We start from the raw sequence: 70,712 nt of genomic DNA on the forward strand, positions 1-70,712 counted from the left end.
GGCTAATCTTGCCCTTGATGATGTACGGTCTTCGAGCCATCTTTCCTCTTAATAAAATTCTTATCTCTTTCCGTGAAAAAAAAAGGGAATGTGATATTACTACATCCGGCCCATGTGACTATACAATCCGCAAATATTATATGCACCGATTATATTCGGGTGACAAAGACCAAAAATAAAAATATTTGAAGTGAAATTATACAATAGTCCAGGAGTACCGCCACGTAGTACTCCGGACCATTTTACAATAACTCATTTTTATAGGGTCTATCACTAAGTATATGGACCCTACAAAAATGTGTGATTGTTAAGTGGTCTAGAGTACTCCCGGACTATTGTATAATAACTCATATTTGAATATCAGTATATGGGAGTTGGGACGGAGAAACTTTGATGTATTATGGGGATACCAAGGGGTTGGTATCCCCTCCAGCCCGTTTCATATTTTTCGGCCATTTTCTGATCACATTTGGATGATAGGCTCCATTTTATTTGGTAGAGTTCGGTGAGAACCTTATTCATACAAAAAAATTTGCTCATCGAACTTTAGTAGGTACATGATCGATACACGTGAAAATTGAAGAAAACAAAACTATGTCCAAAAACACACCGAATTAGAACCTGATTTTGTTTTTTTTTTTTTTGTATTTTTTTCGTTTTCAAGTGTGCCAATCATCTATCAAATAAAGTCCTATGAATACAATTTTTGGGATGAATAAGATTCTCACCTAACTCTATATAATGAATGGAGCCGATCATCCAAATGTAATCGAAAAATGCGAAACGGATCAGAGGGGATACCAACCTCCTTTGTATCCCGGTCTATATAAAAGTTTCTCGTTGGGACGATAGTATCTGTATCCCATCGGCAAATGGATGCGGAGGAGAAATGAATGGAGCCGATTATTCGGTGCTTCAGTGCTTTCTCTCGGGATTCATACATTAATTTTTCCGACGTGGAGAGAGAAAAGGGAACAGAGAGGATCGGAATCCCATGCCTGCAGCACCCACCACAGGAGGCCGATATATAAATCCAAACTACTCCACAAACGACAAACAATCACGAGGTCAGCACTACATGCAAACAACACACACACACACTCTAAAACCACTGTGGGTGTGGGGTTTGGAATCTTTTCAACACTATCAGCTAGCAGTTGAGAACTTGAGATCCATCAGATCCGAATAACTCAAAAAATGGGGGGTAAGTTCGTCCGCCGATTCCTCCAAATTAGGGTTTATACGGCCAACGATTTCGATTAACAAGTCACATTTGCGTCAACAGGTACGGGAGTAGCAGATTCTTCTTCTTCTTCTTCTTGCTCGAGTCTGTGGCTGGCTCCCAATCCGAGCAAGAGATGGGGCGAGCTGTTCTTCCTTCTCTACAGTCCCGTCTGGCTCACTCTCTGCCTCGGTATCGTGGTCCCTTTCAAGCTCTACGAGGTAATAATGATTTTGTACTGATTTTTGGTAATAGTATTATCCATGTGTGTGCTGTTGTTATAGTAGTTTTAATTGGGAAGTGGAATTTTGGATTTGTTGACGTGAGCGCACTTGTGAACTGTTTCGCGTGATTCAATTCGATAGATCTGGTATAAAGGTAGGCAGTGATGCAGAGTCCATCTGGGCATAAAGATACTGTGTGGAGTTATTTTCTTTTTTACTTTTTGATAACTCAGATGTCCCAGGTTACGAGTATACCTTGACTCCTTGGAGGCCGATCCCACCATCCATTAGCGGGGCCAGCTAAAGTCGGGGCACTTGCCCAGTCCATACTGGCCCCAAAGGAATTGATAGCAATTAGGAGTTTTGGAACCAGAGACCTTAGGATCCCAGGGATTGACAACCCGGCCAACCCTTGGGTTATGTCCTTTTATTTTGCTCATAGTAGAAAGAGTAAACATAACTTGTTTGTTTGCTCCGGTTGGATGTAGGAAGTAGGGAGAAAACCAAGATCGGAGCTGATGGTTTGGTTTTGGTTTTGGTTTTAGGCTCGGTTTTTTTCAATAAATATTTGTCTGAGATTTATAGGTCCTAATAAACCAAGAAGCTGTACGCTGATATTGTCAGTCGTACGCGGGTATTTTATAACGATGGATGTTGCCACATCGAAAGGGAATCCATTTGTTTGACTGTACTCACTTCTTTACATTTCTTCATAGACAGGACTACAATTAGGGTTATTGACATTTCCTTAAATGTGTTCTAGACTTAGGGGATATGCCCCGCTAGTGTAGACAATGTACAAAATTGATCTTAGATATAATTCTCACGCTCTCTCTCACACACAATGTTCAATGGCACATCTATTGAGACGTCATGTAAACAGTCACTTGTTGTAATGGACAGAGCTTTACAGAATTGGAGTACTTGCTTTTGGCGCTTGTTTCAGCAGTACCGTCTTTTGTGATACCGATGCTAGTTGTTGGAAAGGTAAGTTGTTGAGTTACCTAACCACTTCCGCTTTTGAGTGTTAACTTTTGTGTCGCAGCAGAGAAAATCTGCACAGGAATGGGTCTGTGCTCTTGGCTTAGGGTGCAAATCATTGCTATTCCAAGAACTGCGTTCACCAAGAAAAATTGCTCACTAATGCGTCATTCTTGATTAAAATGACTCAAATCTTAACCACTTCTCCATGTTTTCTATCAGTATCGAAGTGCTTTTGTTCTTTTGATCTTATTTCCATGATTTGGTTTTCTAAAAGTTCAGATGATTCTTAGTGCACTACTACCTAAACATCGTGGTCGTCAGGAAATCTGCCTAGGCCAAGTAATATCTGAATCTATTGACTTTGGGAAATGATTTTCACAATCCCTTTTTTGATAAATGCACTCCACTTCTTGTCTTTTAGTGAGAAAAAATTACACGTAAAAGTTTCACTAAAGGAGTGCATTTATCAAAAAAGGGATTGGAAATCACCACCCGTGTTTGTTTTTCTTAATAACTTTGTTGAATAGGCGTTGGTGTTATAGCAATTGTAATTCAGCAGCTCATTGTTCCAAACTTCATGAGTTAGTTTCTCATTAATGGATGATCTAGCTGCGATTAAAAGTATGACTCAGCGGAATTCATGAGAGACTAGTTAGCGTACTAGTCCAAACGAGATAAACAACTCATCACAACGAGCAAACCTTGCACACAAGGTAGAAAGAGAGAATCTCTGTAATATTATTGATTAAATGCTTTTTTTAATTGAACATGTTACAACCCTTATTTGTACTAGTAGAGAAATCCTATCTTAGGTAGGAATCTAGTAAGACAATTTCTTGCTAGTCAATAAATTATAAAGAAGAAAATAAAATAAAATAAAAGACTTATAAAATCCTAAAAGGAAAGAAAATAAAATTCCTAGAAGAAATCCTAAATTATGCCAAAACAAGAAGATTAAAAACGTGCAAAGTAGGTAGCACAAATAAGATTTCCTAATGATATAATTTCAATAATAAAATTCTAATTCTAAATAAGATTTTAGATTCTTATTTTTATAATTCTGGAATCATAAAAATAAGAATAAAATCTTTCAGAATCTTGTCCTACATCAAAGTAGAAGGGGTCAAAATCCCAAAGAAGCCAAGGAAAACAAAAATTGCCAACACTCTTTTGTAGTTTCAGGGATACAACTTCCCAATTGTTTAAAGGACGTTTCAATACAGTAGTTTAGCGACTGGATAGCCTACAAGGACACACAACTTTGCTATCCTACCTCCTTAAATAATTGTTGTGCTTATTGTTTTCTTAACCTTGGTTGTTTTTGCAGTTTGATGGCAGTTTATGTTGGAAGGACCGTTATTGGGTGAAGGCAAGTACTTCTGTACTGCAAAAAATCCCTTGGTTGTAAACTTATATCACTATTCCAACCACGGTACTAGATTTAATATTTTGTATTGTTACTTGATTCTGTAAAGGTCAAGAAAGTAGAAATGTAGTAATGATGGTCGGCACTTTAGTTGTATAGAGTATAGACTATGAAAAGAGGTGGAACAATTCTAGCAGATTGCCTAGAAGATAGTTGACGTCAATAATGGACCAGCCTTGCCTTGGTTTGCCTTGTCTTTAGATGTTGATTTATCAATTTCTGGACTTAGATTTTTGAACCCAAAGATTTGTCCAAATTTTTGCTGTACTCGGGTAATCATGTGATCCTATGATTCTGGTAGTTGAGCCTTTCATTTGGTGACATTACTTTGTTTAGTCATTGCTTAATCGATGATCATGTTGTAGAAAGTTCCTCTCTGTCGATAGACTCATAGAGTAGCAAAGTATAGGAAGACTTTCTGGAAAGAAGAATCTGTACTGATTGAACCAATTTGATCTATGGCATCATACTGGTATGAACAATCCGTACTGAAGAAGGCAATAAGAAATTTTCTATAGACTAGACCTACTTATGTGTGGCTGGACTTTCTTCTTCCTCTTCCTTTCAAAGCTTTACACCGTTACACTTACACCCATACATATATAAGCGTGTGCACATTTTTGTAGCACTATATTTGGGTAACATGGTTGAAGGACTTTTGGCTTCTTACCCTGATATCGTTTGGGCTTCCTATTGAGAAGGTCCTTAGCAGATACTATTTTAGGTGCGCGCACACTTTTTTTTTTTTAACAGCGGAAAAAATTTCATTTGCACAAGGATAAAAGATGAAAACAGTACAATAAAAATAGCCGAGCTTCTATTGAGGACCTTATGGAATTATGGGACTTATGCATCTACTATTTGGTAAGGGCACGCCGCATGCTTGTATAACCTAGTCCATTAGGCCATCATTCAGCCACCCAATTGCTTCTCCCAACTATTTCACAACTTTTGTACCGAACATGTGATTGGTCTGTTGGCTGGTCTTACTCCCTCTTTCTTGATTGTGGTTGCACTAGTGACATTGAATCCTTTTGGGCCTATGGCAATTTGATTAGTTAATGTGTACAGAAACAGCAGTTGACTGGACAGGAATGCTAAACAAATTCTTTCTTCCTGGTTCTCTTTTTAAATTTGTTTGCAGGCCAGTCTCTGGATAATAATTTTCAGCTATGTTGGAAATTACTTTTGGACGCATTACTTCTTCACAGTTTTAGGAGCTTCATATACTTTTCCATCATGGAGGATGAATAATGTAAGCTGAGACTGCAACCTTATTTAGACATATTGCCGAGCAAAAAAAAAACTTATTTAGACATATTTAGTTAGACAATTCATTTCATTGATACCAATACGATATCTGACTGTCTGTTTTTCTTTGTAGGTACCACACACAACTTTTCTTATGACGCATGTATGCTTTCTATTTTACCATGTTTCATCAAATATAACACTTCGCAGACTCCAGCATTTTGCTGCTGACTTTCCAGAGAGAGTTCAGTGGATTATCACGGCAGCATGGATTCTAGCTCTTTCTTATTTCATAGCTTACTTGGAGACTTTAGCTATTTCCAACGTATGTAGTAAAAATGCTCTACTTGTTATAAGTGCTATTATTATTTTTATGGTCCACATGCATGATGTTTAAGTTCAAAGAGAAACTTTGAAATGCAAGTACCAAAATGTTTTACTCTGATATGTTTAAGAATCTTCTGAGTCATTCTTAGAAAGGAATTATCCCAAAACATTCATTATTGTTATAAGGTGTATAAATGCTCCAATTCTTGAAATTTAGGTCTGTTTGAGATCCGATCAAATTAGCAGATGGAAGGTGTGGCCATATTGCATCTTCCTCGTGGTTGTATTTTTTATCGGCATTCTTTTTAAGAACTTCAGCTGTAGTTTCACTCATTCCACATGGAACTTCTCTATCATGGGGACGGTATTTTCGCTACTAGTCTCACCTTGTATCCAATATGAATAATGGGATGTTTCATGCACCATATTCTTAGAGTGCTGCAAGGTCATGGTAGGCTTCTATGGGTAACATTTTCACACTACTATTTGGGTGTAAAATCAGTTTTCCTTATATCACCACATCCATTTTGATGTTTTAGGGATGGGAGGATGTCCCACTTATGTGGTCTTTTGGTTTTAGGTGTTCTCTTGATTTAGCAGAATCAGGAAATTTGAATTTGTGCAAAAACTGTGAATGTTGTTAGGTTTGGGCTTGTACTATGATACTTCTCCACAGTGTGCTCGAGATCTGATGCTACACTAAGTTATCTACTTAGCAAATAACCATGCAACAGGCTATAGAAAGAAGACTGTTGTATTTAACGTTTTTTTTTTTAAATGTGCAGTTCCCATATTACGAATTTGTGGACCGAGCATCCATGTATACAGTCGGGTCCTTGTTTTATGCAATTTACTTCTTTGTAAGCTTCCCGATGTTTTTAAGGTAATTCTTGACCCTTTTGCTTCTTTCCATTTGCATATGTGTTGTTGGGAACTTGGGTGCATTGAATAACTTTACCCAATGGCTCAATAAGACTTAGTATTTTTAAAGGGTTATCAACCTTCCTTAAGGGTAATATCATATGTAAGCTCATCGCTTACAACACCAAGCACCTGATACACTCGTTTGATTTTACTGTCAGTTGCAGTGCATTTATAACCCCTATTAAGGTGAAACTAGTCACTGTGTGGCCCTTAACGTTGACACTAAAAATAATCTTACTGTCAAATTTGTGGCTGATGTCTTTATACCAGGAAATTCGTGCTATGGTATAATCTTAAACAATTTGTAGTCCCTGTTTTGTACTTGTCCTAGTCTCAGCTGCACAGACCAGAGTTGACCAAGTGCCAAGGATCATGGAGAGAGTTGAAGCGGACTACATAGGATTGCGCGGATGTAACTTTAGTACTATTGTGAGTGTAATAAAGTTAGGAGCGACCATTGTTGTGGTCCTGGGGTGTTGTTTCAAGGTGTATGGTTGATTTCCAAGCCTGTGGCAAAGGTTTAATCTCCTTGGTGGGAAGCAAGAAATGGTGGGCTTTTTCATGGAATACATGAACTCTAACATGTAATACGTAGACAAATGCAAGCACAAAGCTCATGGAATATACAACATATTCCAAGAGACGTGAAACTAGGTCAGGGGCTAAGTCACAGCAATCCGCGTTTGTGAGCGGATGCTAGAGCAGGAGCGTGGAAGCATTGATATTTAAGAGAACTATAGAACGGAGCATCTCAGATTGTCTTTTTTGTATATTAAATTTACATGTGTTGTACATAACACAGTCGGTAACAAAATTTGTATCCTTTAAGCAAAAAAGAAGACAAGTTTTCATAATTTGTATGTCCATTCATAAAAACTGTAAAACTTTAAAAAAAAAAAACCAAATTTATGAAGATAAAAAAAGATATACTTAACAAAAATTTGGATTTAGATATAATTTCCCTTTCATACTAGTGTTATGTTGGAGTAATAACAGAAGAATGAAAAAACATGGAGTATTTAAATGGTACAAAGCAGAACATGGAGAGTGGTCAGGACTTTCCATCGAATCACTGGCAGCGACAACGAATAGGCACATCGCTGTGGCAATTATATAGTCCGTTCATGTAATATTTGAAGCGTGTGTTATCTGCTTATTCACATGTAGCATTAGCACCGCATATACCCAAAATCAGTGGATGTGGAGTAAGAACACTGGATTGAAGTTGGGATTCGCGAATTTCACGATTTCTCTGAAATTTCGGAAAGTCACTATTAGAGTGCGGGTGCGGAACCCCATACCAGCGAATTATGGGACTATGGTCAGGGGTGGGATCCTCACCAAAATGTTGACTGGTAGGGGAGGTGGCATTTTCCTTTTTCTGCAGCAGATTAATACAGTTTTTTTTTTTTTTTCCTTTTGCTGGTCTATTTTCAGAAATAAAATAAAATAAAACAAGAAGCAAGGTGATGATTAATGAGAAGTACATGACAACTCTAATCTATATTTCCTCCTGTGCAGGATCGACGAGAAACCTGGTGATCCATGGGACCTACCCAGAGTGGCCGTTGATGCTTTGGGTGCTGCAATGCTTGTAACTATAATACTCGACTTGTGGCGCATCTTTCTGGGTCCCATTGTTCCTATTCCAGATACGTGTCTTCAACCAGGATTGCCATGGTTTCCTGGACATGTCGAAGCTTGAGCAAGGACATACGTGGAGTTTCTTAGATTCAGGCATGATTTTAACTGAATTTTTAATCTCCTGCTGTTCTTCATGTAACGTGTACTTGTATGTGCACTTCATTAGATTGTTGTCGCACCCTACCAATTTCAGCAGCTTCCGAACATGGGCGATCCAAATGTTTGCCATTGTTCTTTTCTGATCTGGATGCCATTGTGATTGCGCAAATGCTTTCACTTGTATAATCATCTTTGAAATTTGAGTTGGTTCATCCAGGGTCTCTTTTGATGTTTCTTCTCATTCAACACTCGAGCAGCAAATTGCTACCAAATTTCTAGGTGCATTTCAACTCTCTGGATTCAATAGCATCGGCATGAACTCTGGCTATACTGGTTTAACCGAACCTACTCTTGCAGTGGGAGTTACCTAGTAATACCGGGCTTAGGAAGATACAACTTTGACTCCCAATCGCGTACTATCGACTTTGCGTTGGGACAGTCTATTGGGAATTTTTTGCGACTTTAGTTTAGGCCCTGCAGTTCTGCTATGGACGGTGAAATTGATCTCCAAATTAGTTAGTCCATTTAACCGCATACCTAGTTTTTTTTAATGATACCGAATTATCAGAAGTACTGCTCCGTATAACTATGATTAAGAATGACCAATGCCTATAACAGGGATTCCAAGTTTCCAACAATGCATACAAAAATACTTTGGACCTCAGATAGTTGTTTGGCTTTTTAAGTTTATATGCACCATAACAAAAGATATGTACCACATGTTATGAACTTAATGGACAGTTTTACTTAATTATTGGGTTGATTAATCTATTTGCAGTCTTCTCATCTTCCAATCTTCCAATGTGCTAATCTAACTATCCTAATATTATCAACGTACGCCAATGAGAAAAAATCTATTTGATGTGGGCAAACACCCGGCAAAAAAAAAAAAAAAAAAACCGAGATCAATATGTTGGAGTTTTAATTATCAAAATCAGTACCTTAATTTTGGGTATTTACATTTTGATACCATTCAAGCATGATTTAGTTATAGGAATTTATAGCTTATTCCGCTAGCTCAAATAAGTAGTTATGTTTCAAATAACTACTTATTTTTAGAATTAAAAGTGATGTATTATTAGAGAATGACTTGTCTCTTAAAGCGGAAAATAAGTGCTTAAAAATAAGAATTTTACCAGAACGAGCCTTATTTTTCACTGGTCTAATAAAAATTGAATCCTTCCCGGTCCTTGATTTGGAGTGCATGGCTTTTAACAAATTCGAACCATTGATTATACAAATGTACGATTTAGATTTGGACGGTGCCATCTAGTCCAAAACTTCCGAACCCAGCCTAAAGTCCTAAGGCCCAGTTCCAGAACGGGTTTTAAGTATTTATTTTTTAATAAAACAATTTCAAGCTCAAAAATACTGGGGCTAATGAAATCTAAAAATATGCAATATAGATTTTGTTTGAAAGACCTTGATGAGATCTTTTATACGGTGAAAAAAAAATAAAAAATTATTTTTTATTTACATTATTTTTTAATTTGAAAATATCAAATAATTACTTATTTATCAAGAATGTGTTTTGTAACGGGCTTTAAATGGAGTAGTAATTTTGAAGGGAAAGAGTTGTTATAGGGAAATGATTTTGCCACACATTTTTTTGATAATGCCACATTCTGCAAGTGTATTTTTGAACTAAAAAATACATTTGCAGGATTTGGCATTATCAAAAAAAGGTGTGGCAAAATCACTGCCATTGTTATATCACGCGTAGAGCGCGTGACTTTGTCTTCATCAAAATGTGATAAGAAATATCTCTCAGATTTTCAGGGTTCGTAAAAAATCTTCTTCTGCTCGCCACTGCCGAGCGCGCGCTCTCTCTCTCTCTCTCTCTCTCTCTCTCATCCATCAACTATTCAGAGGTTTTAGGGTTACTTATCTCTGAAACCTCGGAACAAAAGTGAGAAACTTTACATCATCATAAATGTCTCTGCACTTTAGCAGTCAAGTTATTGGTGGAACAAGCAGCAGCAACACAACCATGGCCGCGTTCAGTGCACTCTCGCTCTGTCCGTACAACCTCTACCGCCGACCGAACCGTAACCGGCGCCGCATTTCGTGCTCCCTCGCCCCTCCTCCTTCAAAAGGCATGCAACTGATTTCGAGTTGTTTCATTCATTGGACCATTCTACTACTCGTATCTTTTAATTTATAAGGTCTTATAAGATTTTAAAAGCTTTTGCTTAATAGAACTAGTTGAGATGCATGAACAAAATCTGTTTTGCTTTTAAAAAGTGCGACGAATTTAAAGATATAAACAAGTTGTCATAGGCATGGGGTTGCAAACGATTCATTTATTACCGAGCTGTTGGCGAGCAGCTCGAGGCTCTGCTCGCTGGTAAACTGCTCGTTTAGTAAACGAACTGTGCTCGATTTACTGGTAACTTGGCTCGTTTATAAGAACACGTGCTCGTTTGTGGAGGCTCGGATCTTTTATATAATCTCGTTGAGTAAACAAACTGAGATTAAACACCAAGATAGTAAACGAGCTGAGCACGAGCTTGATTATTTGGGCTTGAGCGAACTCGAGCTTTAAGCTAGTTTTGAATGAGCCTGCTCGAATACTTCAAAGCTCGGCTTGGCTTGTTTGTAGCCCTTTATAGGCATGGTATTTTTTTGTTTTGTTTTGATGATCATAGGCATGGGTATGATGGTGAATAAAACGAGGGACAAATAAATTGGGAAAGGGGGAGTGATTACAATTTTATTGTCGCTGTGTTGGATAAAAGAAAAAAGGGTTTTCTGTGTGCTCTCTTGTAATTGAAGATTGATTCGTTTTATTCATAACTTTTGCAATTTTCTTTATTGGTTAGTTGTGTTTATGTCTTTTTTCATGTTTAGTTGAAGCTAGCCAGTGATCAATATAGTTCATCGGCTGGATTTCTGCCAGGAAAAAAAAGGAGACCAAATGGAAACCGGTCTTTAATCTTATACTGTTTTTGGCTACCAGCATACGAAAAATTAAGAGCTAATTGTTGGAGTGGCTTCACTTTGCCGGGGTTGTATTTTGTCTAGTTCACAACTCACAAGAAACAAAGAGTTTGAGAATTATCAATTTCAAAGATTTTTCTAAATAAGTTTTTCGGAGTTTAGGATCCTCTAGTTTACTATGAGTAAAAAAAGTTCGCATTTTTAATGCTCTGTGTTTGTTTAGTTTCTTTCTGAAGTACATGGAATGTCATGCTTGTGGGTCTTATACTCCCATTTTAGGTACCCGTGTACCTAAAGTACCCCGTAAGAAATCAGGAAGATTGGAAGGGGCAGGAAAAAGTATGGAAGACTCTGTTAAGCGTAAGTTGGAACAGTTTTATGAAGGGGCCGATGGTCCACCTCTCCGTGTCCTTCCAATTGGAGGCCTGGGTGAAATTGGAATGAATTGCATGCTCGTTGGGAATTATGATCGATATATTCTGATTGATGCTGGTGTTATGTTTCCAGAGTAAGTTTTACCAAACTAGTCTGATGTACATTTTCATTACAATTTTTAGCTCAGTGATCATCATGCTTCTTTCCTGTCTTTTTTTTTTTTTTTTCTGGTTATGAGTTTCCCCTCATACTTTGATTTTCCAAAGTCTAGAAATTTTGAAGTCATTTATTTTTCTGTAATTTTTTTCCACTTCTTTTCTATTGATAGCAGTACTCACAAGTTCAGATGTAGTTCTTGCTAAATCTAGCTATCTCACCTTCTTTTCGATACACTGACCTTGTATCACATGTGGAAATGCATTGCAGCTCTGACGAGCTTGGTGTTCAGAAAATCATACCTGACACTAACTTTATTAAAAGATGGAGTCACAAGATTGAAGCAGTCGTTATAACACATGGTCACGAGGATCACATTGGTGCGTTGCCTTGGGTAAAGTTTCTTTTCTTTCACTATATTTTGATTAATATGTGAATCTGTTTTGCCGGTATCAAACGCGGAAGACTTGTTCATCACTAGTTTCAAATGCATAAGTTGTGAGTACACCTTTTAAAAGGTTCATCTGAGAATCACTCGCTTCATTGGTGACTTATGTGATGATGTTTGAAAACAATATGTAAGATTTAAGGCATGTAGAGAAACTTTGGACATAATGTTCATTACTTCTCAATACCGTGATGCGGAGCTCAATTAATTGGTTTAAGTTTTGATGTGGAAAGAGGTTGCACGGCAAAAACTAGGTGATGCCTTACCTATTAAAATGTTTACAGCATGTGCAAGGACGTTGGCTGACAGAAAAGCGTTTCTAATATTATTCCATTACGGTGTGTGGTGATCAAAGAGTAACCCTCTAGGTAACTAATTTGATTGTCAGCCAATGGAACATTCCTAACAAAAGTTTTAATAGTGCTGCTGGTAAAAAATTATGTGTAGCATAGTTGAACTGGAATTCTGGCCTCTACCTATATATATACACACATACGTTTAGGGTTTTTGCAGTCCTATTTGGCTATTTTCATTTCTCACTTCTCAGTGAGGGAGAGGCGGCGATTTAGATCTCTCTCTCTCTCTCTCTCTCTCTCTCTCTCTCTCTCTCTCTCTCTCTCTCTCTCTCTCTCTCTCCCCGACCTTGAATCAGCCTCTCTCAATCTCTCTCTCAACGGCCACAGAGCGTAAGTGAGGGGATCGACTGGAACTTCCTGTGCCAGATACCTTCGTCGCCGCCGCTCTTGCTGCTCCGGTTGGATCGACTGTGATACGTCTCTCTCTCTCTGGTGCATTTGCCATTTTGTGATTGATTGTCATCGATTTTTTACTGTTCGTGTATTTTTGGTACGATTTGTTTGGTAAGACTATGGAATTTATATGTATTTTTCTTGTTTGGTACTTTGGTGCATGTGTAACCGAGGATTTGTGAAAGTTAGGACTCTGATCTGTTCTAGTCTTCTTCTGTTCTAGTCGGTTACCCATTCGGTTCGGGGATTACCCGAAAACCGAATGGTTCGGCGATGGTTTCATTTTTCCCTCCCCGTTCGGGGATCGGGGCGGATCTGAGCGGAACTTCGGGTTCGGGGATCGGGGACGGAAAACCCAATTTCCGCCCCGAATGCCCCGAATGCCATCACTACTCTAACTATGTAAGACATTTGAAACCAACATGGATCAGATCATGCTGGCCAATGAGGCTTCTAGTGCATGGTTTCAATTCTTTTTGGGGTCATACCAGTAACTTTATGGGGATGCATAGTATAGGCATGCTTCTGCACTCTAGCACTTATATTAGTGTGTTCCATTGGTTGCATATTGCATGTAGTGGTAACCACTTTCACCAATCGCCTTGATGATGGCCTGCTTGGGGATCTCCTACACCAAAGTGCGGATATCAGTAGGATGTATTGCTAGCTTATATTGGGTTTATAGATGGACAATCAGAAATTGATATTTAAAGCTTAAAGCAAAAGCCTTTGATTAAGGAAACATAGTACAATTGTCCTTAGGCTCGTCTTCCTTTCAGTGATGCAGTTCAAGCTGTACTTTTCCATGTGGTAGTTTGTCAATAGTAACTCCTTATTTTGTGTTAATGTTGCTAGTTTCTTTATCCCTGCTTTTATGTTCTTGTAATTAACTCGTAGGGGTCTCAACAGGTTATTCCAGCTTTGGATTCCCATACACCGATATTTGCCTCATCCTTCACGATGGAGGTATGCTCTGAAGGTTTTAATATTTAAAATTGTCTTGTATATAATGGTAGAATAATGTCAGTCTTAATAGGTGGGGAGCGTTAAACATGTTAACTCATCAAATAATACATTGGCAATAACCATTTAAACAAGGACTTGGTTTCATTTGTGGGGGTGCGAAGCTTGTCTAGCACTTGATTCATCTAATTCCGTAGCGAAGAACCTTGGTACTCTAGTAGATGTTCAGGGTTCTTTGTATTATATACTTTAATCTGCCAATGTACACTGTCTTATTATTCAACATTGAGCATTAAACGTGCTGCATGCCATTCATTTTCAGGGCACAACCGTGTTTAAAAACTAACATGATTACATGCAGTTCTTGTGCATTTAAATAGTACACTTCAATTACAAAGCGTGCTTGCTAGGTGCATGTTCAACTAGTAGGTTGGTACATACATAGTTGTCAAGGGTGAAAGGCGCACTGAGGTGCAAAGTCCTGTTGGACCCTAGGCAAGAGGTGCAAGGCAAGGTGCGCGCCTTTTTGAAGTGAGGCGCACCTATGGGGAAAAAAATAGGGAAAATAGCATACACAAATATTTCAAGTAATAAGCACTAAGCAAATGAGTTTTAGAAAGCATCCAAAAAATACATGAAAACATCCACCAAATTTCAATTATCAAATAGCGACCAATTCTTACATAGAGAATAACTAAAACGTCAAATTCAACAAAAGACAAGCATCCAACATTTGAAATAAAATTGAAGCGAGTAGTTATCCTAATTGGATTTCATACACCACGGATCCTATTAAGGATCTCTTAAATTGTTAAAATGCGGACCTCCCCTTTCCCAATCAAATTTCTATGATCTGAACCGTTTAATGTGTTCAGATTGTGATTTTAAGGGTCCCTACAAGAAATCGGCAAAAAAAAAGACTGGGAAGTGTTTCATCCGAGCAGTTTTCATTGAATGGTTCAATGAAAAACTGCTCAAATGAAGCACTTCCCGGTCTTTCTTTTTTTTCTGATTTTTTGCGAAGACCCTTGAAATCACGTTCTGAACACATTGAATGATTTAGATCATCAATATTTGATCGGGAAAGGGGAGGTCCGCATTTTAATAATTTGGATCCCTTGTAGGATTCTGACTGTACCTTTATATATATATATATATATATATAGAGAGAGAGAGAGAGAGGAATTTTCAAGTGAGGGATCCCTCATTTTGTTAAAATGAGGGACTTTCATTTTCCGATCAAATTTTAAAAATCCGAACCGTTCAATGTGTGCAGAACGTAATTTTAAGGGTCCTCGCGAGAAATCAACAAAAAAAATGACCAGGAAGGGCGTCATCCGAGCAGTTTTTTTTGAACCGTTCAATGAAAACTGCTCGGATGAAGCCCTTCCCGGTCATTTTTTTTGCTGATTTCTCACGGGAACCATTAAAATCACGTTCTGATCACTTTGAGCGGCTCGGATCATCGAAATTCAATCGGGAAGAGGAGTCCCGCATTTTAATAAAATGAGGGATCCCTCACCGGAACCTAACTCTCATATATATATATATATATATATATATATATAAAGGTGCCTGAGAGAAATCAGCAAAAAAATTAACCGGGGAAGAGTTTCATCCGAATAGTTTTTTATTGAACAGTTCAATAAAAAACTGCTCAAATCAAGCCATTCCCGGTTAGTTTTTTTGCCAGTTTCTCGCGGGCACCCTTAAAATCACGTTCTGAACACATTGAGCGGTTTGGATCATCAAAATTTGATCGGGAACTATGAGATTAAGATTTGGGGGTTTTTTTTTAAGTGTCTCCGGAACCGCCCCGATATATATATATATATATATATATATATATATATATATATATACAGTCATTTTCAAATAAGGTGGTCCTTATTTTAGTTAAAATAAGGACCTCTCCATTTCTCTCATTTTCCGTTTGAATTTTGATGATCCAAGCCGCTCAATGTGTTCAGAACATGATTTTAAGGGTATCCGCAAGGAATCGGCAAAAAAAAAGACCGGGAATGTCTTCATCCGAGCAATTTTAATTTGAACCGTTTGATAAAAAATAAACAAAAACTGCTCGGATGAAGCCCTTCTCGATCTTTTTTTTTGTTGATTTCTCGCGTGTAACCTTAAAATCACACTCTGAACACATTGAGCGGCTCGGATCATCCAAATTCGATCGGGAAAGAGAGGTCCTTATTTTATTAAGTTAAGGTGGTCCTTAGGAGAAGGGGACTCATATATATATATATATATATATATATATATATAGAGAGAGAGAGAGAGAGAGAGAGAGAGACTGACTGTTGATGAGGAGAGACGACTAAGAGAGATGAGAGGAGAGACGACTGATCGCTAAAGTTCGACTAATTGCTAAAGTTCTCTAAGGTCGACTGATGCATATAAGAGGACTGAGGAGAGATGAAGTGTGGTGATGACAAAAAATCGACTAGAGACCCTTTTGTTTCGTTTGAGATCGATGGCCAAAGGTAATAGTTTAACCTAGACAACATAATCCTATGGCTGTGATCGAATATGAAAGAAGCACGCCTTTTCGCGCTTTGTCGCCTTTGTTGCCTCTTGTGCCTAGTCTGCGCTTTATTAAGTCACCTCGCTTGGGGTCATACAAGGCGATGGGGGTGCGCCTCGCGCCATGGCGCGCCTTTGACAACTATGGATACGTATATCATACCTTACCTCGTGTCATGTCTGACATTTGGTATCACATCCTTAGGAAAGTCCAAGTATCATAGGTTTACAATGATGGTCCTGGAAACTCTGGCTTGTTGGACATGCATATAGATGCATAAGCTTTTATGTAAGATGTATCAATGTTTTCACTGAAATGTCCTCTCATTTTTACAGTTACAAAGTGGCCAAAAGGTTTTATGTTGGCAATATTATCTGTCATTGTTAGGGATTCTTCAGACCTTTCTTTGACATGTGGCACTATGTATTTGTAGGTAAACTGTCAACTGTTGATGTATTGTGATATGTGTCTAGTTCTCGTAAGTCACTTGATCATTACGGACTTTTTACACCCTGGTTTTTAAACAGCTTATTAAGAGACGTTTGAAGGAGTTTGGGATCTTTCTTCCATCTAGGCTTAAAGTATTTAGAACTAAGATGAGATTCAGTGCCGGACCGTTTGAAATAGAGCCTATAAGGGTAACCCATTCTATTCCTGATTGCTGTGGATTGGTTCTCCGATGTGCTGATGGGACAATTCTTCATACAGGGGACTGGAAGGTATGCTATTTTATCCCGTCACTCTATGTTATCTCAAGATCTGTGCATTAGTGTTCGAGTTACATGTGAATTATATATTCAACAGATTGATGAATCACCATTGGATGGGAAAGTTTTTGATAGGGAAGCTCTAGAGGAACTTTCAAAAGAGGGAGTAACACTTGTAAGTGAGCTCAATCTGGTTATAATTAGCTTTCTGTTACACTTAGATTGTTGGAATCCAACCCTGGCATGGGATTCAAGTTGATGTCCATTCTGTCAGCTATTCCAGAGGAGAGATGTGTTGATTTGTTTTTGGAGATCATAGGATTTATGTAAGAGTCGCTGTTTTGTGCCAAGCCCCCGAAATACCTTGGCTTTCCTACCGTTGTCGTTGGATCTTTGAAATCATTAAAAGTGCTCAAAGTTTTAGATCCTTTTTAGTACTTCCTGAGGTCTGTAGGGTCTTTATGGTGTTGCACTGTTGCCTTTATTGTTTATGGTAGCATCCACTCAGTGTCTTGCCTTTAATGATTATCTTATTGACATGAATAGGTGCCTTTTAAGTTGGATTGCTGGTGAGTTTCTAGAACCTTGCAAGATAATTATCGCATTTGAGTATCTGTTTAGTGACAGAGTTCACCATGGGTGATGTCTTTTGTTTAGCAAGCACATGAATCATCTTCACGAGGTTTACACCCCAAATTAAAAATGATCTTTACATTACTTGCTTGATAGGTTGCGGTGAATTAGAGGTTGTCCCCATTTTCCAGCCTTGTGGGTGACGCTTAATTTTTCACAAAGCTATTTCCAGCTGGCAGGGATATTGTCATGGGAGTTAGTGCTGGCATTTGAGAGAGTTGCTATATTGGTTCTTGGGACGATTTAAGTATTCTGCAGTTATTCTATTTACTTTTTACACTACTTGCACTATCAGTTGGGTTTGTTTCTGTTATGAGTTCCTGAAATTCATGTGCACTTTTGTTGCACCTTTGGTGGTGCGATCATGATTGTTTGTTCTTGTAAATAATCCACATCCTTTATAAACTATTGCAAATTATAGAAGCTGTTAAGATGGAAATCACTTAATTGGCGACTTGATGTTCTTCTGCAGATGATGAGCGATTCAACGAATGTTCTTTCACCTGGAAGGAGCCTTAGCGAGACTGTCGTAGCTGAGGCTCTGTTGAGGCGCATTTCAGCCGCTAAAGGAAGGGTTATTACTACTCAGTTTGCATCAAATATACATCGCCTCGGAAGTGTGAAAGTTGCAGCCGACTTGACTGGCAGGAATTTGGTATGCTTGCAATATGCTTCATTTCCTCCTTGTACTCTTTTTTGTTGCTCTTGTTCTTTAGAACACTTTGCACCTGAGAAATTTGGAGGCAAATGACTTTGTAACCATTCTTTTAGGTATTCGTTGGCATGTCCTTGAGGACATACCTAGATGCTGCATGGAAAGATGGAAAGGCACCAATTGATCCATCTACTCTGGTAAGGATCTCAAAACTTTATTCTCTGCTTCCCTATTTCCTTTGTCATGGTGGATGGCTTTAGTTTTTCTTAACTGTAGAAGAAAAGGTTCTATGAGCTCAAGTTTAGTTTTCCATGAGTTGAGGAGTGGCTAATCGAACAGACATGTTGGATTAAATTATGTTGCCAAACGGTTTGGTTGTCCTTCCAATGATACGGGTAAGATAGATAATCACCTTAGCTGATTGTGCAACTGTTCTGGCTCCTTCTGCTTACTGGCATAGTTTGGTAGTAAAACAATTTTTGTGCAGTAAATGTTGAAGAAGCAGCATATCTGAATGCATCCTTTATCATTAATGTCCAATGTAGGCGGTGCTGACTTTTGCCAAAATAAAATAAAATTAGGCTATTGTGCCACTATAGGTTAACAGTGTGGTAGATGACCTTGCTAGAAATATGACTGCATGTCCATTGCAGTGGCATGATTTCAATTACGACAGTCAGATTTTTTGCAAGATTTCCAACCCCACAGGGCCACAACCCATGCCATTTCGCAAAATTTTATATGTGCTGTCTTTATGACCCACTTTCTCCACTTCCTGACATTGCACATACTCACTGCATAGGTGAAAGCAGAAGATATTGATGATTATGCCCCAAACAATTTGCTAATTGTCACAACTGGATCTCAAGTGAGTCAATTTTGCTGCTTTGCATTGTAGGCCGTATTGGTTAATTCTGTTGGTGTAGCTTGCATATGACAATACATGCTATTGTGCCAGGCGGAGACGCGTGCTGCACTGAACCTTGCGTCATATGGAAGTAGTCATTCCCTCAAATTGAGTAAAGAAGACACAATTCTGTACTCTGCTAAGGTAATGGAATGTCTAGCGTGGTTTATGTTAATACATGACATATATCTCATAATTTGGTTGAACAAAGCAAAAATAATGCATCTACGACATCTTTAAGTGTTATAGTTCTGAAAATTTCCATTTCTTACTTTTGCTACAATCTGTTCCCTAAACATGCATCCTTGTTCTTGCTTTAGTGTAATATTGAGCTCCTTGAGGTGAAAATCTGGATGTCACGAATTCAAGAAAGTCAGAAGAGCTTTGGAGACTACCTTATGGTGGATAATATTGTGTATTCAATTTTGATGCCTGTGTTTGCATTGTTTGTTTCAGGAACACAACATAAAAGTCCAATCTCATAGTCCATTAATAGAGTTGAGTTTTGTTCACCATCCACTTAAGAGGGTGAACATTACCCTCCTTCCTATTAGTTGAAATGATGTGGACCCTACCACAAAGTGATGTCATGCTTACCAAAAAGTGTATTGCATGATAAGTATGACATCACTTTGTGGTGGGGTCCACACCATTTCAACCAATAAGAGAGAGGGTAATGTTCACCCTCTTTTAAGGAGTGTGAATAAAATTGCACTCCCATTAATAATGCTAGTTTCTCCATTTTGGTGAGGACCTTATTCTGGCTAATCGGGACTGTCATTTACATTTTCTTTAAAGTTTCAAGTTCTAGTTTAACTGTATTGTACTTCGTTTCAGTTTGTTGATGATTACTTTGACTTTCTGGATAAATTTTTGATTTATTTTGCTTATATTTTGTATGATTATAGAGAAATATCATTAAAGACACCAAAAGGGGTCCTACTCTTGTATACCTGGAGTATCAAATACAAAATAAGTACATTGTTCTGTTTAGTCTATTGGTAGTTCACATTTTCAGGTTATCCCTGGTAATGAGACACGGGTCATGAAGATGTTAAACCGTATATCGGAGATTGGATCCACAATAGTGATGGGAAAAAATGAGCAGCTGCACACATCTGGTCACGGATATCGTCAGGAATTGGTGAGAGATTTTGACTATTCAGAATCCTCCTTTTTCTCCACTACCTTCCTTTACAAGCATTGTTGTATTTCATTCTTGTCCACTCAACCAATAAGAAGACGCTGGATTCTTTGTGTAACTGTAATCATCATTTTCTCCAGGTTTTTTTTTCTCGGCTAGATCATTGTTCTCTCAAGGACTGAGAATGAATGTTATGAACTCTTTTTCTGGTTAAAACAGAGAACACAGATGACTTTCGTATTTCCTTTCGTGAAATCTAACTAGGCCACTTAAGTAAAAGTTGTTTTCAATGTCAGCTACGGCAATATGCTCAAATTTGAGGTGTCCCACAAACTTTTCCCGTTTTGTGTTATTATTTCCGGATCTGCTGACTTGTTTTTTAATGAACACTCTAAATATTAAGTTCATTATTGAAGGAGGAAGTCCTGAAAATAGTGAAGCCTCAACACTTTCTGCCAATCCATGGTGAGCTCTTATTCCTTAAAGAGCACGAATTACTTGGGAAATCAACTGGGATTCAGCACACCACTGTAAGTTTGTTAGCTTTCTTTTGCTTAATATCTTATTAATCACTAAATGAAACATCGGCTAAATGGCAATTATGCCTCTACTGTCTGGGTTGGTTGATGATGGGATTATTATCTAAAACTGATGCGTCCAATTCCAGCACCGCGTTTCTGTATCGCATTTCTACCCTAATTATCCTAAACCAAATTCGACTTGACCTTTAAAACTAGCTTACTAGTGACTTGTGTATTCCTCTTTGTTAGATTTGACTGAGGAGGAGTTGCTATTGTCGATTGTTATGCTTGTCTCTGTGAAGCAAAATCCCACATTGCGTGGTTACCAAAATAATGAAGTAATAAGCGTGAGGGCACCCTTACTTCAAGAGCTAGCTTTTGGGGTTGAGTTCTACCCAAGATCATGTAACATGGTATCAGAGCTGGGTACCATGGATGGGTAAGATGCGTGCCTTTGGCCTACACGCGGCAAGTGCTGCCGAGTGAGCACGCTGCGCGTGAGGAAGGGTGTCAAGCGAAGTCCCACATCACCTGGGTACCAAAATAATATGAAGCATATAAGCGTGAGGGCACCCTCACTTCAATAGCTAGCTTTTGGGGTTGAGTTCTACCCAAGACCGTGTAAAATGGTATCAGCTACGTACTAGAGATGGGTAGGGTGTGTGTCTCTAGCCTGCACACGGCTGGTATGGTTTAGTGAGGTCCTCATTGTTGGTAGTTTTTGTTTTTACCATATTCATATCATTTTAGGGCTTCGAAGAGTTCTATTGCCCATTGTATTGGGTCCATTTGTACATCTAAAGTGTGTGATAAAGTCAAAGAAGTGAGACAAGATATTTACTGTTACTTTATACATGACCTAGATCCTAGAAGTTACTAGTAAATGCAAAAACTTGTACATTGTTGACAATGGTTGCATATTGCAAAGCATGATATCGGGGAAAGTAATGCAAAGAAATTGGGAACCCTGATATGAGCATTTTGGAATTGCAGGCCTAGCAATGTAATGTAATAAAATAATTGATGTGTGAGAGTTTGAAATTTGAAGACAATCAAATGTTCGGCTTTGAAATCTAAGAAGCAAAGATACAAACACATGATACAGACACACGGACATGTCCTTTCTGGGAAATTAGGATACAGACACATTGGCTCACGTCAAATACAAAGTATATTCATATTGAAGATGTGTCCTATGAATTCATTCAAAAGTCAAAGACATAGGTTTTATCAAAATTAGGATAAAAACCACAAAAATTATTAATATTGTGAAAATACAAATCTGTTATACATGCACTATACATCCATGGATATTTTCACTATGGGCCGAGTTCTAAAAATTGCACTTTAAACTCCTAATGTGTACTTAACTTGTCCCAATGAGCCCTAGAGCATCCACAAGGTATCTGAGCGGCAAAATTCAGATACGTAATTAGGTGTGTCCGACATGTGACACAACGCGTGTTCGGCACACTTCAACACTGATACACAAGGCCGGTAGACGGTTTCGTGTTTCTTAGCTTGAAATCATGTGTTTTTTTGGCAACTCAAATAAGTCCCACCACTCTTGTGCTTTGGAGCATTTATGAGGTCATAGACGAAGTAGATATCCCGTTTCCCAATTCGGAAGGAATTTAGTTTTGTGAAACAAATGCTTCTTGGAAGAGAAAGACCGACCTGGTTTTGGTTCACTCGTTCTTGGCGCTAGGGCTTGGTCTTATTTCCACTTCTTTGACACCTTACCCATTGGTTCCGCTTCATTGTGCCAACAAATTCCCCATTTTTGCTGTAAATTGAAGTCAATAAGGTTGATAATGAGTTGACATTCGGAAATCTATTCTGCTCAACACAATCCCGATGGCCATATTCTTCTTTCCTTGATGCGACGCCAGAAGTGGTGCAGCCTTGTACACACTAAGCACGTAGGGGAAAAAAGCTATAAGAAAAACCCAAACCCTCTTGATATCCACAAGGATATAATAGCCTTCTTGTGGTGGTGAATTTCTCATGTTCATTTGGCATTTTACAAGTTTCTATTTTGTTTCAAGTTCGAATAAGCACCTTGTGTTCTTGTGCCATAAAGGACATATTTTACTCCCCACTTTGAACGGAAGATGTGTGTAGTGCTGTCTTGTTGCCTTTGCAATAAACGTGCAATATCTGGCCACCCTAATAAGGATCTGCCTGGGATTCTAGATCTTGGTGACATGATTAACTGATGTACCATGATGACAAATACTTAATTCGTGCAAGACTTAATTCATATTGTGTGCAAGATATGACCTCTCTTTGCATAAGGAACCATTTGGAATTCTTTCTGACGATATGAATTGGACTGGTAATGTGTCAGGTTATAAAGAACGGAGAGATGCTTGGGGTTTCACATTTGAGGAACAGAAGAGTGCTGTCTAATGGCTTTATATCACTAGGGAAAGAGAATTTGCAGGTTGGTTATCATGAAAAAAGCCCCTCCCCTCCCTCTTCTCCCCATTTTCTTCTTCTTCTTCTTCTTCTTCTTCTTACGTCTCAGGTATATGTAATCGGTAAGTGCGTTGTGTTATTCTTTATTTTAGAAAAGTTTCATTGGAATTAGCTTTTTTTTACTTGCAGTTGATGTACAATGATGGTGATAAAGCATTTGGTACATCCTCTGAACTTTGCATTGGGGAGAGACTAAGAATTGCATCCGATGGTATTATAGTGGTCAGGTAGATTTTTCACACTACAGAAATGAAGGATTTTTGTGCACTCATCTGTATGTTTACATCAACTTCCTCTCTTTCTTCGCAGCATGGAAATCTTGCGCCCTCAAGATGCTGACAATTTCGGTGAACAACGCACATTGAAAGGAAAAATTAGAATCACTACTCGTTGCTTATGGCTTGACAAAGGAAAGCTTTTGGATGCACTCCGTAAAGCTGCCCATGCTGCACTCTCAAGCTGTCCTGTAGCTTGTCCTCTAGCTCACATGGAAAAAACTGTGTCTCAGGTTTTGAGAAAAATGGTAAGAAAGTACAGTAGTAAAAGTCCTGAAGTCATTGCAGTTGCCGTAGAAAATCCGGCAGCAGTTCTCTCAGACGAGCTCAAGCCAGATGGCGCTTTTGAGACATCATCATTAAGAAAAGTAAGGGTTGGTCGTCCAAAAAAGAGAAAGCCGACTGAGATACGAGAGGAAGAAGGCAACAGCATCATGCAATCAGTGAACACCACACAAGAATGGGAAGGTTCTGATTTCTCAATCGTGTCTTTTACTGTCCATTTCTCTTCTTTACATGTCTTGGTGCGTAGACATGCATAAATTTATTTTTCTATGCATACAGCCAATGCAAAATCAGTTAACCTAGGATTATAGGAAGAAAATGACATTTGTCAGTAGCTCTAAAATCGGAGTCAAATTGATGTCCAGGGGCTTACTTGTTTCATTGAACTACTAGACTTGTCGGGTTCAATTTGGTTCAGGTCCATAGTTGTAGTTATCTGACCACTCAGTTTTGTCCAATCTGGACTTCCAGATCTGACAACACTTTATCTGCCCCTGTTTCAATTGTGAATTTGAGGTTTTCTGTGTATGCCTTCTGCTGTGCACCAAGTCATGCCCTTGTTAAATATCATTCCGCTCACAAAATAGAAAAAATTAGCAGGCGTTTTTCTGATTTATTTTATTTTGTGACTATAATTTGTAATTTTGTCATCTTCTGCCATATTATTTTTTATTGCCCTGGGTTGAGTAGATGATTAGAGGTTACTTTCAACTTTCAAGTATCATGGCTCCTTGTTTACCTCTGCATTTAGCACCAGTTTTTTTTTAGTAGGTTTCCATTTGACAACCATGTATTCACTTGTACTGCAGGTCATGGCTCTGTAGATGAAAGACTTCTGTCTGAGGAAGCCACTACTTCAGGTTCTGAGTCACCAGAGAGCTCCCCTCTTGATTCCCAGCAATCAGATGATTTTTGGAGGTCATTACTAATGCCACTAATGGACCAAGTGGTAGAGAATGTCAACGGATCTTCTCCGCATGAGGAACACAGTGACAAGCCTAAGAAAGAAACTAAGTTTCACAAAATGCCTCTAATGGACCAAGTGGAAGAGAATATCAACGGATCTTTTCCACATGAGGATCACACTGACAAGCCTAAGAAAGAAACAAAGGTTGACGATTCTGTGGGACTTCCAAATTCTCAAATAAAACATTCGAAGCCTGCGAAACGGAACAAGTGGAAGCCCGAAGAGATTAAAAAGCTGATTATATTGCGTGGTGAACTCCATGAGAAATTCCAAGTTGTGAAGCGGCGAATGGCCCTGTGGGAAGAGATATCTGCGCACCTGTTGTCTGATGGGATTACTCGTACTCCTGGGGAGTGCAAATCTCTATGGGCATCCTTGGTCCAGAGATACGAGGTTTGCTCTTCACAGTGACTTTAGTTTCATTTCTTTCTCACATGCGTAAATCGTACGCGTCAATGCCTATATGTGAGTAAAAGGTTATCATCAGCTTACACAAAGTTCCAATTTTTTTTGCTTGATCTGTATTGAGCGGGATATTCCAAAAACTCTTTACATTTTCTAAGTTAATATGGAGAATTTGGAGACATCGATTTGAACATTAACCCTGAACGAGATGGTGTTGAGACACCTTATAATCTGGAATGAGCATATAAATGCAATGTAGATGGATGTGTATCTACGTCTTTGTACTACGTATTAGATATCATGCCAGTATTTTGCTATTAATTTCTTGATTGTTTTTGTTAATTTTTCTATGATGCTCTTCTCCACAGGAAAGCAAGAGTGATGCGGGCATCAAGAAAAGTTGGCCTTACTTCGAGGACTTGGATAAGATTTTATCTGATTTGGAGGCAACCACTAAAAAATGATTGGAGTAAGGGTGGAATCTGATTTGTGGAGGCAACCACAACAAAATCATTGGAATAGGGGTAGAATAGCGATGATTATTGGTTTTTTCGAATGTGGCGCAGGTGTGTGCGTGGATGATGTTATGTATCACATGGGTAAGGTTTTGTTTTTTTTATCAAAGTAATGGCGCGGTGGAAAGCCATGGTTTTGTAGCCTTGGGACCCTTCGGTTGCTCGAGAAAACCTTTTGATAATTTATGTCCAAGGTTCTTGGCATGCATTAACCTTCCGACGACTTGGCTATTTGTTTCTAACTATTGTCACGGAGCTTTTATTTGTGCGTGTTTAAGAAAATGTGCGAAATTTAGACGCTGAACAAAATGAGTGTAGATTTTCAATCTTATCGTTTTCATTCTCGTGATATTGAAATTACCACCACTGTGCGAAATTAAAGAAAGCTAGAAAGACACGATACTCTCTGCTTTAATGTAAAAAGAATGCACATCATTTTTATTGATACTCATTTATAAAGTTCATATCTTTGTATTGTCAAAATGCAACTACTGAAAAATGAACGCGACAAAACAAAAATGCAATACACAACAAAAAGCCAGCCTAATATTGAATAATATGATTGAAAGAACGTATGATCTACGTGCCACACTGCCAAATGCCTTCTTTCGCAAGTCGTGTACGGAGGCAAAGGCCCAGCCACTCACTGCCAAATGCATCTTTTCCAGTGGTTACAATAAAGATGTAGCTGAATACCCAAAATTAGAAACTAATTGTGTTTTGCCTGTTCGTCGGGGCAACAACTTGCCACAAGGAACAAAAGGCCGGAATTTTTACAGCTTCAACCCCAAGCGCAGAGAGGTTGCGCCCATATTCCTGTTCAATAAGAAGAATATCCAAAAGAAAATCAGAAAAGCAACACCAAAACCAGAACAGTCTTATAATTACCACCCAATGCACAAAAAGTTGTGTGATAATAAACACAAACATGTTCTCAGAGAGAGAGAGAGATATGCACAAGGGTGAGGCTGACCTGAATATCAAGAAATAGTTGCATACAGATCTTATCAGTATCCGACACATTATTGTCTGAGACGTCTGAACTTGCCCCGGCTCTCCTTTGTGCACCCTGACGTATTCTCTGAAGTGAGGACTCCGTTTTCCTAGCCTGGTCACCATATTGTAAGCTTTTAACACAAGCATAATCAAACAGAAAAAAATCCAGGCAAGAAGGTTCACTCCCCAAAAGGATTAGATATTGTGATCTTTGTACTAACCACACTAACGAGGTCTGCAGCTAACTCATAATAACGGCCAGTTATCTCCAAAGCAGCACCTTGTACGAGTTCATCCCTAATGTCCCTGGTCAAATATGCAGTAGCTCGCTCTCCATCCAAAAGGGTCTGAAAACAGAGAGTAGATTGACACAATGTTCAATGTTTGAAAGTAATGTCACGTATGACCGCATAAGCGCACATCTTGAAGCAAACAATTGATAACATAGCGCATCATGAAATTTCCGCATCCACAAGGTCCACTTTGCAATTGAACACAAAAGTAGGGGTTGGTTTTTATATCAATATTGCATGTCTTTCCAGTGTTGTTACATTAGAAGGACGACTTTGTACAAGAATATAGACTCGTCTAACTGCGACCGACAACAGCCAAAAGGATTCAGTCATTCAGCGCAAACTTGTGCATTTGACTAGCCTAATACCGGTTCTTTAGCAAAGATTCATTAACTAAATGGCCCGGCAATGGCAATCGCAATGGCAATAACAGGTGGAAACAAGGAAAGAACCAATTTACGGAAGGTACAAAGCACAAGACTACTAACCTTCAAAGGGCGCAGGACGCCTGACACATATGGTGAATGCCTAGCAGGAAGAGGCTTATTTGTCATCCTGTAAGTTGCTGTTATGCCCTTCAATTGTTTCAAGTCCTAAAATATTGTAGAGCAAAACATATTACAGACCAATAACGGAATAGAACTATGTTAAGTATACATAATTAAGACAATTTCGGAAGATCACAAGTCAAATTGCTAAATGTTCATAGCATCCCCTCATAAGATAAACATTCAGTAATTTACATGATCCCTTCACCCACGTATCATGGAGCAAGTAGTCAAATTTAACCTTTCATAACGTATGTAGCTTACCTCCACAGATTTCTCAACCACTGTTTGTATTATTGAATTAATCACTTTGGGTATAAGATCCTTCAGAGATGCTCCACCCTCTAAAATGCTTTGCTTTACAAGATCTAGAACTTCAGAGGAGCTTGAACTAAGTACCTCAACTACATGTCCCAGGAAATCACCACAAATTCTCTCCGCCAGACAATTTAAATCATGGATTATCTGCAGCATATCACAACCATCATTATGTAGCCAAGCATAATCATCTACTGAGCATTGCATCTATTGGATGGTCCAAATCTCTTGGCGCAAGTGTAAGAACTTCAAACAAAGTAGCACGCATATTGGGCTTGTCAAAAAATGACAGCATGAGAGCTATAAAAGAAACCATATCCAGCAGTTTATCAAAAAAATAACTCAATTAAGTTTGGACTTGGAATTTAAGAAGGGAAGCGGAAACAAAAAAGCATTTTTAAGAACTAAGAAACAAGGATTTATCCTCAGCCTAGATCTGGGAACTCAACCCAAGGCAAACCCTAAACAGAGTAGAATTAAAATTGGCGACGAAATGTTCAAAGAAAATAAACGAAAGGAGAAAAATCATAATACGCTCATTCCAACGAAAGAGAGCCTGATATAATAAAATCAAGAAAAGCTACATACGTAGATAAAATCATCTGGCACAGCAGAAATAGCCCATTCAGATCCAGGAGTGGAGCCAGCATTACCGGCTTTGCGAGCAGCTAGTCCAGCTGACACCCAATGGGAGTACCTATAAGTGAAACATATTTACACATGTCAGCAAATTAGTTAATACAAAGAAAATGCAACAGCAATGTTTCAGACACAAACTGACCTAGAAATAAGTTGTAAAGACAAACGAAGGAACTTGTCAGAGCAAGAAAGGACAAGTACGTCTTCTCTCCAGCATGACATCAAGCATTCCAAAAGAGTACCGCTTTGATTTAGTGTTAGATGTTGTGAATTTCCCTTGTCTGAATGTAAGATTTGAATTGGGATAAGAAGTGCAGAATCTAAAGACCCAGCTATTTCCTGGAACCTGGAGTAATTGAAATTATGTTAGTCATGCATGTCTTCCCTTCCTTTCTGTTGCATGGCAAATATTAAATTTCACAATTATGACAATGCAAAAGCTTTCAAAGAACAGCATTGAGTACCTCAACGAGAAATAGACCCCAACATTCCACTGCTTCATGAACTCAATGTAGACAGCCTCGGATCGAAACTTGGCAACAGCAGATCTGGATGGACAGTAGCCTTGCATGACAAATGATGTTATAAACAAGAATAAACAACATAAATGCACATAACAAAGGTGGTTTTTAGCAGTCATAAATGCACATAGCCACATACAGACACGAGGCACAAGTCTTGCAAGTTGCAACTACATTGGATATCCAAACAATTTGATTTTAAGGAAGAGGTCTACCTTCCAAATGAGCCAGGAAATCTAGGCTTGATTTGTAATTTTTCAGGAATTCTGTAGGTCTTCCAGGAGAAAAGACTGCTGGTTTTCCCTTTTGGATCGCTGAGAGTATTTCTTTAAGTATCGAATTGGCCAGGAAGCTAAATACATGTAAACCTGAATTTTCTGCACACCAACCAAACAGTTTGAATAAGGCTTTATATTATGTTATTGGATGCAATACTTGATGTTTATCACATACCTGTAGAGGAAATTTCAAGAACAAATTTACAATCCTTTTGTATGTACTGCTTAATTTGTTTATAGTCCTCCTCAAGTTCATCTCCTAATGCCCCACCAACCACCCCTGATGAACTATGTGGAATAACTTTCCTAATACAGGGTGCCACAACAGTTGAGCGGAAAATCTCTTCAGCACCCCTAGTGTTGTCAATAGCCGCATATGCCCGTAAGCAATTGTATACCGCATTTGCGTCCCTGTGTTCCAGTCCATCTACAAAACTGTGCCTCAAGCTAGCATCCAAGAGTTGGCTAGCATTCTGTATCCTCTTCTCCATGTTCTCAATGAAAGGAAGGTTCTGTACTGCCGTAATGTACAAAAGAAAAAGGTGTGAGTTATTAGCAAAACCACTCAGAAAACTCCATGCACGACTTCTCATCGGGATATAAACTCTACCCCCATCATGCACAAAACCAGCACCAATGAATAGAAGGAAACAATCCTCTCTGCCACAGAAGGAGTTGATGAACAATGGTCCAATCATACTAATTACCATCTTCACAAACAGGGGCATCTGGTATTACAGTTCAATTAGCCAGTCTCACAGGAAATTATTGGTACAACCGTAAAGCATTGATGGCATTTACATATTCGTATATTGTCACTATTTCCCGGTACAGAGAGAGAGAGAGAGAGAGAGAGAGAGAGAGAGAGAGAGAGAGAGAGAGAGAGAGAGAGAATTTTCCAACTTCTGCAGTTAAAAAGTAGAGAGGGAAATCTGGATATAAAGTAGTTGAAAATACACAACTGACCAACAATGTCAAGATTAGGGAAACAGAATAAAATGATGCATATTCTTGGATATCTTCCAATGTTGTTCACTATGGTTCTCGTAATGCTAGAAGGAATGGAGTTCGTTAGCTGTGAGTTAGCCTATAACTACTGTACAGACATAGATCGCTCTAAAGTGAAATTTGAAATGTACTAAATCCTCTTGAATGCAAAATCCAGTCCTCAAGTCTTATTATTTCAATTTCCGAAGTTCATAAAACATACAACGCATCTACCTCTCAAGTTCTCAGACCATCAAGGACAAACTAAATGACTTAAGACTTACAGCATCTATCGCCCTCCTAGATGCTCCTCCCCTCCTAATAGACGAAGCTTCTTCGTTAAAGAGTAGAAGTGATAACTGGTCATCAGAATCCTAACTGGTTACTAAATCGGAGTGAATTTTCTACAAATTTGAAGCGTACCAAATGTGTTCTGTAACAGTATCAAAAAAAAAAAAAATGAACTTGGGCCACCTTCGTAGCTAGTTCCGCAACAAATTACTCATAACGACTAGCTGATAACTCACGAGCAACACAAACAGACCCTAAAATACTAAAGATCTCATAACATATAACACATGCAACTGCTGAGAAAAGATTGTTGCTGCAACGGTTACAAGGGAATACTAGTAACCACAAGAAAGCTAATAGAGTTAACGCAAGGGTGAAAGCAAGATAGACCTGTGCCTGAGTGATGTAGAAATTCAACCGATTCATTTCACTGGCAATTCTCTCCAAAAGCATGCTTTGAGTCTCCCTGAGATTTGTTCCATTTTCGGTATATTGTAAGGAGATTCCGTTGCTTAAGTGACCCTTTTCTGCAGAATTAATATCTCCATTGGTCCAATCAGCAGGTACACTGGGCAGCTCCTTTATCAGTTTCTCAACCTGCAGTATCACATAATAGATTTTCAAAGAAAAGCCCAATGAAAAAAAACAAATAGATTCCTGCAATTGCAGGGATGAAGACTGCAATAGTAATAAGAAATCCAAAGTTACAAAACCTCCTTAGTTTATTCCCTGCATTTTCAAAGAACCAAATTATCAGTAGGAATCTCTGCACTTACCTTACACATTCACGGGCTTACAGCTAATGAACAGAATCCAAGTAGGCATTTCAGAGTTGAGTTTTGTTCACCCTCCACTCAAGAGGGTGAACATTACCCTCATTCCTATTGGTTGAAATGGTGTGTACCCCACTACAAAGTGATATCATGCTTACCAAAAAGTGTATTGCATGGTAAGCATACATCACTTTGTGGTGGGGTCCACACCATTTCAACCAATAAGAGAAAGGGTAATGTTCACCTTTTTTAAGGAGGGTGAACAAAATTGCACTCGGCATTTCCACATACGAATATCTCCACTACTCCCTGTTTGATTGCAGTTTTTCAAATTACCTATGCAAAACACTTACTACCAATAAAAACCACTTCATTCTTTACAGAAAATGTTTCTCCAGATTCCAGAATATGAAACCATCTTTTGGATGCAAAAAGCTAGTCCAGAAAACCGTGAACTAAACAACTTTCCTTCTTTCTGACAAAATGAAGTTAGAAAACAGTGTGCAACAACTGAATAATCCGAGATTTAAAACTAGTTCCTTCCATTCTAGAAACACATTTCTCATTAACATAATATCTCAATTACTCCCGGCATCATTGCAGCTTTCCAAAAACCATTGTTAACATAAAGAACTCACATTGTTTCCTATCTAACTTATTCAATTGTTCAGTAGCATCGTTCTCAGAGGACATGAAACCATCTTTTTAATGCAAACACACAAGTCTAGAAAACCATCAACCAACCAAAATTTCTACTTTCTCACAAAACCTAAGTTCGAGAAACAGATTCTAAAACCCAAATAACCCGAGATCTAAACTGAGCTCCATCCATTTTCAAACCATAGTGGTCAAAGGTGCACAGAGGTGCAAGGTGCTGCGCCTAGCATGAGGAGAGGCAACGCACATTGAAAGAAGCGCAGACAAGTCGCAAAAGGCGCGCGACTGTGTGAAAGGCGCAGAGGAGCGCCTCTTTCAATTTTAATCAGAACCGTTGGATCAAAGATTAGGTTAAACATATTAGTACCTTTCAGTCGATTGTCTCTCTATTGAACAGCAGCAAACGAAGCAAAACAAGGAATCCGTTCTCTATCTCAATCAACCAGCAGCCAACAGTCAACTCACTGGTAAAAATATATCTTGATCGACCTCTCTCGACCCTCTCGCCTGTCGACCGTCTCTGGTCTATCTCAATCTCCAACTCGACTCTCTTTGGTCTCTGTTGAACGACGCAAGTTCATCTTGCTCCCCTCTCTATCACGATTGACTCTAACAGTGAACTGTGTTTAGTTGTCCTTGATCTGATCTTTTTGTTATCAACAGCCAACAAGTAAAAATCTGATCTTTTTGTAAACAAAACAGTCCATCATCATCTTCTTCTTCAAATATTCGATTGTGTTTAGTTTACTTATCTTTTTGTAAATTTGAATGGTATGCTTTCCAAAACTCATTGGCTTAGTGTCTATTATTTCAAATATTGGTGTATGCTATTTTTCCTTTTTTTTCGCGTAGGGGTGCCTTGCTTTGCGCTTCTCGCCTAGGCCCCAACAGGATTTTGCGCCTCGGTGGGCCCCTCGCCCTTGACAACTATGTTTCAAACCCATCAACTAAATAAAACACAAACACAAAAGGCCAGAGCTTAGTCACATAATCTGTGAGTAGACCGCCAGCTCCCGCTCTAAATCCTTTGTTGTCCACTCGCACTCTCAATCCTCAACCTCGCCAATTCAAGTGGTTTCTCGTGCTAGCTAGCACCTTATGTGACAATTTTTTTTCTATTTTTTCGTTCCACAAAGTTCAAAAACAGATTCTAAAACCTGAATAAACCGAGATCTAAAACTCACTCGATGCATTTTCAATCGCATTTGTTACCTCATCAACTCAATAAAACACAAACACAAAAGGCTCGAGTCCGAATCGATTTTTTTTTTTTTTTTATAACTTGGGTGTCAGGCCAGGTTACGCACACCTTTAACTAAACCCAAGGACCAATTACATGCCAAATTAAAGCCCGAGCAAAACTCTGCACAGACCAGCCCCAACGGAGTCCAAATTCAAATATTCAATCGAATTGCAAAACCAATTATTATTACCTTGGACACGACATGAAACGTGTCGAGCAATAACTCCAGCACCTCCCTCGCGGCGGCGGCCTCGGCCCGCTGCCTCAACCCGCCCTTCAACGCCGCGAGCGAGCCCTCCACCGCGCCCCTGAACGCCACGATCTTCTCCCGGATCTCGGACAGCGGGGCCCGCATCCTGACCACGGCCGCATCCACGTCGACGAGCTTGGTACTCAAATTAACAAAGTCGGTGTAGTCGCGGTTGATGAGGTCGACGAGCTCGCGGTTGAGGGAGGAGAGGTGGGAGCGGAGCTCGGAGCGGAGGGTGTCGAATGGGACGAAGGTGCGGAGGTCGGCGATGTAGGCGTTGGAGTCGAAGGAGGGGAGGAGGAAGGAGGACTGGTTGAACCAGTTGGGGTGGGAGTCGATGGGATCGCCGAAGAGGTCCGTCGTGTTGGCGGTGGAGCGAGGCGGCGGCGGAGATTGTAGATCCGCCATTGGATTCGGTTGAATTTTGGGATTTGGAGTTTGGGTTGGTTACAGATCTGGTGACGGAGTGGACATTGCAGAGAGAGAGAGAGAGAGAGAGAGAGAGAGTGATTTGCTTGAGCTTTTTTGCGAGGAGAGATAGACTTCGTTCGGAAGTTACTCTGGGCAGTTTGTGAGTCACCGTTGTGAGGTCTGTATTATTTTTATTTATCTTTTACGTTTTTATTCGATTTGTGTATAACTTTTACATCACTTCGTTCGGCTAGACGAGAGAAATTAGGAAATTATAATTACAGATATAAAACGTTGGAAAAGACTAAAAAGCTCAGATGAACCATGTAATATAAAAAGTTTGACCAGAATCTCGTAAAAATTAAAAACATAAATAGTGGAAAAGACAGAAATATGGTAGGCCAAAGGGGCCGCTGATTTGTCACCTGAGTAACCGATATACTACGTTTAACTGGACTCCTCTTTTTGAGATTGTATACTTGTTAGAGGTTTTTCTTTAAAGAAACATAAACTTATCATAGATATCAAATAGACAGTACATCTAAAGTTCTACAACCCAAATAGGCAATCCCCAATAAACAACAGCACAACGCAAACTAGAAAACGAAACAAAGCCCCAACCTAAACAACATCACATAGACACCCCGACAAAACCCAACAGAAAAACGCAACCATGACCTCAACACCGCACAGAAGAACAATAAAAGCTGCAGAAACGAGGATTAGGAGCAAGAGGAATAGATATATGCAATGAAATGCACGACGTCCAGGACGCGATACGTTTGAGGGTCATCTACAATAACCCTTTCTCATTTTCGCTTTCTTTGCTCGGGGTGTTGATTCTAGCCTTGTCACAACCACCACTAGCTTTTGACTTTGTCCAGCTTCTTCCACTTGTCGAGGTTTATAAAGTGAACAATATGGATCACATTTTTTAACTCGGAGATTGTAGATCCACCATTGGTTAGGCAGATTACTGATCGTGGTTTTCGGAATTTGAGGTTGTTACAGATTACAGACAGAACCATTCTACTAGTACAGATTTTGTGGTGGGGCCCACCACGGGTCCCACATAAATGATCCGAGCCGTTCATTAAATGTAAAATATTTTTTCAAGAGTCCCCGTAAAAAATCAGCTCAATCTAATATCTATAAGTACTCGATCCAATTATCTAAATTTTCATTCAGATTTTCGGGTAATGAAAAGTTAGATGATTAGATCAAGCACCTATAGGTATTGGATTGAGCTGATTTTTTATAGAAACCCTTGAAAAAATGTTTTACATTTAATGAACGGCTCGGATTATTTGTGTAGGGCCCATGGTGGGCCCCACCACAAAATCTGTGCACAATCTGTGCACAGATTGTATGTACCAGTAGCATTTCGGTTACAGATATGGTGACGGAGGGGGCATTGGAGAGAGTGAGAGACTTGGGAGTTTGGTAATTTGGGCAGGTTGTGACTTTTAACTGTTTTGGGTCGTATTGTATCAAGTGTAAAGGCAGTAGTCGGAGACAATCTGCTCCCATTTGCTCCCATGTAGTATTTTCTGTCTGTCTTTAAAATTACTACTCCAATTTCACATGGTAAATTGGTTTCTACACTGGCCTCTTTTTACTCTATTAACCTCCATTTATGGGAATTTATAACTTAATTCTGTTGTGCTCTTTGCATAGGTCTTGTTCGAAGCTTGAAAATGTGATCCAAACTGTTCATTTTGTAGAACTTAACGAGCACAGCAGCTCGACCAAAGATCAAGTCGATAGAATGTCATTTGCCTAGTGAAGAAACCAAATTACACCCAAACAGTAAAAATGAGAAACCAGCAATAATGCAATAATGAGATGGCCAAACACCCCCTAAGCGTGTGTGTCTGTGTTTGTGTGTGTGTAAAGATCGTGCAAGACAGAGAGTGTCCTTTGACCTTCGTAATTGGGGTTGAAGTGTCTCTTGAGATCCGAAACAGGTGAGGGGTTGCCGGTCTCAGATCCTTTGCTCTAAAACCCAAAACCCACAACCCCTACTACCTACATTAGATTAGGCTCTCACGCCAATTGGGAAAAAATCCATATTCTAAATGCTCATGCGTAAATAATGCGATACACATATAACTCAAACATCAATTCAAATGAACATTTGGAAACTATGAAAACCAGAGACCATAACCATGCAGAATTTCTTATTGTATGATTCTGACAAATAACCATAAAAGAATTGAACTACAGATCTTATGCAGAAGGTTAACCATTCTTTTCCCTTTTCGGTTTATAACTACATTAAAGCACAGTCCTCTTCACATTGCGACAATAAGGAGATGGGGAGAAAACAAAACAAAAGCAGCGAAGCCAAGCGCTACGCCACCTTCATACCAACCATCCCAAGAACTAAATTAACAATACAAACACAACTTAAGAAACCTATACTAAAATTTCGCAGACAAAATGGCTTCGCGGCAGCCCCTAAAGAGCAGCAACTTAGCTTGGCCTTTAGGACATGGACAAAGTACAGAATCGGGGGAGAGAGAACCATTTGTACAGATGATAAAGCATTCACATGAAATAGCTGAGAGCCTGCTTCCTTCTAGAACCCCCTTCACCATATAGTTCATTCCATTGTTGGAGCTCGGTCATGTTTACGGACTCAGATGAAACACTTGCACAAACCTAGTATAACATCCGGTAAAGGACGGTCAAGAAAAATGAAATATAAAAAACTAAAGAATAGCATAAAATGATTAAACAGACTATATGTAAATTTGTTGCTTTTTTGTTGTTCCCTCTTTTACCCGTTCGTGAGCAGATTTGAAGTCGTCCATATTTAAAGGACGGATGTCAGCACTTCCACTTAAAGATGGAGGGGGCTTTCCTTCTGCCAGTGCTGCAGCTCGCTCCTGTCATTAGTTCAGTTTGCATATTAATTATTAGATCGTTATAGAATACCTTTCAGAAAGGAAGTGACTCTGCTGCATAGAAACACACGCAAACACAAGGAAACAGAATGATCCGCGTCTATAATTGGACATAGGAAGAAAGGATTGTGAATGGCTATCAAATCAGATGTTTGTTCCACAACTTACGAAAGAAACTTCTTGTAAGAGTCCGGTCTAATGAGAAAATCTTTTTTTTTTTCCCTTTGATAAAACTACTACAAAACTTCCTGATCCCAGTCAAAAGAAGAACATTCAAAACACATTGCTGAGGATTGATGATCGCCAACTCTTAGGCAGAAGTAGAATTCCTGTCACCGCAACACACAGGTATCGTCTCTTTCTAGGTTAATAAGATGCTCATTGAATAAATGAAACAAACCTTCTTTTCCTTTTCCAAAATCTCTCTGATTGGGCAATGGGCAGCAGTTACACAAAGGTTCTGAAAAGTACAAGAGATAAATACTTTTAAGAAGGCAGAAACATTCCACACATAGACTAATAGCATTTTTTTTTTGGTCAAGAAGGAGAGAAACTAAATGGTAATACCTTGAGGTCACTTCCAGAATATCCTTCTGTTATACTTGCAATTGAATCAAAATCAACATCAGGAGACAAGTCCTCTTTTGCTAGGATCACTTTCAAGATCTTTGCTCTATTTGGAGCGTCTGGCAGGTTGACCATTAATCTATGGGGAAACACACCACAAGAACAACGGCATCAGCTATACAGCCTATACCTAAAACCTAAGAAATGGGAGCAGAAATAAGATGGCATGTTCAAGTCCTGAGCCCCATTTGAAGTGCTCTTTTACCTCCTTGGCAGCCTTCTGATGACAGCCTCATCAAGGTCAAATGGCCTGTTTGTAGCTGCAAGTACCAGAACTCGTTCTGTATCTTTTGTCCTTAAGCCATCCCAATTCACCATAAATTCATTTTTCATCTTACGCATGGCCTCGTGCTCCCCTGGATTCTCCCTCCGGCCCAACATGCTATCAACCTTTGAGATAACGAGCAGATATCAGATTCAATAACGATGCAAATCAAGATAAAAAAAATATCAAAAGTACAGTCAAACATCATACTTCGTCAACAAATATGACGCTGGGGGCAATTTTACTAGCCAGTGAGAAAACAGCTTTCACATATTTTTCACCCTCGCCAAACCACTGCAGTAAGAAAGATGGAGATAGAATTGAGTTGGAAAATATAAGGTGCAATCAGTGAAGATATTCACTGGCCTGATCTCAATACTAACTTTGGATGTGATGCTCGACATAGAAATATTGATGAAGTTAGCACCAGCTTCGGTGGCCACAGCCTTTGCGAGCATTGTCTTTCCTGTTCCAGGGGGGCCAAATAAAAGTATACCCTTGCATGGCTGCAAATCAAAGAATTACATTGTCACAAGAATAGTCTCTTGAATAACAGACGGGAAGATTCAGAATTTCAAAAGGGCCACCAAAAAAGAAATACAGGAAAAGAACTAGACCCAAATGAACAAACGTGGCCATAGAACATTTCTAAATATGGAAGCTTAACAATAATTATAAAACTTGGCATTTCTATTAGAGTGCATTGAAGTGTAAAGTCGAGTCGATAAGCTTGAAGTTGAACTTTATGTTAGACTTTTCTTTCTTTTATGACACTGCATTTGGGGAAGAATAGGGTGCTACGCTCATACAAGAAAATGTGGAGGGTCCAAGTCCCAACATAGGACAAGTATAAACCTTGAGCAGACATTGTTTAGAAAGGAACAGCAAAATCCATGGTTACAGGAACACGATAGTAAAACTGTCAAAAATATCAGACAATTAACTGCTTTAGAAATGAACTATTTTCTTGTAGTTTGTTGTTTGTGAACTCTACCCCTTTCAGATAATAGAACAAAGATTACAAGAAAAAGGGTTCATTATCTAAAGCAGTTAGCTGTCGATTTGTCCTCTACCCCTTTCAGATAATAGAACAAAGACTACAGAATAAGGTCTGGAAAATAGTTTTCAAATTCAATATTTGTAGCTGTAATATAGAAGCCACCAGATGAGCCAATAGAGATAATTGAATAGCATTATGACAAAAAGTATTTGTAAGGAAATGAAAACCATAATACGTTATGGCATACACTATTCTTCAAGCTAAAGCACCACAATCAATGCCAAAAAGGAAACATGTGAAACCTTCGTTAATTGACCCTTGCAGAAAAGCTCAGGCCTCTGTAAAGGAAGCATCACCAACTCCTTTAATGTGTCCTTGACTTTTTCAAGAGCTCCAATATCATCAAATGTAACTCCAATGTCACTAGGTGGAATAACATCAGCTAGAAGCCTTTTCTCAAATTCATTTTCGGTCACAACATCCTGATATTTAGCAAATCCCTTAATACATCAGTAACAAATAGGAAAGAAACATAGAATGCTTCAAAGAAAAAATTTCCTTTATTAGTACATGTTTTAAAAGCGTACTTCTAGCATTAACAAGGCCAACACTACCTTTAGAGACTTCTTCAAGCTCTTGGATTCATTCTGGATAGCCTGTAGAATTCCAATCCCGTACTGGATGCTGCCAGAAATGACATGTCACTGTCATTGGCTTGTTTCCGATAAAGTAACAAATACTCCACTGGACAAAATAAGATGCATGGCAAGATTACTATTACCTCTCACTGGACAAAACAAGCCTTGCATCGGCATCAGCTTCAGGGTTCTGCATTAAATGATGGCTCAAAGCCCACCCTATTACCTTCTCCACACCTTCAGTACATGCAAAACCATAATTTTACCAACTTATTGCTTACTGAGGGATTATTCATTTAAAAGGGCAATACAGGATTTTCAATGCGACAAAAGTCAAACATACTTTCATTTGTAAGCGTTTGGTCCTTGATGCACAATGTGTCAAGTCCATCACATTCCATCCCAGTCCGACTCAGGACCTAGATTTAGACAACAGATCAATAAATCTATAAATGTGGCATCTCTAAGCATCAAACTGTCTAAAAACGAAGCATTGAAGTTTAAGTTTGTAACTTGCTTAGGCCTCCTGTTGCTATGAAATCCGTACATTCATCGTCCAGGAGTGCTTCCTTACTAACCCTTGTTTTTACACTCTCCGTCCCTAAATAAGTGTCCGGCCCGCAAACCTAGACCTTTAAAAAGATGTATTTTTCATTTTTTTTAAAAACAAGTTTTTTTCAGAAAACAGTTCTTTTAAGTTGTGAAAAAAATTAGAATTTTTAAACGAAAAAAATGCATCTTTTTAAAGGCCTGGGTTTGCAGGCCGGACACTTATTTAGGGATGGAGGCAGTACTATTTTTTACCACGTTTTGCTCCTCGTGAGACGATTTGGAGTGCCAATGTGTGCCACTCAAATTTTCAGTTGGTGATGATTACTAGATGCGTAATTCTAATGGAGACCAAGCTGATGTTTACTGCCATAGTGGCACATTATGCGCGGGATGGATCATGAGGGAGTCAAGGTGGAAGGGCCATCAAGCTAATGTTTTATGTGTTTTAGTATCATTTCTATCCTTCACTTCCTTCTGTTTGGTATACTGTCAAATTGTCTGCTGGTATAAAGACCGTGCGGCCGCTTCCCCGAAGTGGCGGCCACAAGTTCTATTTGGTGGCCGCGAGATCATTAAGTGAAGAAATCACGGCTGCGATTCTTTCTGGAGGCCACATGATCAGTCTACCATCGGACTGGATAAAATATCCCCCATTAAGCATGATCTATTCCCTAGATCCCCATTATTCTGGTTTTCTCTCGTCGGCGATGCTGTAAAGAAAATTACTGCTTAATAGTTGCAGTGCACATCCAATTATAGAAGAAATGCTCACTGTGCGCAGGTGATTCAGATTTCCCTTCATTTTAAGGGTCTCAGCATCTTTGTCCAATTGTTGCTTCCAGCTTGCAAGAAGAGCCTCATCCTGCAGTCACATATAACCAGCCACCATTATCGATTGCAGAAACCAAAGGCCAAGAGATTTGTCAAGAAAGCAAGGACGCACCTGAGGCATGTGAATCATTACTTTATTTGGGAAAAGTTTTGTTAGAAGCTTAGTGGCCTTGGGAATCTCCTTCCCCCTCTCATGGAGTCTCCCAAAACTATCCTGGAAGAAGCAAAGTACAGCGATAAGTCTCTGCACAGGAAGTCTAAGAGAAGCATGCACACCTGGAGAACCAATGAAATCAAACACAACGACTATACGACAGGGATGCCTTGCATACTCAAAAACTAGATAAGACAATCCAGAAAATGCCTAGGACCCGAAGAAGTGAAGAATTGAAAACTATAAAAAGCTCATTAATATATGTGATACAAACGAGTGAAGATTATCACTTCAGTGAACTTCAAGTAAACATCAACCGTAACATGATTCTTATCATAACTGCAAAAATGAACTAAGTAAAAACGGAATAAAAGAAAACTGATGCACTATGTGCCCTCTCTCGTAAGTGTTAACTCATTATAAACACTCTTTTAACCGCAATCACCAAAATGGCAAGCTGAAGTGAGGGATGGATGGCAGAAATGGCAGCAGAAAAGATGAAATAGGGACTAATCTCGAAACAAAATGGGAACGTTCACGGAAACATGCTGAAAAACATTGTAAAAAGCATCCCTAACCAGTAACCACTTGCAAAAGTCCACCCCTTCAAAAACTTGTAAAAAAGCCAGAAGAAATGGAGCTAATCTCTCAGTGTTTGCATTGCATGGCCCCGTTTGATAACCGTTGTAGTTTTGGTAGGATTGTTAACGAGATGGAGACTGGGATTGGTAACAAGTAGAATTAACAATGAAGGGTGTTAGTTCACCCTTTTTGTTTGGTTTGCATCAGATTAGAAGATGGAATTATTAATATGTTTGTTTTGCACAAGTAGGGTGAAATTTAATATTGAATTTCCAATACTGCCCCTGTGGGCCCTACCTGTGTTTTGGATAGCAAATTTCACCCAATTGGATGGTGTACAAAATTGTAAGTCATTCTTAAAAATTGGAAGTCGGGTTGTATATAAACCACATAAACATGCACAATCAATAGTATAATCTACAGGTGGAGAAGAAGATGGAGAAGTCCAAAAATTATAGAGAAAATATTCATACATATATCACAATAAAGTGGTTTTAGTTAGAAAATTTACCACACAGATTGGTTTCACGTGCCAAAAACTGACATACGTACGCATCAATATACATGGAGAGAGAGAGAGAGAGAGAGAGAGAGAGAGAGAGCACATTCAGTGATGTTTATGACGTCAACTGCTGAAGCCAAAACCCTAGGTCCACTGTGGTGGACTGGTGTTTGTTATGTTTAGGGCTACTACAGATAATTGGATAACACTCCCTCCATCCCATAACTTTGGTCCACCTTTCTAATTTTGGATGTCTCATTAATAGATGTTCATTCTAACAAGTCAAATAGAAAAAGTTGATAAATTTCCATTTTTGTCCTTTTTTGTTGGTAAATCCTTTTTTGTCCTTCTCTTTTAAAGTAGAGTAATAGCTCCTATTGTTTTAAAATTAAAGGGCAATTTTGGAATTTTCACTTTTTGAGGTGTAATGATTATGTCTCTTGAAATAGATGGATTCTCAAAAAAGTACTAAGACGGAGGAGTACACATCTAGTTAAAATCCTGTCATTAAGGTTAAAAATCACGAGCAATAAAGTCAACCAATTCTAATACGGAGGGACAGGACTAAAAATACCTGGTACCCATAAAGTGCTGGTCCAATTAGACTGCTAGTCCAACCCACAAAGTGAACAACAAACATAATATTAAAGGGCCCACCTGATTAATAATCAAGTCCCCAGCCCAATCTCAGATATCAAACAGGGCGGTAAGGAAATTGAAGAGATCTAATAAACAGAAAAAAGAATCAAAGAGTGAAAAACAAGAAGAAAGGAGAAAAGAAGGTATCTCATAGGCCAAAGGGAGTAAACAGCCCCAGGAAAGCTAATTGTCATCATTTCTGTCCCCAAACGAAGGAACCAGGAAGAGAAGAAATGTCAATTGACACGAGGACAAAGGACAAAGGATACACAGAGATAGAGAATCCACAGTTAATGTTTGGACAAACCAGAATTATGTATTCAAAAGATAACTTCATTCCACTCTATGTAACAAGATCTCACTCCCATACAAACAGGACTACCAATAGTATGCATCGAATGCCGGAAACTGATGGAAACAGTAAAAAGGGAACAGTAGAAAATAAAAAATAAGAAAAAGATTAACTGTCAAAACATTAAATGGACACTAAATGAACAAGGAAAAAATAGAAATCAAGCATCCAATTCTCCACTAGAAAACATTAAGGGGAAAGACAAGTGTGAAAGAGCAAATAGAGTACCGGGAAAGCCAAATCAAGAAGAGCCGTTTGGTTGCTGCCAAATTTTGTGAAAAGCAAACCACCAGGGTGCGACTGCAACATAAGATGGAAATCAATTAGAAAGATGATCTCAGGCGAGCCACTAGATGATTGTCAGATTGTGTTTGTCCCCAAAACGTCTAGCCTTAATGTATTTGAGGCTTAAGCCATGCTCTCTGCTAGAGAGGCAAAAAGAAAGATGATTCAGGTTAGAACCTGGAGCATAGAACGTCCAAGGTCCATATCACTCCAAGATACGCCTACTTCTATGACTGCAAAATATTGTGCAACAGGACAATACTCCCTCTCAAAAGTCTAGGACTTCCCAAATCACAAATGAACGATTCGCCAATGAAATGAGACAGAAGACAGTCGTAATAACTGGTTTTCTTCAATTGGAAAGAAAAACAATTTCATTAATCATCAAAAAAAAAAAAATTTACAATATACTGTGGACAAATATTCACCGAAGAAAAATACAGAAGAAAGGACCAAATTAAACGAAGTCTCTAATTCCTTTTGGGCATCAATCCTAGGAACTTTTTGATCAAAGAAAAGGAATTTTATTATCTCGAGCAACTATTACAAGTAGTTAAAAGGGGATGGAGGGGGAAAAGCATCATAGTCAAAAAATGATTATCCTTACTAGGTTGGCACCAACACGTTGACCTAATCATGTGCTGACCATACTTGATGCCAACCAACACAAGAGAACAACATAATTAATCCAAGGAATTGATGCCCTAAAGGAAGACATACAATGCACTCTCTCACACACAGAATCAATGTCATCAAATTTACCCTCAAGAACATTTGCATTGCACTCCAACCGAAAACCCAAAAGAATGAAAAGCTAAAAATGCATATCCATAAAACTTTCGCTATTTTCTTTGCATCCAAAACCCCCAAGATTGATCACTAGCATTTGGGAGCAAGTGCCAGAGCCAACAAGCATTCACATTTTGAAATGCTTGATGCCACAGAGACGAAAATGGTAATCAATAATAAGTAATCCAAAGATTCCTCACTCCTACTACACGTGACATGCCATCGAGGACAAAATAGTGATTTGGTCTCCTCCTTATGAAAACGGCGTACTCATGGATTATTATAAGTCAAAGACAACATAAATAACACTGCAAGACATAATCGCTTCCCAAATTGTTATACGATGACGAAATGAGAAACATCTTTATCGGCAACCATCATGTAAAAAAAAAGATTAACAAGAGAATAGCTTTAAGGGGTGAAATGTTGACACCCAACCATCACCAACATTCGGATTCAAGGAAAATCATGAAAAATGACAAACAAAAACACCTTTTCACTCGATTCGGGGTTTAGACTTCATAGGAGCAATAGAAACATGACACATACAAAACAATCGATACGCATGACGGATCAAAACATTAAAGATACAATCACCTACTAAAACATCCTCCCCAAACCCAACAATCTCACTTTTACCCATCTTTAATAATGAAAAGAGGAAAAAAGAGGAAAGCTTTGGGATACAAACTCTATGGAGATCAACAGTCACACCGATCAACCACAAGAGAATCCTAACTCTTAGCCTGGACCTCGTAGCATTTAATTACGAAATGCAATAATGAATTACTCTCCAAGGAGAATCTCCATAACCACTAACAAAGAAGAGCAAACTTCCTTGACAGAGTGTTTACAACTGCAAGATTCGCTCCATCTTTGAGAAGAGAGACCATATTTACCATATGATCCTTCTTCCTTCGTACTACCTTCTAAAAAGTAGCAACGTCATCTTCTCAATCTTGTAAGAATTGCAATTTCAAACAAAGAAAAATAATTACGAAGCATGCTAGACAAAACAGACTTCACTAAAATGTACCTCCCTCCGTAGAGAACATAGAACTCTCCCAAACTCCCACGTCTTAATAACTCTCTCAATGAACCCCAAAAGACTCCACTCTATGACTATTGCCAACTGGGGGCACAGATACATAAGCAGAAGATGTAGAATTGGACATCCAAAGACACCGGTCAACACTATAATCTATTTAACTAAGGGCCCATTTGGATGTGTCCATAGGAGGAGGGATTAGTTTTCACCCCTGTATAAGACCTTGGACCCCACGCTTTACCCCCGTTTGGATGCCACAAACTGAGGGGTACTGGTTTATCCTCCTCCTTAACTAAGACCGAAGAAGGGGGGATTCAGGGGTCTAAGTTATGGATGGGATTTGAGGTGTTATCAAGTTATCCCCCAATACCCCTGCAAATTGGACGATTTTACCCCTCTTTATCCCCCTCCCCCAACCCCCAACCCGCCTGAGTTCGATAATGAACAACGAAACAAGAACAGGAAGAAACAGAACAGTAGATCGGAGAGAGGGAGGACTAATCTGGTCGTGACATTCACCAGGGATCGGAGAGAGGGAGTGTGTCATAGCCGTTCTCTCTTCTTCTTCTCCTCCTGCTGCCGCTGCCAGCCGCGCGCGCTCTCTCTCTCTCTCTCTCTCTGGCTTTGGCGGTAAGAACAAAGAAAATAACAAAGGAAAGTGCCCCACCACTAATCAATTAGTAAAATGAACAGTTTGACCCATCTCAAAAAGAACACTTTGACCAGAAAAAAATTAAAATGAACACTGTAAGGCTTGATGTGGGAAAAGCCGAGAAAAAAATTAAGTGTTCCAAATTTCAATCCATTTGAATCGGTGGAAAGATTTTAGTTTTTTATCATTTTATCCTAAATGGTCATAATTTAATTTTGGCTTTAGGGCTCTCATTGATTAGTCCTAAGAAAGTTGTAGAATCAAATATCTCTTAGGCCTAATCAACGAGTCATAGAGTCAAAATTTAATTATGACCATTTAGTATAAAATGATCAAAAAACTAAAATCTTTCCACCGATTCAAACGTATTGAAATTTGGAACACTTAATTTTTCAACCTCTTTAGCCAGTTTATATATTAAAAAATATAGTTAAAAAAAAAATTTCAACCTCTTTAAACTGAATTTATTTTATCCAAATAATAGGTATGTAATTTAACATTTTAAAATTTCATAATTTTTAAAAGTATAACATAAATATAATAAAGCATATAAAAAACGAAACGTTAATATTTTATTTATTTTATATAAGTATTATATTAGTTAAATAATTTTTGATTAATCATGTGTGAAAAAAAAAAAAAAAAGTTGAATTTCACAATTATATATTTAATTTAATGAATAATCTAATTTACTACTGCACAAGGGCAAAATAGTCATTTAACAGCTTTTTACATCATCCACCATTCCTTATACCCCCTATTAATCCTCCATCAAAACGAAGTACTATTTAATACCTCATCCAAACAACCTACTATTTAATACCCCCTCCATAAACATCACATCAATGTGGATCATCCCTTATTAACTAATCCCCCTACTATCTTATCCCCTTATCAACTAATACCCCCAATTCTTTCCCCACATCCAAACGGGCCGTAAAGCTTAAAGCATGTTTTGCTACTATCACATCTCTGAATTTGAAAGAAGGCTTTTTTGTTATTTTTGGCATTGAAGTAATGACATGTTAACCTTACTGCCCGAAACAATCTCCAAAACCCTTAAAATCGATAGCAAATTAACTAGCTTAGATTCCACCCTTGAAAAAACTCTAGCTGAGACACACAAACCCTACTCCTCCCTAGACCAAACCCATCAACAAGGCCCATCTCCTGAACCATGTCGACCATCCTCCCTTTGCTATCAAAGCAAACCAAAAAAGGGGAACAACGGATCAGCTTTCCTTAGACTCTTAGTAATCTTGAACTCTTCCTCGCTTTTCCATTAACCATGGCCAACACACTGCGAGAAGAGAAGCACCCCTGATCCACCTCCATCAAGACCCAAACCCCTTTCTGGGCGACGCCTAATCCAGAAATCCGTTCGACATGTTCATAGGCTCTCTCAAAATCCACTTTAAAAGGTGATGACTATTCACATACTTTATATTCCACACTTCATATTCACACACTTTATATTCCATCACATGACGCCTCCTCACAAAAGCACCTTGAGCGAAGGAAATAGTATCAGACGATGTTAGGATGGAGAAGAGTAGCATTGTGGCACACACAGAAGGTTCTACTCTATACCCATTTTTTTGGTGGGGAGGGAGAAAATAATTATAACTTCAGTATGTCCTTGTTAGTCATTTCTGTAATTAAAACACAGATTTCGATCTCTTCTTCCAGTCCACATGTCAAAAGAAATTGGCAACCAATTCGGAAGTTGTGTTGCTGAGATCTATCTGATTGTAAATATCTGATTCTGATTCTGTGCCTTTTCTCATCATTTGAAGTTCTATTTTTTGGATCAAAACCTTTTAAATCCTATTTGAACATATATTTACAAGTTACCACCAATTTAATTTTCCTTATGCCATGTCAACTCCCAATAGGACCAAAAATGCAAAGACTTTGTCATGTGATTTAAGCTCGACTCTCATGCAGGTAAATACTCACCTTTGCCAATAAAAGTAAGAGTAAGAAACTTCTTTTTGTATGTAAGTAAATGGACTTCATAACCAAAAGAAGCCAAGAGAGTTCTCAGCTGATACTGTTTGATCTAAAACATAGCATCATATAAAATGGAAACGAAACTAATGTCACCACAACATGCAACTTGTTGAAATCAGACCATAAGTACCTTTTCCTTACGGTTGTCAGCCTGAGTGTGAGAGCCAATAATAACAGTGTTATCAGGCAGTTTCTCAAGCCTGCTTTTAAATGTTGTGTATGATTCTGAATTCCCTACAATGGACTTCTCTGCTTCTTTCATGAACAGAATGAAAGGAGAATTTCTGCTCTCATTACTCACAGCCTGCATAAGAGTGTAAGAGAAGAAGTGGTCCATGAGAGAAACTAACGAGTTGCTGCTAAGCATTAAGCTGAAACACAAATAAAACGCAGCTATTCCAAATAATCACAAGCCAACCTCAAATAATGTGTTGATGAGTAACTTGTCCAGATCTTCCGCCCCCGAAGGTTCGAGACGAAGATCATTAACTGGAGAGAGAGTCAAAGAGACACAGACAAAGAGATCATCAGAAATTCTGAGAATGATGTAGAAAGCACAATGACAGACTACATGCAAAACAACAGCAGATTAAGTCATTACCATTGCAGAAGAATCCGTGACCTCCCTCGCAGAGACCCCCAAGGTCAACCCCATCTGGTATGAGTTTATCAAATCTCACACCAATTTTTGACGAGGGATTATCGTCAAATGGTAGTACAACCTTCCCTCGATTTCCAAAAGTTGGCCCCCTGAAAGTATAATTTACAAGTCTAAACAACTGCAAGATCATGGTAAATACCACATTACACTGGAAAAAGACAGGAAAGAGGGACACTGTAAACAAAATTAAATCTTTCAGCATGCATCATAATTCATTAGAGACTTTCTATGAATGTAAAACACATTGCACCAAGAAACGAGAGAACAAAAATAGATTAAGGGTGGAGAATTAGAAGCAAGCCGAGAAAAGATTTATAGCACTCTTCAATAGTTGTCAAGGGCGAAAGGCGCACCGAGGCGAGAAAGTCTGCCGCGGTCTAGGCGAGAGACGAGAGGCGAGGCGAAGGCCTTTTCGAAGGGAGGCGAACCTAAGCGAGAAAAATAGAAAAAATAGCACACAAATACTTCAAATAATAAACACTAAGCCAATGAATCTTAGAAAGTGTACCATCCAAAAGATCCATAAAACATCCACCAAATGTCAAATAGTCAACAATTCTAGCAGATAGAAGAACTAAACGTCAAAATCAACAAAACGCAAGCATTCAACATTTGAAATATAATTAAAGCAAGTAATAATCATACTTGGCCTTCTATTCATTCTAAGGAGGAAATCTGTTGTGTAGAGAGAGAGAGAGAGATGAATCTGTTGCAGAGTATCAATCGTTGTTAGAGAGAAGGGGGGTTCCGAGTTAGGGATGAGATCAAGAAAGACAGAGGATAGAGAGATACAGAGGGTCGAGAGAGATGAAATCGAGAGAGAGGAGTTTGATAACCTGTTTAGTACCGTCTGAGAGAGGAGGGACAGATTGTGGACTGATGACTGAATCACTTTAGGTAACAACTTAAACCTATTTCCTACGGTTGTGATTGAATTTGAAAGAGGTGAGCCTTTCTCGACTCTCATGACTTTCTCGCCAAGGCAGAGTTTTATTCAAGTCGCCTCTCCTCCCACCAGTCAAGGAAACAATCCATTGCCTTGAGGCGCCTCTCGCCTTTGACAACTATGGTCACTTCAAGAAGATTGACCACAAGAACAAGAAACGGATTGTAGGGAACGGGAAAGAGTACTCCGTGGGCCCCACAAGCTTTCGTATTTGATCTTGGAGGATATTGATTTATGTTATCATTATCTCTTTAGATAAGATTTTACTTAGTGGTCTTAGGTTTTATAGGAATTATACTTTCAAAGATTCTAGGTTATGTTTATCTTTTTGTTATCTTTTCAAGAGCCTATTTAGAAAGCTCTACTCTTTCTATTCAGTCAGCTGATGAAATATTTGAGTTTGATTATGGTTTTGATGCAGGGATATCATAACTTCCTTAGGCACATGGATGTCTAGGGATGCCTAGGGATTTATCTTCCTTTATTTATTTTCCTTAACCATCCTGCATCACAGAAGGTGGCCATCCTCGTGAGAAGTGAAAAATGACAAACTGTTATTTGAATCATCTGAAAGTTTAGAGTCAAATGCCTGTTTCAAGTTTTTCTCATGCGCAAAAAAAAACAGTTTTTCTCATGCGCAAAAAAAAAAAAACAACGTGCTTTGACTTCTAAGGTGGAAAAGAAAAAGGGAAAGGAAAAACAGAAGCTAATGAAAAGAAATCATTGTAAAATAATACCTCAAAGGTGATGCTGTTGAATATAAGCTGCCGGAACCAGAACCCATGAATCTTACTTTGTCGCCTGTAAGTTTCATAATGATAAAACAAAAACTATTGAGCCAGTACTAAAGGTATAACACAGTTCCAGTATTTTATTTTTTGTGGCACACAAGTAGTAGAGGTTGAAAATTGTACAATAAAAGTATCCTAACATAAAACCTGAATCACCGTACCTGTTTTCAACAAAGGACTCCTAGATGCACCAGAAGAAGAGGGTACAGAGTCATTTTCCACTTTTGGTTGGGACTCCATGCCATTGGAGGGAACAGTTGAAGGGCTAGGCATATCTGCTTCAATTGCTGAAGGATCCATGCTTGTAGCAAGGTCAGTTGCTCCAGCATTTAGCTTGTCAATATTGCCAGATTTTTCTGCATTATATCCCTCCTTCAGTAGCTCTGCTTCCTTCGATGATAAACCCTACAGCAAACCATAGACGATGACAGTTCCTATTAGTCTTTACTTTTTCGTGACTAGTGAGCAGGCTCCTAACCATGAATATCGTAAAGATACCTAAATGAACAAAGAACTTCCAAATCAGGTTATCACAGGGAACTGATTCTCCATATGCCACGATGAAAACAATTAAATAAAGAAGATAATCTTCTTTTAAAAACAGTTTCAGAGATAGTTATCTTACACCCAAGAACGAATGGCTATCAAAAATAAGCAATTTGGCCCCAAAGTATCTGGCAAGTGCCTTGGCTAACATCTCCTGATATATCTCCGATCCTGCCAAGGGGAAAAAGATACAGATTTGAAACTTGGTCTTTGAGCACCACTCTTTCAAGTAAAGAATCACATTCCACAAATAAGTAATCACTTCAACAAACTCACTAACCTGCAGGACCAGAAAGCAAAATCCTGGGGTTCACGGTAGGAAATTCAGAGGTGTATTTCACTTGTTCTCTGTGTTTCAAGTGTATGTACGACGCTGCAATCAACACACTTTTTGTGTTTTCACTGCAAGGGGGGCAAAAATGAAAACAAGATACCAATTTCAGCAATATGCCAGTGAAATTCCCATTGTCAATGTACCATCAAGCAGCCAAAGAATGGACATAAGAAATAGACAATTCTTGGGTATTCACAGTACTAAACAAACAACACCACAACAAAAAGTATTTATTTAGATGTATATTGCTCAAAGATGCAGCAAAATGCTGACAATAATGAACTATCACTGGCAAATAATCTAGGAAAATAATTGCAAAGTGCAAAGAACCGACGAAAATGATTGCAGACAACAAAGCAATCATCAACATAACGAATACTTGAATACCTAAAATTACAAAATACTGAGCATGAGATGAGTCAAAATACCTAAATGAACAAAACCTGATGCGTCCCTGAACTTTAAAGGTTGATCGTGGTATAAAGTTGGAAGGTGAGGGGTTGTATCCGCACATGACCCTAACCACGGGGTATAAGTGAAGTTTGCCCTAGTCATTACTACAATTGTCGAACCATCCAATTCAAAACCAATAGGCAATGAGTAGAGAGGCCCCTAGACTTGTAGACTAGTTTTGGAGGTCATAATTAAATGTGGGAAAAGCTCTAATATTCCCCCACATGTGGGACTCTGGACTCACAAGTGGAGAATCGAACAATGAATTCGCAACATAGGATCAAGATGAAATGAAGTGCAATCCTGGCACAGACAGAGGGAGAACCAATGATGAGAGTCCTACCCAAAGTGTCCAAAAGCCTAACTCAGATAACATGTCAAAGCATCTAAGTCAAAACCACATGGCAATGAGTGAAGAGACCGCCAAGGCTCATGTACAAGATTTGAAAGCCATAACCAATGAATGTGAGACAATGTCTATCAATAGCGTTACCAATTTAACACTAAAATCTAATTCCTAAAGTAAATATAATTGTTTATTATTTTTACTGCATTTACTTATGCTAGTTCGATGATTTTGAAGCGGCCATGTCTTAAATTTTGCTTTTTCCTTCTTATTAATATTCTAGGGTCCTATTAAGAGGCCTTTTACTGGAACTTGGATTTTAAGTTCCACTTGATCCTAAAGCATGCTCAAATTTGTGAACATTTCCCTGCAGTTTGGGGTATGCATTCCTCGCTCATACATCTATCACATACGTCTAGACATGAACTTACCTTTTCGGCAAATTTTTGTATAGTGTTCTATTATGATGAGTATTGCTTGTATGGGTGTCCAAGAAACCCAAAGTAACCGCTAAACAGATCCAAACAGTCTTATTTGGTATGGTTCTACATTTCAGTGGCCTGGTTATGGTTTTGAAAAATAAGAACCGATAATTTTCGTTAGATTCTTGGTTCTCAACTTTAAAACCATGGTTAGAAGTTAGAACTGAAGTGGACCGTTTGGTGTCGATTTATCTCTAACATAAAACAGAAGGGTGTGGGGACAAGTTGTTGGAACGGCTTAGATTCATTTGATCCAAAGGCTGTAGTGCATCCTCCCACTTCCCGGTTAAGTGCCCGTGGTTTTCACCTAAATCACACGATTGCCATCCCCTTTCAACCGGGATGCGTAGTGCCATAGGCACGGGCTAGCACTAGTATATCTATATGTAGCTATACATACTAGTATCATATTATGTATTTTCACTAGTGCATTCCCGTGCCTTCAAGCACGTCTCGAAATCGGTATTCAACAAATTATCCAGTTCCCTTTAACCTCTTGAAGGCCAAGGGCCCATTCGCAAAATTCCAACTACGTAAAAAAGAATAGCTCAAGTATATCCATCGGTTAACTTGAATCAACACATAAACAAACTAACAAACTACATCTACAAAACCTGTAACAATTAAAGTTTGCTAGACCACTTTGTTCAAATTACACACAAAAACATCCCAGCAAACTAATCCACAAATCAAATTAGACATAAAAACATAAACTGTGAAATATCTACAAAAACAGAGAAATCACATCACTACAGGAATAAGAGATTCGGTCACCTGACATTCACTACACTAAATCTCAATGGAGAAGGTAATGCCATGGAAATATGAACCTCATTTTTCCATGAAGCAAAAGAGAGAAATAAAAATTATGGAGGAGGAATATATATGACCAGCTTACAAATATTTTACTTGCTTAGCGCCAAATCATTGTTGTTTGTGGTTTAGATGTCACTAAAACGTGAGAGAGCTCCGGCAGTGGGTTAAGGGGTTGGCATTATAATTTAGCATCAAATGAGGAGTAATGATCATTTTTGCTAGCCAAGAGGCGTTTGACCCAATGGCATTAGGAGTGCACTTATGTGCCACGAGAAAGTAAGTCTTCCAAGGTACTAATCTAACTACTCTAACAATACTGACTTTCACTGATAAAAACAGGATCAGTTTTGCTAGGAAACTCTATAGTTGATTGCCATAGTAATTGGACCCATTAAGGATGCTTCTTAGATAATTCAACATACACAATACCCACGTTCAATCTTTTTCTATAACATCTCCCACCTTGAATCGTTATGGGTTGGTTTCGTTAATTTAAGGAGTTGCTTTAGTGTGCCATATTAGGTTCCAAATATTAATGATATTTTCTATAACTACTCTATAAGTTATCTTGTGCACTAAATTCTAAGTTATATTTTAACTCTTGAGTTCTTGTTTTTTAGAAAAAGTGTGTTTGAAGTTATTCTCTTATTTTTCTAGGTACTCTAACGGAAAAGAACAAGAAGCTAAAGTCCCTCAAATTCTCAGCAACGTCGCATCCAACAATGCCCTCATTTCGGCAAGAGGATATTCCCGCACCACAAGTTCATCATTCCTATTAACCACATGTCTGCAAGATGATCACTGCATTTGTTAGCCTCTCTCAGGTTGCTTGATGAAATAGGACCACCACTGCAAAACCATCCTGAAGTCTTCCACCGAGGAATTGGAGGGAAGTTCCACAAGTTCTTCCACCAACGAATTGTCTAAACTCTTGGATTTCATAATTCCATAGTTGTTCATATGCCAATGAACCTTTTTACACAAACCATTGCACGCATCACTTTCAAGTCAATTTTAATGTTTGCCATTTCTATGACAAGGAGATCACATGCCGATCTTTCTTCTACTGCATATACGGTATCAACCATTCTCCATGTAATTTATGACATCTAAAATCCATCTTTTAGAGGGAAACTCCAATGAATGGATGCCGAAGAGAGGGACATGCCTCGCATATACACAGCATAAAGCAAACTCCTCAAAATATCTAATCGTCAATGAAAAGACATAACTATCAAAACTTGCAATCCAGACTATCTATTAAGTCCAACGAGCTAGCTGAACAGCTTTTTGCCTCCCTTTATTTGAAGCAAATAAAGAACTTAATAGTCTGACTTCGTCTTAGCAATGGAAACTCCACTCCTTGGGAAAACAGATATTCCTATCCTTTGAACCAACGAGAAAAAAAGATGGCAGTTTTCCAAACATTGGATGCCTTTCTATAAATCCAAATATCTCACAAACTACCAAATACAACACATGCCATTACTTATCGATGGAGTGCACCAAAACATCAGGTTGGAAGTGGGTTTTTTTGGCGTGAACATCAGGATCTCCATGTGTTGCCTTGCAAGCAACGAAAAAACCTTAGAGAATAGTTTGCCCCAGGATCCACTTCACTTCAAACATCAATCTTCCAAAGCATCCCTCTCTTTTCTTTTACTTTAAAAACAACCCATGCTAATGTAAAACATATACAACTGATAGGCCAGGCCACAACAGTCTACACCTACCCACGGCAGACAACCTCTCGAGAATATAATGGCGATGTTCAAAAACCTCATGTAGTCCACCACCAAACTTCATCTGTATGACACAACGAAGCCTAGGAAGGACGAAAGACATAGCGTCCTCAGATTCCATTAGGGGTGTCAAATGGGCGGATTTGGGCCAAATTGGGTAAGTTGTAAGTGGGTTGGGTCTTTAATGGGTCAATGACCCATTTAGAACCCATTAATTATGAGTTCAATTACCCATACTCAACCCGACTCATTTATTTAAAACTAAACCCGACCCGCCCATTAACCCATTTACATATATATTTTTAAAATTTTAAAATAAATAAAATGTTCATGTACATTGAAATGACCATATTACCCTTGTACATTATTATTATTATTATTTTGACCAGACAAAAAAAACTCAAAACCTGTTTCTCTCTCAGAAATCTATCTATACATACAGATCAGACCCCAACCCACCCCCATCTCTCCTCTCCTTGGCCGAACTCTCCGACAACCAACAACAAACCCACAAAACACTCCTGACTCCTACCTGATTGACTTCCCCAATTATTTGATTTTGAATTCATCAACCAGGAAATACTAACATGAAAGGGTAATATCAATATGTGTTTTTGAGAGAGAGAGAGAAAGAGAGAGAACAGTGCTTCAAGATGAAATCTCTTCTTCAATCTACATTACATATTCGTGATCCAAAAAAAATTCTAGAATACTTATCAATTATTTGGGAGGCCACAAAAATTGGAAGGGGAAAAACAAAAGAGTGAGAATCACCCGTCTCACAGAAGATTCATCCTGATTTTGATGTACTTGTGGTTTTACAAGAAATTGTTTAACGACGCCCCGGCGGAGGAGATCGCCCCGGCTCTGTGAGCTGGGCAGGGGAGCTGGAGAGGTCCGACACCGAGTTGAGGAGGAGGTTGAGGAGCTGAGAGCAGTGTTCTAAAAGAAGGATTTAATCGCCGATTAATCGGCGATTAATCGGAAATTTGGCCTAACCGATTAGATTAATGCCTCGAAGGTTGAATTAGTAGGTCAGGAGGTTAATCGGAGTTAGTCGGCGATTAAACGGCGATTAGTCAGTCGGCGTCTAGCAGCGATAAGTAGATTAATCGGTTAATGGGCGATTAGTCGGCTATCGGCGATTAATAAGGGTAAAATCTACAATTTTGGAAAATCAAGGGGTGTAACTGTTATATACTCATACCAGTTTAAGGGTTTTGAATCACAGTATTTAGGGCTTGTTCAACACCCAGTCATCGATTGATCGATCTCAGAGTCACCTGTCATATCTCTGTGTAAAACACGAGATTTCCGAGCCGCCTATCGCCTCTCTTTCTCTCAAATTCGAGATCTCCTCTCACTCCACGTCTCCACCGACCTCGAACATTAGTGTTTTTTTTTTAAAAGCCCACACCCATATTGACACGTTAGTGATTCTGGAAACAAAGTGTAGTAATATTTTTTATTAAATCTTAACACGAAGTGTAGTATTGTTTGGTGTATATAAATAAAGTTATTATAATTGGTAAGTGACTAATAAATGAACGGCCCATACCAATACCAGTTGGTGTTATAATCATGTTAACAGTTTTCTGTAAAGGAGAGATTTCTATGTCATATTTGAAAAACGATTGATGTTGGATTGATAGATGAATGTTTAATTTTTTATGAGAGTTGTCATTGGGGAGTATTTATATATAAATAAATAAAAACCCGACTAATTGCTACAAGCCGATTAATCGGCGATTAATAGGTCTCGAAGCTCGAAGGTGGTGGACCGAGCGACGAACGCCGAGCGACTTTTAGAACATTGGCTGAGAGCCTGAGAGGAAGGTTGGGGAGAGGAGGAGATCCTGAGTTTCAGCCAGAGTTCAAGGAGGCTCACTAATGGGTTATATTCATGACTTATTGGGTCATTTAAGTTGACCCAATTGAGACCCAATTAAACCCAATTAATAAATGGGTTAGATGGGTTGGACCCATTCTGACCCAACTAATAAATAGGTTGGGTTGGGCCTATTTTTTAGTGGGTGGGTTTGGGTTGATTAATGGGTTTGGGTTCAATTTGCCACCCCTAGATTCCATACACCAAAAGGCAAGCCAAAAGCAAAATGCAGCTCTTAGTATCACCTTTTTCCTTGCACAAATACATAATAAAACTTCTCACACGTCATCTATATTAGAAATTGAATCAACATTTCAAAAATCATCATCCACATATCTGCAAGTCTCAGACAGAACAGTATCAAGGCCAAGGTCAAATTTATTTATTTGAGACTTGCTTGGAAAGAGTGCTTTGAAAAGTTGTGTGCCATATAATATAAAGAATCAAAATAAGATGTTAAAAACCTTACCTTTCCTGTTTTACTAATTTCTCTGTGACTTGATGTTGCTATATTACTAGACGAATGTGTAAGACAACTCCAACAGACATTATAGTTGCCGAGACATGACAAACACTACTGCTGTAAGGGAAAAAAATTCATACCTTAGATAATATGGGAAATCTTCAAACGAAACTTCTATTTCTTTGCCATCAATAATCCCTGCATGGATGTCTTCTTTGAATGCTGCACATCTCAAAGACATACCAGATGTTGATGCTGGCAATGAATCCCTGGTCCACTCGTTTCTTTCTTCAAATACCTGCTTATAGAAACTTTTTACTGAAAACGAGGTCACAAAACAATAAAGACTTCTGCAAACAATTAAGCACAAGATGCATTACATTGCCTGCCTCCATGCCAGAGTCTAGGTTGGCATCAATAGAAAGCATCTTGCTTGTTGCTCCAATGTCAGCAGCTTTATCACTCTCAGCATCTGTCGTTGAGTTGACTTCCAGGCCATCAAGATCAACCTCCATACTGTCATGCACTATGGGAAGAGGTGGCAACTCAGCCCCTTGAAGCGCTTTACCAGTCGACTGAGCAGTAGACTTCAATCGTGACAAATCTTGCCTCAGGCTTGAAAGAGATGCCAATATAGAAGCCCCCGCCACAGCTGAAGGATCCCCTGCCCGCCTTTCGACGTGCATCAATTTACCCACTTTACTCTGAACCTCTGTACCGCCGACTGACGAGGGGGCCTTGACAACCTCACTCGATAGTTGTTGGAAAATCTATATGGAGTAGAATTAAGGAAACGTCTTATGTGAATCAATGCATACGCACAGCACAGTAGAAGACATCAAGGAGTAAAATAAGTAGAGAGAGCTCCCAAGAAAAATTTATAACCAAACAAAAAGGCGCACAGAACTGAAGTGATGGATACATAAGCATGGTTCCCTGAAAGACCAAAAACGACTTCATCGCCAGAATTGAGGACACAGCTGGTTCCCTTCTTAATAATCTTCCCATTTACTTGCACAGATCCCTTACTACCCCTGCTTTCAAGAAGGGCAACCGAAGTTCCTTCACGCTGATCATTTCCACAAACAATTAGTACAAACTGAACACATACGCTAGAGTTTCAAAAGGCAAAAAAAGAAACATATGAAATAGACTATCGTATAGAATCAACATCTGCTTATATCTGCCAACCAAAGTTGAATCCACAAATCTTGGCATCAAGAAATACTAAACCAATATGTCCACCAATAAATCTTGACATCAAGAAGTACCTGCGCGTTCTTGATCACACATAAAATTGCACTATTGGTTTGGTCTTTCAGTACAAGATTCGTGTGTCTGCTCGCACCAACTGTGAAGTTTGATATGCAAATCGAAACATTCGAATTCTGCAGTTGGATAAACGGCCAGTTTATGCACACAGACAACCTCAACAACAAACAACTAAAAAAATTGCATCTTTATAACTTGCATACAAAACGGACTGTGACAACCACAAAACAAAAAAGATCAATTTTTTTATAAGCTTCAAACCTGTGCATACTGCGACAAAAGCCTACACCAAGGAGTTGAAGTTTCGAAACTCGGGTTCTGCTTCTGATAAGCCGTCCATGAAGAGAAAGAACTCCTTGGTTTATCCACAACAGGCGAAGAACCTCCAAAACAACAACTCAACTCAGTCTCACAAAAAATCAAACTTACAACTCAAGAATACAGCATACATATATATTTCTTGATAACTCATGTGTCCTGCCAGCTTCCGCACACCTCGACTAGTAGTCCTTGGACCAATCACACCGTCCACTAGAGGGGCCAAATTAAAGTTATGGACTTCAACACAGGATATATCACAAAATATCAAAACTACAACCGAACACTTCAATACAGTATACATATGTACTTTTTATGACTAACTTGTTCAGGCCAATTTACGCACACCTCGACTAGTAATCCTCGGACCCATCCCACCATCCGCTAGTGGGGCCAAATTAAAGTTACGGACTTCAACACAGGATATACATCATACACGTACAGAAAAGAATCCACTTATATACCTTCAGCGATCGGGGTCGCCACCGAAACCGCCTGCGCCGCCTCCTCCTTCACCGCTTCGCCGCCGCCGTCATCGTCGACCGTCGGCGGATCAACGGCGCCGCATTCGGGCGGATCAGCCGGCGGCGGGGAGCTCAACTCTTTGGAATTCTCCGCCTGCGTCGATTTCTCCGACGCGCTTCCGTTGTCGACCTGAAATTCGACAAAAAGAACTTTTTTTCAATCGGAAAAACACAGCCTTTCAAGAAAATGCCCCAAAAGAAATATATAAATAAGGAGGAGGGTGTGTGTGTGTGTGTGTGTGTGTGTGAGAGAGAGAGAGAGAGAGAGAGAGAGAGAGAGAATCGACGGCTGACCTTCTGGCGCTTGGGGGACGAGGATTTGTCATCCGACGAGGACGATCTCTTGCTGTTGTTTCCGGAGATGGATCCACTTCGTCTCGTCGAGACCATGTCTGATAAGTTAGTTCGGCCTCTCTCCCTTGGAAGCTAGAGAGAGAAACTGTGTGTGTGTGTGAGAGAGAGAGAGAGAGATCAATTAAAGAGACAGAGAGGATATTAAAGTGAAATATATATGCACGTATATATAGGAAAAAAAATATATCCTTCTTTTTTTTTTAACTCAGGTTTTTTCCTTTTCTGGATTACGTTTTTTTTTTTTTGTTGGGGGGAGGGACTCAGGGGAGCGGGGGAGTTTTGCTTGGTGCACGTAAAGTAAAATCAGGAGTTCGATAGTATGATGAACTACGAATTTGCCTAGTAATTCCATTTTCAAAAAAATGCCTCCTAACTTAATTGGTAGAACGGGTAAATAAATTGTGGAAATTGATATTCGCGCTCTTTTTTTTATGCAGGTGCTCTACTTTCAACGTGAAGTTGCATCAAAAAAGGAAGCGCGAATATCAATTTCCTAAATTGTTTGTGTAGAGAGTTCTATATAAAATAAAGGAAATAATATTAGCACTCCAAAAATTGATGCAGGCACTCCAAAATCAATGTAATTCCAAAGCCAATTTCCTTTATTTTTTAGAGTGTCTGCATTAATTTTTGAAGTGCCAATATTATTTTCCTAAAATAAACATATTTCTTTTGGTTGAAAATTTGTCAGCCCAAGTTTATTTTCATTTTGTTGAGATGTAAGAGTATTATCAATGTACCCACAAATTTAAGTAATTTTTTTGTTTATTGCGGCTACGTGTGATATGAATGATTCAATGCCAATAATATTGAATAAAAATCCAATTATGTGTGAGATAAAATATACCATTTAAGTGCATTTTAACACTTAAACCCCTGGGAGCAGATTAGAGTCACCTGTGACAATTGATTTGGCGAGGGTTCAAACTTCACCCTCACTTTTCTTTCCCCTAATATATATATATATATATATATATATGCAGATTATCTCTCAAAAAAATGTATAGATTAAAGAATTCCTTGGATAATAAATGCTTGATTTTTACCTTTTTTTCTTTAAAAACTACTCCTATTTTTCCTATGTTTGATGGTCTAGGTCAGTTTACACCAGTGGCGGCGCCATTCACATGAAATCATGGTCAACTGATCATCCAAAATTTATTTTTTTTGCTTAGAATACATGTAAAATTTTTGGACTAGCCTTAGTTTGAACACCCAATGTAATTGTCAACGAACATTCAACCCAATTGTTTGAACACCCAACCCAAATGTTATTGAACACCCACCCCTAACAGCAATCTGCGCAATCGAATGAAAGATCAATGGATGAATGATTGCTTAATTACTTATATAGAGAGTGATGCATTTGATACCTTTGATAACGAGGATATCATGCAACGGTTTATATATATAGTTTATATACTTTGCTATTTTTGGGTTGCATTTTAGATGTTATGTATGACTTTTTGTTTATATATATATATATATATATATATAGTTGTGGTTTCTCGAGATAGTATAGTGCAATTTTTGAACACCCTTGGAAGAATTCCTGGAGCCGCCACTGGTTTACACACATCTCAATTATTTAATGAGTACCATTTTAACGCTTAAACCCCTAGGAGCACATTAGAGTCACCCCTGTGATAATTTATTTGGCGAGGGTTCAAACTTCACCCTCACTTTTCTTTCCCCTAATATATATATATACGGTATTGCTATTGTCAGCCTAGTGGGTTGACGATAAGTACACTAAAAAACAAAGAAAATACGTAATTCTGTGTACTTTTTGCACTATTTAATACACATTCACACACTTATTATTGTCAGCCCATTAGGCTAATTTTAGAATTTTCCTACTTGATAAATCAATAATGGTAATCTTTTGTGAATTTCATAAGTACTGTATGATACTCCTACAAATTAGTAACACTCTACCCATTGACTCCATTAGCGAAAACCAAATGATGATCTCATGTAAAAATCTCGTGAGTAGATATGGTTTCATTTAACACGTTGAGGATTGGAGCTTGCAATCTAATCTAATATCAATATATGATAGATTCATTAGATTGCGATCGGATTTCTATTTAGTTTGAAAATGCAATTCTACACTGGAGGTGCCGAATTCGTCAAATGTCGGAAGCGTGCGAATGGAAGGCTTTCACACATGCTCCCCCATCAAGGAACAATTAAGGATTTGTCATTTCTCTTAATTTGTTTCCAGCTAGCTAGGAGTCTTTTCTGATCATCGCTCCTTCCGCTATGGAAATTATTGGCCAGGGTCCAGATTCATAATCTAAATCATTCATCTTGTATAACTTGCAAATAAATATGTCTATGAACAATGAGTTCTCGTAAATTGTGAGGCATGTATGCGGAGAAGTTGTGTTCTTTTTATGTAGAAAATGAACGGTAAAAAAATTATAAACTTAAACAATCGTTTAAGATTTTAAAAAACAAAACAAAAAACTTAAACAACCATTCAACATGAAAAATAAATAAAAATTTCTGAACTAGAATGATAAAAAAAAAAGAAAAAAAGTATGAACTGTGAAGGGATTGGGTTTAGAGAGTAGTTGAACCCGGCCATCTCTTCCTTTGTAAACGAGACCAAGGTGAAAATCTGTGAGGATGTGGAGATTGCAAGGATTTGGACTTGGAATTTAGACGGCCAGATTTGCAATGAGACAAGTGGGGTCACATGCCTCTGTTCGATATTTTTTTTAAACGTAAAATTAGGGAAAAAGGACGAAAAGGATGGTGGCTTGAGAAAATCAAAACACATGCGCGCATTGGAAAAAGTCTTTCTCCTCTCATCTGCATCTTGTCGCTGTCGCTGCACGGCTGCTCTGTTTTCTCAGCTGCCATTGCTCATCATCGTTCACTATCGCTCGTCGCCCCTCACCGTTGCCGCACTAGTCCAACACAGTTTATTTTTCCATCTCTCTCTACATATACATACATAGCCATGATCATATTATAGCTTTTTTATTAGATTATGTTTTGATTGATAATTTTCCATTCTCGTGGTCTTACCTATCGATGGGAATTGATCGTTTAATCATTGTGTTTGATTAGGATTACGTTCTTTCTTACTTTTCTTCGTCTGTTAATGCTACTAATGAAATCTATGTATCGAATGACGATATCTCTTCTCTTTCTAAGGTACGTATAAATCACGGTAAACATTTTAGCGAGGAATATCTAGATTTCATGTATACGATGAAGTCGAACTTTATGTACTCGTGCTCGATTGTGATTATTACTATTATGATTGTGTTTGCGTGTTATAGTGGAGCCAGTTTAGAAGGGACTTTGCTCTGATTTCAAATGGATACCATAGTGGATGTCAATATTGATATTCAGAAATTAGTTGAGCAATTAAAAAAATTTTGTTAATTTTTTTATAAATTTTATGAATAATCGGTGGTAATCGGACGGCTCTAAAGAGCTGGGAAGTACTGAGCTATGTGTCCTCATGCATGAATGGAACATTGAAGATTGAACGCAACGGTTGCAATTTTTTCCCCTTTGGGAGGTGTTACCGTTACCACCAACCAACAATTTGAGCACCAGAACTTTTTAATCTTGTCTTTCTTTAAATTTTTATCGCATTGGTAAGTTTTACTCCAAACTTTTATGTAGTTCTGGTTCGTCTCGATAAGATAAATCGAAAAAGTAAAAGATTATGATTTTTAGATTTTTTTTTTAAATATCCAAGAAAAAATCCAAAAAATAAACTTTTCGAGATTTTGTTTGGATTTTTTTCAAAATACTTGTGTAAAGTCATACTAATTTTTTTTTTTACTTTTCTGATTTATCTTGTCAAGACCAACTAATATTACATAAAAGTCTGTGGCAAAACTAACAAACACAAAAAAAAACAAAATCAAAAAATTGCGATGCACAACTTTTTCCTTCTTTTTTTTTTTTTTATATCGTCAAAACTGCCAGAAAGGCAATCCACAACTTGTCGGTAGTGAAAACACCCATATGCGTTGGTGCATTAACCTGCGCCTGTGAAGATGGGCTGTGTTTGGGAAATCCCTTAAAAGCTGGATTTTGTCAATATAAAATTTTGATTACTTTTTTAGTTTTTTAATGATGTTAATTCTTCCTTGAAAAGGTTTAGCTTTTTAGAACAAAAAACAAGCATTAAATCTTAAAGAATCGAAAAAGCTTTTAAACAGAATAAAATGCGTCAAAAGGGACACTGAAAAACAGGGGAAACGTTGATCGATTGAGCTATTTCAATCTCTTTTTTTCTTTTCTTTTTTTTCGTCTAATAATTTCATCGATAAAAGTTTAGCAACATAATTCGGGCGATACCTGCCCAGGGGATAGAGACGTTGAAAATTAACAAGTTACTAATTTCTTAATTCTTCGCACGAGCACGTGTTCTTTTATAGCAAGTCACATGCACTTCAATCAATTTTGAGGAATTTAATCTCGCTGTCTACCAATAGAGATTTTGTTTAGAATCGGAACAATATTTCAAGTGGAATGACCCGGACCAACTCCTTGAGTTTAGCCACGTATTTATTTGAGGAAAAAAAGTTACTAAAAAAAAAAAAAGACAGGGACATGTACTTTGAATGGATTAACATAGGAATGTGGTTGTTAAAGTACCTATTCAACTTTTAATCACATTATTTTATGGGACTTTAATCACATTTTCAGAATAAACATGATTGTGATTTCTAATCTTCTCGTACATGGTTATTTAAAGTCAGGCCCCATTTCGCAAAGAGAAATAAATACTTATTTTTTAAATAATTACTTATTTTTTAAATTAAATGTGATGTATCGTGAGAAAATAACTTGTCTCGCAGACAATACGTACTTAAAAAATAAGAACCTAAACAGAACGGGGTACTGGATCATTGGTGAACAACTTTGATAAAAATTTTATGAAAGAAATGATCATTGGATAATGTTTCGTAGCTAATTCAAAAACATTTGATGTGATTACATAGTAAATCAAATTCTGAAGTAGTTGGGCTTTACTCTGAGAATATCTAATTAAATTTTGCGGTGACTCTACAAGTCCCTAAAAATTTCAATCCGCTTGATTATAGTGCGAATGATGAAAATTACAAGAAAAAGAAAACTTGAAGCTTTTTTTCGCGTTTGATTGACGGAAAATAGTAAAATTTTGATTGACATAATTTTTTTTGCACAACCCATTTATTTGAGTGATTTCATTTTTTGCACAATCTCTTAACCAATGGATCTTGAGAAATGAACGGCTCTCGTAGTTCAAGTAAGACCCAAACCAACATTTTTTTTTATAATAGTATATAATTATATACGAGCGTTTCTAATTATTTGAGACCCCAAATAATCCCAATCAAATACTATTGGTAAAATAACCAACTCAGACTCTTGGGTTGGAGTGGTAAAGGTCTAGTATTTATGGTTCACTCATAACGTCTTAGGTTTCTGGCTTGAAATTATTATTAACCATTCGGGGTTAATTCATGCGGGGCATTCGCTTTGATTTTGACTCGACTCAAAGCTAGTAAATGACAGGAATTGATCTATTAAAATTAATCAATATAGACGCAAACTAACGTCGATAAAAAAAGGAGGAAAAAAACAAATGTAGAAGGTAGGTGAACAAAACTAATTACCCTGATGATAGGGTATAAATCCATCAACCACAACATATGCATTGCGCCTACATAAATTGATTGTGGGGCCCATAGGGTCAACCCCTCCGGATCTGCTGGCAGTCCCGCTCTGCAACTGCAAGCGAGAGAGAGAGAGAGAGAGAGAGAGAGAGAGAGAGAGAGATGGAGATGGAGATGGAGATGGAGGTTCAAATTCAGACGCACCGTGAAACAGCAAAGATGAGTTGTGAAGAAATGACTGGTTCGACCGATAAACCGTCCGACCTCTCAGGTTTTAATTTGTCTTATTCTGATGCATGTCTTCATTTTTCTTCGAGACGACCAGTCCATATATAAGCTCAATCCCTCCCTCCCTCTCTCTGAAACTGCCTTTAAATTCGTTTTTGTGTGGTAATAGCCCTGGTTTAGTTAATCCCTCACTGAATAGGGTCTGCAATTTCAATAAAGGGTTTGCTTATACGTTGATATTCTTGATCAAGTTCAATTATACGGGATTAAATAGCTCGTTGGATTAAAGCGTGGTATTCGAATCTTGTTTGGGTAATATCTCTGCGTTACTGACTATATATGGGAAATGCTAAAGCCCATGTAGCTTTAGGAGTAATGCTAATTGGATTGGGATTTGGTGATACGTTTGGACAAAGGCTTTGTTGATACGGTGGATCTCGTTCAAAATGCTGAAAGTTTTTGGTTCCTGATGATGTCGAAATCTGGACGGATGCTCCGAAAGATCCAAAGGGGTTCCTGCGAGACTGGTGGTGTCGCCGGTCTTGGACCCTCCGACGATCAAGTTAGACAAAAATGATAGACTGTATAAAACGTGATGGGTTGGGTAGCGAACTTTATCTCTGGAGTGTGGGGGTGGATTTCTTTGTGATCCTTCCTGTATAGCTGCCTTCGCGCGTTGGGCCGTGAGAGATGATGCCGGTCTTGATGTACCTGCAGAACCGGAGGGAGATGTTCCTCCGGGAAGAAGCTCCGACGAACTTGTCAGTAAGTGGAGAAGAGAAGAAGTTTTGTAAGAAAGTATCTAGTAGAGAGAAGAGAGTGTTGTAGTGAAGTTATGCAGAGAGACCCCCTTTCTTAGTGGTCATGCTCTTCTATTTATAGGCGAAGGGGTGGAGTGCTAAGCAAGTTGGTCCTACTTTCCACGTGCCGCGTTCTGCTGGGGTGGCGTCCTGCAGCAGGGCCATTTAATGAACACCCTTTCCCAAGTTTCACAGAGCCGCATGGGTCGACGTCAGAAAGGTCACATCGTTCAGAGATGTCACTTCGAATATCAGAGTGGACAACTTACTTACCAAAAGATATTTCTGGAAGGTTCTATAATCGCCAGTACTCGGTGGAGCCCACTTCTGACACACGATGAAGTTCCGAGCATCTGATGCTCTTTCCGAAGAACAACATGGTCGAACAAGAGGACATCCCGAGCGTTTGGGAAGGATTACCGAGCGAACTCAAATATTTTTACGTTCGGATAAGGCACACAACGTTCGGAAAGAACCACGGGGATCCGTCTATCCTTCAGATGACTAATGACGCAACGGGCCGAAGCTCACCCCCATTTACAGATGAACTGAGACAGCTGGACGATGGGATAGCGTGAACCTTTATCCCCCTTTCTGAACCTTATGAACCTTCGGATATTTCGGCCCCCTACATGGAGGGTCTTCTAGCTCTCTATTTATAGGCCCCAGAGTGGAGGGGATTGCGGGATTGTGATCTGGGAGGGATGGTCGGCGTGAGTCGGGATTTCTGGGCGTGACAGGCACCCGAAATAAATGTTTGTCAGTCAACGCAGGCACCATGAATGGGGATGATAGTCCGGGATTCAAGTCTATTGGCCCCTAGGTTATTCTGATTTCTGAGTGCCAAGTGGTAGTCCGCGGTGAGTTCGGTAAAATCCGAACTCAGGATTTTTTCATCAGTACCTGAACAGTAAACGTTCATTGTGTTTTTTTTCTCTCCCAAGTTTAGTGACTTTGACGGGGTTTGATGCTGATTTAGGAAAAGGCATTGTTGATGAGACTGGATCATGTTCCTAATGCTGGTTTATATGGTTTTATGTTCTATTGTAGCATTATGAGTATGGGTTAGGATTGGGAATCATCTAATTGGTGGAATACACTGAACCCTAAACCACTTGGAACTTTACATTAGTATAGCATCTATGTATGCTACTTTGAAACCTTCAATCGTGGTAAACAATGTACTGATTTGAAGGCAATATAATATTGCTGTTAGCTTTTAGGGTTGTCTATATATTCATTTGTTTCCATATTTTGAAGGTGTAATGTTGCTTTATCAAGATCTAGTGGTGCCTCTCTGGTGGCTGATGTGCAGCTAACTTGAGAAGGTTGAAAAAGAACAAACAATGCTAGTCTATTGTCGCCATGTACGGCGAATTTCCCTTATCAAGCTTGGGTGGTGTTGCAGGGTTTTAATTGCGCATGGAATAAAATTCGCTAGTATGTAATATATTTTCTTCCTATAATTGCTTTTCTATTTTGGTGTTGGTTGCACATTAAGCTCCGTAAAAGATTTTAGAAATCATTTACCTTAAATGGCACGAAGCAAATTCACAATTGCCTTCTATTCCTTCATGTTATCCAATCCCGATGGATATTTTGCGAAGCCAATGACTTGTATGTTTTTTTACTATGGGCACTCAAAGTCATGGCCGTTGTATGTTGGGCTGATATTAATAACAGGAAAGCCGGACCGGACTGGAAAACTGGATCGCACCGGTCAGTTTTCCTCCTTTTTTTTTAGTGGCTGGATCAGTTCCGGTTTGCAGCTTTCTTATATTTTAAAACCGGTTCGGTTCCCGGTTCCAATAGCTTAAAAGCCAAACCGGACCAGTTATATGTGTATATATATGTAAAAAAACGCGACTTGTTCCCAGACTCAAAGCCTATCCATCTCTCATTTCATTTTGCCGACTGTGAGCAACACGGTGATGGCAATGGCGATTTCCTGAGCCCGAGAGTGACTCGCTCTCTCTCTCTCTCTCCATCATCATCTTTCATTCTTTGTGGTTTGTACACAAAATTGAAAACCCTAGTTTCATCATGATGCAGCAAATACCAGAAAACAGCAAGAATCTGATGTAAAACTAAAGATAGAACATAAAAGAGAGAAGACTCTAGGGTTTCAACCCAAGAATGTCTTTAGAATCTAAGATTCTGTAATTGAGAGGTAGAAAATTGGCTGTAAAAGCTTACAAAAGAGTATTTATACTAGGGTTATAGTAGCCTAGCATCCTAGCCCTTGATTGCAAAACAAACCCTTCAATCTAGCCTTCCAAAATAATTAAAAAGTCACATGCCAGTCAAATGACTTTTTAAATAGACTAGGAACTTAACTTGTGTCCATAGGACTAACATAAGACATAGAACAACTCAAAACCCTAAAAGATAAACTGAAAATAAATCTAATTAAGACTCAAATAAAGTGACATAGCGGGCCCACTTGGCCTTGGTAAGCGTGACGTATGCTTCTACATCACATCATCTTGTCGACAACCAGTCAACCACCTTGAACTGGTGACAACCACCATGAACTACCGCACCCAACACCACCAAGGTTTGTAATTGTGTCCTAATCATCCTATATTGAACATTGCAGCTCCAAATTAGGGCTTTTGATCGAACCACAAGGACCAGTTCTGATTTCAGCTCTAGGGTTTGATTCTGAGTAGCACGGAGTGGGGGCGGGATGCGGGAGAGTAGAGGCACCTAGAAGCTCCTAAGGTTGGGAGAGCCTGAGGAGCGTATATAGATTTTATAAAAATATGTATATAACATATATCTTTAAATACTTAACCACTAAAGGAAAAATGAAACTGAAAATTTTCCCGATCCTAAAGTGTAATTATTGGAAGTTATGTATTCTCAATTGGCAAAACTTCTTGACTAATATGATTCTCATATTCTTATTTTCACAATGTAATAACTCCCTTAAAAGTAAGGGAATAACTACCTTAACGGCTCGATAAGCTCCCATCTTAGTTAGGAGCGGGCTCCTTTCTTGAGGGGAGTGAGCTCCCGTCAAGCTCCCAATTTGGGAGTGCCGATTCGAGCTCCTGTCTAGAGATCGCACTCATTTTAGAAGGATCATGCTACTAAGGTTTGATTTCAACCACAAATTAGGGCTTTTGATTTCAGCTCCACCATGAACATTTACCTTTTTGTTGAAGGCTTCTTCTTCTTTTTTTAATTGGGCTTGGCCCAGACTTAAAATGTTTTTTGTTGAAGACTTGGTAGAAAAATATTGCTACTGGAATGGATTTTTTGTTAGGCTTAATTGGATTTTTTTTTAGGCTTGGCCCGAAATTGAGCCAATGCAATGAAACCGACCAAACCGGATAAACTGGACAAACCAGATGAAACCGGACTGGAGTAGTTTCGACCAGTTCTAGTTTACACTTCTCCGAACCGAAATGTCCGGTTCAGTCCCAAAGAAAATACCATTTAACCTTTAATAAATTCAGTATGTCAGATAATGTTTTACGTCTTTGGAAGTCTGTTGGTGCTGATATTTAAATTACTGGAGGAGTTTCAGGCCAGGACTTAAGGTTTCAATCATGTTGAGCTTATTTTTCAATCTTTATTTTCCTTTTCTCTATCCCTGTATGTACTTGCACAAAGCGTGTGTCTTGTGGAAGTATTATTGTTCAATTTACATACTTAGGTGACATTCATGTGTTTATGTCAGGGCTAGGAGTTTTGACGGTTGGGTTTTCCTGTTGTAGCAGAGGTATGTGAACATCACATTGTGAAGCATCCTGCCTGCCAGCCACACATTACTGGGTGCCCACAAGCTAATCAAAAGATTAAAACTATCGAAGAAATCCAAGATAGGAAGAACCAGACATTAATTCCCCTGGATTTGCTTGGTGGCTTTCCTCGTCGCAGTCGATCGAAGAGGATTGTTAACCATGGCAGTATAAGTGCACCTGAAAATGCCGGTATTTTGAATACTCAACTGTGCCTGAAGCTCATTTCCATCAGTTGGATTTGCTAAATGTGATATGACATTTAAGGACTTGATGCGGATGATGTTGGTCATAGACTCATACTCTTCCTTAATTATGCATTTTTTCCCTACTCTAACGCCTTAGCGTTTTATGTACACGTGGATAACTTAGATAAGAAAATTTATGTGAATGGGGCTTTGCATTAAAATTCAAAATTTCAAAGATCAAGGTGAGATGGTGACTTCTTGATAACTATTAGGGAGTGTTTCCGTCATTAACTTGTCAAGTTCTAAATCGAGGCTGGGTTTTCTGTAAAAAAAATCCAGATGTCCCTGGAATTAGAATTTTCCTTGTTTGAA

General features: G+C 38.7%; 5 protein-coding genes across 16 annotated transcripts in view; 3 read left to right on the forward strand and 2 right to left on the reverse strand.

The window, feature by feature from the left end:
* The first annotated feature begins 857 nt into the window (after positions 1-857).
* Positions 858-8,330, forward strand: LOC131335147 (cycloeucalenol cycloisomerase). Its single transcript, XM_058370377.1, has 8 exons — positions 858-1,204; positions 1,286-1,443; positions 2,350-2,433; positions 3,758-3,799; positions 5,001-5,111; positions 5,241-5,432; positions 6,220-6,317; positions 7,880-8,330. Exons 1-8 carry the CDS (start codon positions 1,198-1,200, stop codon positions 8,061-8,063), a joined length of 876 nt encoding a protein of 291 aa, XP_058226360.1. The 5' UTR covers positions 858-1,197; the 3' UTR covers positions 8,064-8,330.
* Positions 8,331-9,881: 1,551 nt separating this feature from the next.
* LOC131335148 (ribonuclease J-like) lies at positions 9,882-25,977 on the forward strand. Of its 3 annotated transcripts, XM_058370378.1 has the most exons (17): positions 9,882-10,197; positions 11,321-11,549; positions 11,843-11,966; positions 13,679-13,735; positions 16,793-16,984; positions 17,070-17,147; positions 18,078-18,260; positions 18,377-18,457; positions 19,063-19,128; positions 19,219-19,311; positions 20,186-20,311; positions 20,728-20,841; positions 23,183-23,278; positions 23,443-23,540; positions 23,623-24,056; positions 24,683-25,233; positions 25,614-25,977. In XM_058370378.1, the coding sequence occupies exons 1-17, from the start codon at positions 10,035-10,037 to the stop codon at positions 25,707-25,709; spliced, it is 2,781 nt and encodes a 926-aa protein (XP_058226361.1). In that variant the 5' UTR covers positions 9,882-10,034; the 3' UTR covers positions 25,710-25,977. The 3 variants fall into 3 exon arrangements, with proteins under 3 accessions (XP_058226361.1, XP_058226362.1, XP_058226363.1); XM_058370379.1 differs by lacking the exon at positions 20,186-20,311; XM_058370380.1 differs by lacking the exon at positions 9,882-10,197 and having other exon boundaries at positions 11,409-11,549; positions 11,843-11,952.
* A 193-nt stretch (positions 25,978-26,170) lies between these two features.
* Positions 26,171-34,104, reverse strand: LOC131335149 (conserved oligomeric Golgi complex subunit 2). Its single transcript, XM_058370381.1, has 12 exons — positions 33,495-34,104; positions 31,022-31,228; positions 29,529-29,865; positions 29,291-29,452; positions 29,019-29,118; positions 28,697-28,900; positions 28,504-28,612; positions 27,862-28,062; positions 27,538-27,642; positions 26,978-27,103; positions 26,734-26,868; positions 26,171-26,576 (listed from the first exon to the last, which is right to left on the reverse strand). The coding sequence occupies exons 1-12, from the start codon at positions 33,960-33,962 to the stop codon at positions 26,463-26,465; spliced, it is 2,268 nt and encodes a 755-aa protein (XP_058226364.1). The 5' UTR covers positions 33,963-34,104; the 3' UTR covers positions 26,171-26,462.
* A 2,019-nt stretch (positions 34,105-36,123) lies between these two features.
* On the reverse strand, positions 36,124-59,874 carry LOC131335150 (uncharacterized). Of its 2 annotated transcripts, XM_058370382.1 has the most exons (29): positions 59,680-59,874; positions 59,326-59,515; positions 58,805-58,926; positions 58,543-58,659; positions 58,194-58,340; positions 57,652-58,041; positions 57,412-57,569; positions 51,028-51,149; positions 50,827-50,918; positions 50,363-50,606; positions 50,148-50,211; positions 48,818-48,892; positions 48,405-48,553; positions 48,222-48,292; positions 47,934-48,107; positions 43,245-43,316; positions 40,900-41,001; positions 40,729-40,818; positions 39,748-39,823; positions 39,548-39,641; positions 39,381-39,450; positions 39,069-39,248; positions 38,150-38,272; positions 37,977-38,060; positions 37,707-37,891; positions 37,442-37,580; positions 37,275-37,334; positions 36,752-36,856; positions 36,124-36,629 (listed from the first exon to the last, which is right to left on the reverse strand). In XM_058370382.1, the coding sequence occupies exons 1-29, from the start codon at positions 59,773-59,775 to the stop codon at positions 36,516-36,518; spliced, it is 3,705 nt and encodes a 1,234-aa protein (XP_058226365.1). In that variant the 5' UTR covers positions 59,776-59,874; the 3' UTR covers positions 36,124-36,515. The 2 variants fall into 2 exon arrangements, with proteins under 2 accessions (XP_058226365.1, XP_058226366.1); XM_058370383.1 differs by lacking the exon at positions 48,818-48,892.
* A 5,544-nt stretch (positions 59,875-65,418) lies between these two features.
* LOC131335151 (probable ubiquitin-like-specific protease 2A) overlaps positions 65,419-70,712 on the forward strand; it is a 7,775-nt gene continuing 2,481 nt past the window's right edge. For 2 of the 9 annotated variants that reach the window (XM_058370388.1, XM_058370391.1), the window contains exons 1-2: positions 65,424-65,646; positions 70,132-70,344. In XM_058370388.1, coding sequence (XP_058226371.1) covers positions 65,538-65,646; positions 70,132-70,344 — 322 coding nt within the window. In that variant the 5' untranslated portion in view covers positions 65,424-65,537. Of the gene's footprint in view, positions 65,647-70,128; positions 70,345-70,712 lie in introns of all 9 variants that reach the window. The other 7 variants (XM_058370385.1, XM_058370389.1, XM_058370387.1 and 4 more) reach the window with 7 other exon arrangements.

Source organism: Rhododendron vialii, chromosome 8a (genome assembly GCF_030253575.1).
Source record: "Rhododendron vialii isolate Sample 1 chromosome 8a, ASM3025357v1".
Taxonomy (NCBI): domain Eukaryota; kingdom Viridiplantae; phylum Streptophyta; class Magnoliopsida; order Ericales; family Ericaceae; genus Rhododendron; species Rhododendron vialii.

What these genes read in the sequence shown, in the direction of transcription:
- LOC131335147 (XM_058370377.1), top strand. An exon ending in TCCCTTTCAAGCTCTACGAG is followed by an intron (nt 1,444 to 2,349) that starts GTAATAATGATT and finishes TGTAATGGACAG; the next exon opens with AGCTTTACAGAATTGGAGTA. An exon ending in AGACTTTAGCTATTTCCAAC is followed by an intron (nt 5,433 to 6,219) that starts GTATGTAGTAAA and finishes TTAAATGTGCAG; the next exon opens with TTCCCATATTACGAATTTGT.
- LOC131335148 (XM_058370378.1), top strand. Translation starts at nt 10,035, where the DNA reads ATGTCTCTGCACTTTAGCAGTCAAGTTATTGGTGGAACAAGCAGCAGC. An exon ending in CCTCATCCTTCACGATGGAG is followed by an intron (nt 13,736 to 16,792) that starts GTATGCTCTGAA and finishes GTTTTTAAACAG; the next exon opens with CTTATTAAGAGACGTTTGAA. An exon ending in ACTTGACTGGCAGGAATTTG is followed by an intron (nt 18,261 to 18,376) that starts GTATGCTTGCAA and finishes CCATTCTTTTAG; the next exon opens with GTATTCGTTGGCATGTCCTT.
- LOC131335149 (XM_058370381.1), bottom strand. Translation starts at nt 33,962, where the DNA reads ATGGCGGATCTACAATCTCCGCCGCCGCCTCGCTCCACCGCCAACACG. An exon ending in TCTTTACAACTTATTTCTAG is followed by an intron (nt 28,613 to 28,696) that starts GTCAGTTTGTGT and finishes TTTCACTTATAG; the next exon opens with GTACTCCCATTGGGTGTCAG. An exon ending in CTGCAGACCTCGTTAGTGTG is followed by an intron (nt 26,869 to 26,977) that starts GTTAGTACAAAG and finishes TATGGTGACCAG; the next exon opens with GCTAGGAAAACGGAGTCCTC.
- LOC131335150 (XM_058370382.1), bottom strand. Translation starts at nt 59,775, where the DNA reads ATGGTCTCGACGAGACGAAGTGGATCCATCTCCGGAAACAACAGCAAG. An exon ending in CGGCAGACTTTCTCGCCTCG is followed by an intron (nt 48,554 to 48,817) that starts GTGCGCCTTTCG and finishes TTATACTTTCAG; the next exon opens with GGGGCCAACTTTTGGAAATC. An exon ending in CTGACAACCGTAAGGAAAAG is followed by an intron (nt 43,317 to 47,933) that starts GTACTTATGGTC and finishes CTTATGTTGCAG; the next exon opens with TCGCACCCTGGTGGTTTGCT.